The 72,089-nt window shown below is 45.3% G+C and overlaps 1 protein-coding gene across 1 annotated transcript; it reads right to left on the reverse strand.

The window, feature by feature from the left end:
- Positions 1 to 30,333: 30,333 nt before the first annotated feature.
- Positions 30,334 to 54,341, reverse strand: LOC142431578 (cytochrome P450 2B4-like). Its single transcript, XM_075536603.1, has 9 exons — positions 54,171 to 54,341; positions 47,059 to 47,221; positions 46,604 to 46,753; positions 44,039 to 44,199; positions 39,486 to 39,662; positions 38,972 to 39,113; positions 37,667 to 37,854; positions 37,358 to 37,499; positions 30,334 to 30,543 (listed from the first exon to the last, which is right to left on the reverse strand). The coding sequence occupies exons 1-9, from the start codon at positions 54,339 to 54,341 to the stop codon at positions 30,362 to 30,364; spliced, it is 1,476 nt and encodes a 491-aa protein (XP_075392718.1). The 3' UTR covers positions 30,334 to 30,361.
- Between the last annotated feature and the right edge of the window lie 17,748 nt (positions 54,342 to 72,089).

Here is a 72,089-nt window from a genome sequence, read left to right on the forward strand (position 1 = left end):
AGGTTGTCACTATAAACTAACCACCTCAAGGACTAAGGTGCTCCTGACCCAAGCCATGATTTTTACAGTCATCTCATATGCAAATGAAAGTTGGACATTGACTAAGGAAGATCGAAGAAGAATGGATGTATATGAATGATGGTGCTGGGGAAGACTATGGAAAGGACCAGGGACTGACAAAAGAACTGACATATGTATTCTAGAAGAAGTATAGACAGAACGCTCCTTAGAGCCAGGGGGAGTGAGACTTGGTCTCATGTGTTTCAGACATGCTGTCCGCAGAGACCAGTCCCTGAAGAAGGACGCCTTGTTTGGTGAAGTAGAGGGTCAGGGCAAAAGAGGAAGGTCCTCGACAAGATGGATGGCACTGAGGCTGCCACAATGAGGTCAGTCACAAGAACCCGGTGAGGATGGCACAGGACCGGGCGGTGTTTCCGTCTGTGGTACACAGCGTCGCTCTCAGTTGTAAGCAGCACCGATGGCACTGAACAACATCTAACGGCATCTTCTCTCTGTCTCTCTCCTCAGAATAGCTTTGTCTTACTTCTCTAGCTCTCTCCCTGTCTCTCGTCCCTCTCAGTCTTCTTCTTCTTCTTCAAATCTTTCTATTGGCTCATACAGCTCTTATCACAATCCATACATATATCCATTATGTCAAGCACATCTGTACAGATGTTGCCATCATCATTTTCAAAACATTTTCTTTTTGTTTGAGCTCATAGTATCTGTTCTCATTTTTTGTCCTCCCTGCCTCAGAAACCTTTGATAGTTTATAAATTATTTTTTTCATGTCTTACACCGACCGCTGTCTCCCTTCACCCACTTTTCTGTTGTCCATTCCCCTGGCAGGGCGTTATATGTCGACTATTGTGATCGGTTACCCCTTCCTCCTCTCCCCATCTACTTACCCTACACTCATTATTGGTCCTGAGGGTTTTGTCTGTCCTGGATTTCCAGCTCTTATCTGTACCAGTGTACATGCTCTGGTCTAGCCATATTTGTAAGGTAGAATTGGGATCATGATGCAGGTCTGGGGTTGGGGGGAAACATTAAAGAACTAGAGGAAAGTTGTGTGTTTCATTGGTGCTATACTGCACCCTGACTGGCTCCTCTCTTCCTTGTGACCCTTGTGTAAGGGTGTCCAATTGTCTTCAGATGGGCTTTGGGTCTCCACTCTGCACTCTCCCTCATTCACATCGATATATATTTTTTGTTTTGTTTTGGGTCTTTGATGCCTGATACCATCATCACCTCATGATCACACAGGTTGACGTGCTTCTTCCTCTCAGTCTTTATTTCTGTCTACACATCTCTGAATGAGTCTCTCTCTCCAGCTCTGTCCGTCTGTCCTTTCCCCCAGGTGTGTCCCTCCCTCTATGTGTCTCATTTCTTTGCCTCTGGCCTTCTGCCTGTTTTTGAGGTCACAGCTACTCTTTCTCTCCCTGCTGTCACCCTTCATGCCCCACCCTACATCACCCCGTGCTTATTTTAAAACTTGGAGGGGATTCCAAGAAACTCACAGGAACGTTGGACAGAAAGCACAGAGGGCTCCATGTGTCCCTCTCCTCAGTATTTCTTTTCTCCTTATTACTTTACTTATGTTTTTATTATTATCCCCTGGATTTTGCTATTGCTGTTTGTGATGATAAAGGGGCTGCCACTCAGAAGGTCTTGCCTTGCGTTTCCTCATCCCCCAGTTTTCTGTTTGTACAGGGTGGGATGGGTGGGTGTGGGGTATGTTTCTCATCACACCACTTCTCTGTTGCTCGCTTCTGTGGGAAATTTTTTTTCCTTTCCTACTCCCTGGGAGCTGACAGTGTTAGATTTCTCGGGTGGGAACTACCCCAGTTCTTGGCATCGCAGGAGAAAGAATTCACGTGGAAGCTTGGTTTTTGATCCAAATGAGTTTTTATAAAGGATGGAAGAAGTTTCTGGTTTTACAGTCAGTGAACATGGGCAACCTCATGGGACTGCACACCCAAACGTGGTGGCCTGGGGCCAGAGAGAGAGACCGGGGCAAGGAGCCGAAGGGCGAAGAAAAAAAGGGGGGGAAAGGGGGCAGCGGTGTCCAGGTCCAGGTATTTGAGCCCTCTATCTGGGAGGCATAGTAGAAGGTATTGTTTGATCCCACTGGCTGAATGAATCGCACCTGGGCCTTGTATGGGCCACCTGGCTCACACTTGAATTGGAACATCCCCAGTTAGTGTTCTTGGCTGGCTAAGGGCTCACCTGATCCCTGCAACCTCCTGTAGGTGCCCTTCAGGCATAGAGACGGACAGCCCAGTCCGTGTTTCTAGCTACTTAACCACAGGATCTGCTGACGGTTATGCTTCCTCTTTGGCAAAATTCATCCACGTTCCTCCCAGGCCTCAAGTTCTGGCTGTCCGTGAGTTAAGTCAGTCTCTCCTCTCTCATTCTCCCCTGTGTGTCTCCCTCTCCCTTTGCTTCTTTCTCGCCTTTCCTCTCTAGACTGTTTGTCTGTCTCCCCCTCCCCCACACCTCTCCCCTTGTTTCTCTCTCTGACTATCTCCCCATTCTCCTCGTCATCTCCTTCTCAAGCACCATTTCATTCCTCTTTCCTCTCTGTGTCTCCACCTCTTGTCCCTCCTATTTCCATCTTTCTTCTCTCTCTACTTAAACCTTCCCTTTCTCAACATCGTTTATCATGAATTGGAGGGTGAGGTTGACATTTCAGATCATGTTGAGTTTTGTAGTCAGCAGTTTAAACTACTTCCCAAACCCTCAATAGCTTGTCCTACCCACGTCCTTTGATTTCCCCTCTCACTTGTGGATCAGTTTTCTCCTTCAGCCAACGTCACACCTGTCCAACTTCTAGCATCATCTTCCCGCCCTTAACCTCTCCCCACCTGGCAACATCCAATGTCTGTTACTGTTTGAATAAAAGTGTTGGTTGTGGGTGGGTGTTGTTTGTTTTAGTACATTTCTTCACACATAATTCATGAACTGTACAATTCAGCAGGTTGAATACAAAGAGATGTGCAGTCACCACCACAGTCAGTTTTAGAAGGTTTTGTTCTTTATAACTGAGGTCACATGCAACATTTGCCCTTTTGTGCTTGACTAAATTCACTCAGCATAATGCTCTCCAGGTACATGCACAGCATGCGGTCCTCCATTAATTTATCTTTTCTTTTTAACTGATCTGTAGTAGTCTGTTGTGTGTGTGTGTGAGTGTGGCAGTTTCTTTATGCATTTGTCAGCTGATGGTCATTTAGGTTGCTTCCATCTACTGGCGACTGTGAACAGCGCCTTGATGAACATGGGAGAGGATGTGTCTGTTCATGCTATAAGAATTACTTCTTTAAGGCATAAACCCAGCACAGGGATTGCCATAGACTGGCATGGCAGGGCGCTGACAGCTCTCAGGGTCAGGTGGCCCACATGGGGTGAGGCAAGAAGGCAAAGGGGCAGACAGAAAGGAGGAGTGCCCAGCATCGCTCTCACATAAACATCACGCCTCCCAGGAGGCATCAGGCTGGGACGGGATTGGCAGGTTGGACTTTGCCCCTCCACAAGCGCACTTTGCCACACCATCTAACTGCCACCCCCTTCGATGTTACCCCACACGAGGCTCTCCTCCTTGGGAGTTCTCAGTTTGGGGAGCACTGGTTTCTATGACATTTCTGGCCAGCGTTACCCCTCTCGGGTCCATCTGCTGAAGGTTAGTGTGGATCGCACTTCAGAGCCGTAGCTTCCAAGGTGCCATGGTCTTCCCATGCCGCTCAGTTGTCCATCTCTTCTCCTTATTTCTGTTCTTCTCCTCCCAGCTTTTCATCACCTCCATTGGTTTTCTCCTCACTGTCTTGTCTGGTCCTTCCAAACCTGGCTGCTTTGTTTTTTGTCTTTATCCTTCAGCATTCCTTCTTGTCCCTCTGCTCCCTCCTGTCTGCATCCCGAACTTCTTTCAGTGGAGTAATGAACTGCAGGATCCCCATTTCTTTCACGGGAGAGTGTGTGCCACAGGCACGTAGTGCCTGAAGCTTCCCTTTCACTGTGAAGTTGTTGGCACAAGACGTGGCATACAGCATGAAGACACTGTCAACTTGGGATAGGGTGCTCAGGGTCTTCTTGGAGAGATTGATACCCTCCAGGAGCATCTATCTCCTTGGTGATCTGGGGATGGCCTGGCATATATAGGTCCTCTGGCCTCTCTCTACTCCCTACCTTGTGCTTGAAGCGTTTAGTCCATTTACATTTAAAGTAATTATGAATAAAAAAGGGACTTACTACTTCCAAATCACCATTTGTGTCCTGCCCTCCCTCTTTTGTCCCTCATATTCTTAAAAATACCGAGGCATGGCAACATTTTCAGTCACCTCCTATGCATGTGAAAGTTGGACATTGAGTAAGGAAGGAAGAAGACTATTGGAAGTACCATGGACTGCCAAAAGAACAAACCAATCTGTCTTGGCAAAAGTTCAACCAGAATGTCCTTAAAGGAAAGTAGGATATTATGCTTATTGAAGTAGAAGGGCAGCCAAATGAGGAAGATCCTCAACAAGATGGATTGACACAATGCCTGTCACAACGCTCTCAACACTAAGACCAATCCATAGAATAATACATAGGGATGTACATAGGGTTATCCATGGGGTTATCCATAGGGTTGTACCTAGAGTTGTCAATAGGGTCGTACAAAGGGTTGTATCTAGAGTCATATATAGGGTCACACATAGGGTTATACATGGGGGTCGTACATAGGTTTATGCATAGGGTCACTGTGTCAGAGCCAGTTTGACAGAAACTAACAGCAATACCCTGTAATACTGAATTTGTATTTGATTGATTTGTTTGTACTAAAGTATTTTGATATTTTATTCTCCTCCTTTTCTTGTCTAAGGCAGCCTGGGGGCATAGTGGCTACCCACTGGGCTGTGACTCGAAAGATCAGCAGTTTGAAGCCACCAGCAGCTCTTGGGGAAGCACATGAGGATTTCCACTCCCTTACGCAGTTCCAGTCTTGGCAACTCCCAGGGGCAGGTCGGCCCTATCTCGTAGCATCACTCGGAGTCACCATTGACTCAATGGCAGTCAGTTTGGTTTCATTTGGGAGTGCAAGAGGGGGAGGTTGTTTGCATATTTTTTAGATTTGTTGTGTGTGTGGTTACCATTGGTATTACCCTTAAAATTCTAAATTTGTAATCATCGAACTTGAACTGGTACCAACTTACTTTCAACAGTGCACTGACACTCTGTTCCTCTATGACTTCCTCCCTGCCCTTCTGTTGTTGCTCTCACAACTAACATCTTCATGTGTGGTCCATAGCACGCGTGTATCATCCTAGCATGCATTTGTGATTTCTATCACGGTGGACATGTTATCAGGAGGGACTAGTCCTTGGAGAAGCACATCATATTGGTAAAGTAGAGGATCCGGGAAAGGAGGAAATGCTTCCATGGGATGGTGTCACAGAGCGGCTCCAACAATGGGCTCAAACACGGTCACCGTTGTGAGGACCGGGAAGTGTTTGTTCCGTTGTCCATAGGGTCTCTTCCAGGGAGGAGAGGAGTTCAGCACATTGCGGTATACTCTATAAACAACAGAGAGCTTTGCTAAGGATAAAGAGTATTTTAAAATATAGTGTGATTTGTTTACATCATGCTACAAAGTGCTCTTGAATTGCAAAACTCTTTCTCTTTGCTTTTAAAGGTAAACAAACCACCCTGCGTTTAGGCAAAGTCCCTTCCACCGAGTAAAGGGCGGAATTATGAAATAACAAAATAATTTATATGTAGTCCTGTGGCCTCCAGTCGATTCTGATTTATGGCAGCCCTCGGTAGGACAGAGTAGAACTACTCCTTGGGGTTTCGGACATCGCAAGGCTTCAGAGGACCAAACATGCTCCCGCAAAGGAGAGTGTGAATCATAGACCTTGTGGTTAGCAGCCTGGTAATTAACCTGCAGTGCCAGCTGGACTCCTGAGCTCATAACTAGGGTGGTCATGCCATGATAACAGTCTCGTGGAATCCTCGGTGATGGAAATGGGAACGCACTCAACGGCCAGGTGCACAATTGCAAAGGAAAAGGAGGGAATGCCGTTGCTCAAGGCTGAAGCGCGGCAGTTTGCTGGGTGAGGTTCCCACCATATCTCAGTCACATAACATCCTGTTGTACAGAATGCATGGTGGACACGCAGGGATGCTCACCTATACTTTCCCAACTGTGGAGCGGTTTCACATGGCATAGCTCATAAATTCCAGGTCTTGCATTTTTTTTGAAAAAGCCAACTCCTTGCTGTCCAATTGATTCTGACTCATAAGAACCCTACAGCAGTGATGGGACTCAAGTCATGTAACAACCTACTAGGCTTTGTGACCCTTTTCAGTAGATTCTAAGGGATATGACAGTGGAGGGTTGCAGAAATGGGGAACTGACAGCCACGAGGATGAGGAAGAAAGCCTGTCCTGGAGTTGGCAGTTTAAGGGCTACACGACTCTGAAGAAGGTGATTGAGCTATTGAACTATATGAAATGTGAATCACATGTTGGTAAGATTGTTAAAAGATAAGTCAATTAACATTTTAAATGATTTGTAAAAAGTAAAATACCCTTAGGAGTGTTTACTTAAGACTATTGTTTTCTTGAAATCATTGTTTAGTAAAGTGATTTGCAAATGATGACATGTAGTGAACATCTTTCAGTGCTTTGCCTTTCATTGTCCGTCATACTTAACATTCTTAAAGACTTGGCAGGCTGACAAGTATTTGGGAAAGATACAGAATCTTATGTATTGTTTTTGAATCAAAAAGTGCATTGTACATGCAAACATGTGATCACAGACGCCAAATGGTTTGCTCAATGATAAACATTCCATAACCCACAAAGTGGCTTACAAACACCAAGGCATTTGGAATGTGTTTTGCAAGTGGCAACGTGTTATATGTTGAATTGCTTACTATTTTTGCACCCCACCTTTTCCTCACCTACCTGAAGTCCCAACTCCACTGCGCCAGGCACCAAGAAACCCCCTTTCTCTGTCTTCCCCACCACCTGTACCATAGAGGGGCTTGAAAAAGGAGAGGGATGCTGGTGTTCCCTTCACCCTAGCGATGACTGTGAGAGATTCCGGTGCAGACATTTGCTTCCTGTGATCAGAGTCCCTTAGAAACAGAGGTTCTTTGCTAGTCAGTCAGCCAGGTAATTCACATAGACCCCATTTCGCCTCTCTCCAGACACTGGTAGGAATTGCATATCCCACCCCCTCCCATACACACACACACACACACACACACACACACACACATTCAAGTTGGACATAACCACGGACTTGCTTTCATCAAGTCAGTATGAGTTGAGGCCATCAAAATCCTGCCTGCAGACACAACAGAGAAGAAACTGCCCTGGAAGAACAGCTCTATCATGTGCTGTTCTCACCTGAATGGTACCTGTTAACTTGCCGAATAGGCTCCTTGATCGTGAGTCTTGTCTGTGAGGCCGTGGCAATGAACGATGAAACCCAGGCACTGGCAGTTAGTTGGTGAGGACGGTTGGTGCCAGGGTTGGGTAAAAAGGATGGAGTGTGAGGCAAGTCTGAATCTGACCTCTGCGGTGGCAATCTGTCTTGGGAGCCAGAGGAGCTCAGACGTGGCCTTCATGCCATTTTCCTCGCCGTGTCTCACCTGAGCACGAATAGGTTGTCTTAGACTGGGTTTCCCAGAAGTATGCCCCGACATGAGGATTTGAGGACAAGTGGTGTAATGAGAAGTTTACTATTATTATTGTTATTGTTATTTTGGAAATAGGAATAGGAGTGTGGAGCAGTGACGCTGTCAAGGGGATTGAGACAATGAACGCGTTCAAGAACTGTGAACATTCAGAGGGATTACATGGTTTACAGAGTCACACAGCTAATAAACTGCACAGCCAGGATGCAGGCGCAGGGTGTTTGGTTCTGATTCCACACAACAGTGCCTACTAGTGCCCTGATTGCCCGCTCAAATGGGAAGGGGACGGCAGAGAACTAACAAGCAGAAATCCATGTCCTCTTGAGATAGCTTTCCACTGTATCCCTGCGCTTAAGCCCCACTGTACACTGCTGCAAGGATCAAATGCCACACTTGAGAAGGAGCCCACTGTCCCTCCCCACCCACTCTGGCCTGCCCTCAACCCACAACCAGGAAGACTGTCAGGAAGCCCCCCTCAGTTTTCTTGTTCCATGAACTCCCAGGAAGGCCAGAAGTCAGGCACTCTGAGAACCAAATGGCAATATGAAGGCACCTAGAAAGAGACATCGCTACAGAGACTAGATGAGAGGTGTTTGAGGGTCTCCTTCCAGGCATGTGATAGACTGGCATGTTCAGAACCTCTCTGAAGTTAGGCCTGTTCATGGAATATACTTTGTCCAATGAAACCTGAGTGGAGGAGCCATGGGCACACATCGCAAGGACCAGTTCTTGATGTGACACATTGTTTTTCCCATGGCCTTGGTATCATGAAGGTCGCCTGCAGCTGGAAACCAACCAGCTCGACACCCCATGACAGCAACAACAGATAAAGGGGAGAATGCGTGGCAGCACAGAGAGCCATCTGACCCAGAAATAGCAAAAAGTTATTTGTAGCTTAGTGGTTTTGGAAGGAAAAAGAGCTACAAGCAATACTGGAGACATTCATCAGGTGAGTGAGTCAAAGAGTCGAACTAACCTTTTCAACGAGAGGAAGAAGGAAGAAGAGGGATGGGGTTGAGGGGAAGGAAAACCCTTCTCTGGGAAACAGAGCCCCGGGTTCTGTGGCTGCCTTCATGTGTGACCCTTGACCTACACTTTCTCTGCTTGAGCCTCAGTTCCACTAACTGCATATTGATGCTGTAGGATAAACACTGGGTGGCTAATCGAAGAGTCCGAGGCGGAAGGAGAAAGATGAGGCAATCTATTTCTGTCACCATTGAACCTTGTTCCCTCCTAACACTCACTCACTGCCCTAGAGTTGATTCTGACTCCTAGTGAGTCTGTAGAACAGAGGAGAACTGCCCCAGTGGGTCTCCGACACTGCCAATCTTCACAACAGTAGAAAGTCTTCTCTTTCTCCTGCAGAGTAGTTGGTGGTTTCGAACTGCTGACTCTGCACTAGTAACCACTGTGCCACCAGGGCTCCCATTTGGAACTCCCAGGAAACATCACAAAAGGTGGAATAGGCTCAGTGGCAATGGGTTTTGAGTTTCCTTGTTTTCTTTTCTGACTGCCTAACTTCTAGGAGTCATTACAAGACTAAGGCATTTAAATACTTCTTGACCCTGAACTCCTGAAATTGTATCCATGGTCAACCTGGAAGACCATCTAGGAAAGAATGAAGACTGCAGTAGACCAGATGGCGAAGAGACGACAGAAAGGACTTGCCTCAGGGGCGAGTGTGCTTGGCGGGGGAGCTCAGGAGGCCTCTGATTTATTCCATGCAGAGTTGGGGGTCAGATGGAAGGACTTTGAGCCTGTCTGTGTCTTCTTTCCTCTTTCACAGTGGGCCAAGAAACAGAACTGGTCCACTGGGCACGTATCCCCGCCCATTCTCCCAGGCTCCGATGCTACATCTTCTGGGCCCTGGGGGAGCGGGAGAATTTCTGCAGCATCGTGGTCAAGATGAGAACGAGCTCAGAGCCGACCCACAACGCTCTCTCAGGAGTTGTCCTGCAGGTCTCGAGCACAGGTTCCCAAACTCACTTGGGTTTCTTCCCCCTTTTCAGAAAAAAAAAAAAGGACTGAGCGTCCCCTGGCCATTAAAAACATTAGTACTCTTGTCCATCATCTGGATAAAGTGTGGGTATCTGCTTCTGCAGCCCCCCTGGATCCTTCTAATGCCCCCCTCCACCGGAGTTTGAATCACCCACTTTGAGCAACATTGATCTAGAGGCCTGTATCTCATTATGGGTGAGTTTTGGGGAGCACCGGTTTCCTCACCCCCATCCCTCCAGGGTATTTCAGTGCTATTTACATGGATTTACTTGTGACCTGCTTCAAAGATGCCTCAGAATGAAGTCCTGGGGATCTGTATGGATTATGTATGTAAGTACATATGTATGAATATGTGGGCTTCCAACAACCAGGTCAACAGTTCAAACCACCACTCACTCCAAGGCAGAAAGATGAGGCCACCCACTTCACAAAGAGTTAAAACCTTGGAAACCCAATATAGACTCAATGGTGGTGAGTTGTATGTATGCATATTTGCATGTGGAGAGAGAGAAAGATGATAAACAAAGTTTTTGTAGTTGTTGTTTAAAGATAGAAAAAGGAAAAGCCCAAGGAGCTGCCTCTTGCATGGTGGCAGGCACATCACTCAGTGGGTTAAACAGCTTAGCCACGTTGAACTTGAATGGGACTTGATTTGACCAATGTGGGTGGGGGGGACACATGCACAATAGAGAAAAGGATCAAACTAGTTCCCATCCAGTACAGTCCCACTCATGGCCACCCTCTGTGGGTCAGAGGTGAGCTGTGCCCCATGAGGTTTTCAATGGTTGACCTTCTAGAAGGAGATTGCCAGCCCTTTCTTCCAAGGCACCTCTAGGTGGCCTCCAATCATTGGGTCACCAGTCAAAACAGGCACCATTTGCACCCCAGGGACTCACAGGAAGTGAGGGTTTCATCAATGTGTGTTTTGTCTGAGTAGAAAGTGTAACAGGTAGTGTGTTCATCTAGGGAGACTAGAGAAACAAATTCATGGAGACTTACATGTGAATAAGAAAGAGGTTTATATAAAAGAGTAATTGAGTATTGAGAAAACATACCAGCCCAGTCCAGATCAAGTCCATGTATCCTATATTAGTCCATATGTCTGATATCAATCTATAAAGTCCTCTTCAGACTCATGAAGCACATGCAATGATGCTGAAAGCAGGAGGATCACAGGCCACTGGGTGGGAAGTCCCGTGGATCCAATGGTGTTATAAGCATCTCAGCGCTGGCTGGGGTCTCTATGTGGGTTTTCCAGTTTCAGAAGTGTGGTTGCATCAGGGTAGGTCCATGTGGCTATTCCAGCTCCTGGGCCCTACCTAGTACCATGTGTCTTGTTAGTAGAGCATCTCTCAGGGAGTGAGCGTTGTCAGTAGTAGTGAATCTCCAAGGGAGTGAGCCAAGAGAGTGAGAATCTGTCTCCCGCCTTCATGGAGGAAGTCCAGGAATTTCCAGAATTCTCAGGAGAAGGCCATACCCACACCAAGGCCTCATTGGCTATGATCTGATTGACAGGCTAGACTCGACCCCTTCACCCTTAATACTCTCATTTCCCAAATTGACACCCAATTATGTAACTACCACACCTAGGGAGAGGTTGGCTGTGCTGTTCTCCCTATTTCTGCCAGGGTCAGGAGAGTGTCCCATCAGGTTAGGTGTCTAGACACTGGAGAATATCAGAACCCTAGTGGTGTAATGGTTACAAGTTGGGCTGCGATCTTGAAGGTCTGCAGTTCAAAACCATTAGTCACTCTGGCAGAAAGACAGGGTTTTTCACTCCTGTAAAGAATTAGTTTGGAAACTGACAGGAGCAGTTCTACTCTGTCTCATAGGGCCTCAATGAATCTATATCACCTTGATGGCAGAGAGATTGGCTTTTGTGGTGGAGAATGTCATACTCCTGCTGCATGAATGGATGTGTTACACGTGCATGAAATAAATAATCCTGTTAGCTTTAAACTTCTGACACATTCAGGTGGTTGATTCTTTCAACCCAGCCTGCCCTAATGAACACAGGCCGCAGCTCCCTCCTGGGCCTCAGGCAGGTCCCCTGTCTCTGTGGCCCTCTTATGCAATCTCTAAAGAGGAGTGTGTGATTCAACACTAAGTGGTGTTTTTTAAACAGGTTCAAGAGAAAAATAGTTTGGTTATTTTGACAGGAGCTGAAAAGTTACCTGAGAAAACTCATCACCCACACTTGCAGATTATTAAAAGTATGGGGGGAGGGGGAGAAGGAAGCAAAGTAGGGGGAAAGGAGTGGAAGAACTTGCCAACAAAGAGGAAAATATGTTTCTTCAATTTGAATTGAAACTGAGAAAGATCTATCTAAGGACATAGTAGAGCATATTAGGAGGCAAAGTTATAAACACTTCTTAGCCACAGCAAAATACGTGAGGAAATGAGTCACTGGCCTTGGGGACCTTCATCTCAGGGGACATCTAGGTCAACTGTCATAACATAGTCCACAAAGACAGTGTTTTACATGCTACTATAAATAGTGTTTGAGGTCTTAAAACCTTGAGACTAGCCAGCCACCTAGCGTACTCCTGTCTCTCCCCATCCAGAGCAAAGGAGAGTGAAGATAATCAAGGAGACCTATTAGTCCAAAGAACTAATGGATTGAGTGGCGCCCCAGACTCCATGACCTTGAGACATAAAGAGCTAGATGGTAGCCCAGCTACCACTGCAGACCACTCTGATCCAAATCACAATTCTACTGGGTTCTGAACATGTACCTCCAAAACAAACTCACTGCCACCGAGTCAAAGCCAACTCATAGCAACCCTATAGGCCAGGGTAGAACAGCTGCGTGAGTTTCTGAAACTGTCACTCTCTATGGGAGTAGTAAGCCCCATCTTGCTCAGAGTGGCTAGTAGTTTTCACTGTACCCAAGGGCTTCTGAGTCCTAATTATGCGGTTGGGAACGTGTGTGTGTGTGTGTGTGTGTGTGTGTGTTTAATGGAGTACAAATTCAAAATTATAAAGAAGGCCAAATTGACTGGTCTGATAGAGATTAGTTTAGAACCCAGATGATTGTGGTCCTTTGACAGCCCTCGAGCCTGGGAACTCAGGGTGACCCCACCCCTAGTTATCCATTCTCCACCCAACAATAGCCAGATCTATACAGTGAATAATAACACCCAGGAATAAGTACACCCAGTATACTTCACACCCTCAACCAAGCGAGGCCCAAAGGGTCAAAACAAAACCCAGAAGGCAGGAAGAGGCACGGAAGAATGGAAACAGGAAGACCAGAAGTAAGTGATACAAATGCTGTTCTCTTGAGAGGACACAACTAATGTCATGAAACAAAAGGCGTATGAATTGTTGAAGGAAAACGGATTTCCTCTGACAACATTCGCCCTGTGAATGACAATCAGAAGTCACAATAACAAAGATGTGGCAGATCATTCAAAAGATAAAACTTAACCCTGGGAAGCATCGTTCCACTCGGACACACATGAGGGAGCAGGAGTCAGAATGGACTTGGTGATGATTGGGTTAACTGGTGGCCTTTACAAGTCATACAGCCTCTTGGCTTTGTTTCCAGTAGGCTGGATTACAGGATCTCTGCAGTCTTAATTGGCTCTAAGACTCTGCTTCTGTGAGAGCTATTCTTTGCTGCATATCTCTGTTCTTTGTTCTTGGTGGGGTTTAGCTCTACAATAGGCCTCCAGACAGGCTTCACCAGAGACACATAAAGACACTTTGTGGTGGCTTCACTTGCAAGACCGGATTCAGCTCCAAATCATTTCAGCAACTCTGGGGCCCATATGGGCCCTTTATAGACGCCCTGTGGCATTTGTCTACATGACCAGGTCTGACCTCTGAGAAATGATGCCAAATCCCATGAAGGCTTGTACCTGGGAAACCTTGTAGGGACGGAGCGGGGAGGCACTTGATAATCCACTTGGGAAGTTTCAAAAAGATTCAGCAGCACAGAGGCTGTGCATGCTGCACAGAGATACAGATCACAGCAGGCTTCTGGCTCACCACAGGGAAGAACTCGAGAGATAGCCTTAAGTCATTAATAAGGCTAGAAATTAAAACTGGAATGAAAGTAATAAGTAAAACTGGAATTAAGAGCAATAAGTATAATAAGGGAAAACTAAATCTTCTTAAAATGAGGACTATGGGGCCCTGGTGGTGTACTGGTTATAAATAGGACTGCAATCCACATGATCAGCAGTCAAAAAGCTCCTCATGAGAAAGACTGGCCTTCTACTCCCACAGACAGTTGCCGTCTGGGAAACCCACAGGGGCGCGCTGTGAGTCCCCTTCCACTCAATGGCTGTGAGTAAAAGCTAGGAACAAGATGAGAGTTCACTCTTACTTGCTATTATTCTGGAAGCGCTCATCAGGACATTAGAGGAAACTTACAGAAGAACTTAATGAAAAAAGACCATCCAGAATCTGTCCAGGAACAACAGAAATACACGGACGTGCAGCCACCTGAGATACGATGATTGGTCTCCTGGTGTGGAGCAAAGGAAGTGGAGGGACTCAAAAACTGAAAGAAGTCTCTTTCAACAAACACTCAATATTTGCACAAGAGCGGAGCTGAGAAGGCAAGGAGGCTCAGAGGAACCTGAAGGCTGGAAAGGAGACCGTTGGGGTGGGAGTCTGAGAATGCTCACCCATGCGGGGATTGGAACCAATGGGCTGGCACTATTTCTGTATGAATTGCTGAAAGGGAATCACTTTGTGGTGCAATCAATCCACCAGACTAATGACCCATGAGAACCATTGCCTCACACCTGAGACCAGAAGAACTAGATGTGCCCTGGCTTCCACACTTGCCCAGGCTGACCAGGGACACAATGGAAGGTCTGGTTAGAATAGGATAAAAAGTGTAAGTCAACATTCAAACCATACATGAAATTAGAAGAATCTAGACACGCCTATGATATCCTTTTAACTTGGAACTGAAACCAGTCCCAGGAGTCACCTTTCCACTTAATTGGCCCATAAAATAAATAGTAACACCATGGAGAATGTGCTTCTTTAAGCAGCCAACGTTTGCACAAAAACAGAGAGGAGATGAAAGGAGGGTCAAGAAAATTGGATTGCTGGACTTGAGCCAGGTGGGGTGAAAAGTTTCAGAGTGCCTATGCAGGGCTTATGACCAAGGGCACGCAGCCTTTGGATGTGTATCGCTGAATGGGAACCAACTTCCTGTGTAAACAAGTTACTTAAAGCACAATAAAATATTCAAAATTAAATATGAAAATGTCAGTGGTTTTCTGATATTCTCACTGAACAAAAAAATTAAGTTAATGTTTAAATAAAATTCAGTTAATGCTTCTCTGTGTGTAAAGACCAGAGTGGGTGACCTTACAGAGACAGTATCTGGATCAGCAGTTCCCTGGGAGTATGGCAGGGAAGGTTGGGGGGTGGAGGGAACAGGGAGCTAATAATGATGAGTCCAAAAATGAATAAAATACTCTAAAACTGATTGTAGCGATGATTGTACAACACTTCTTGATGTGATCGAACTATTGAATTAGGTGATGTGCGAATTACATAGCCAAAAAATGCTGGGGGGAAAAACAAAGACACATGTAGGAATTGGAAAATATATGTATACTCACACACACATATACATATACACGTATACATACATATATATAACAGGCATCTCAAGCTTAGTAAATAAATACAGTGTTAGAAGGAGTCCTGTAAACAATAGCAACAACTTCCCATGTGTCTTCAAATGACTCTAAGAAGAAATGTGTGAATCCCTTGACAAAATGAATGGACACAGCGTTAGTAATGAGGGGCTCAAACATGAAAACAATTAGACAGTGGCTCAGGACTGGACTATGTTTCATTCTGTTGCATGTAGGGTCAATATGAGTTGGAACAACAGTAGTTGGAAATATGAGGAGTCCTAGCTGTACAGGGGTTACATTGCTAGCCAGCCACCTAGTTTCTTTGGTGGGTCCCAAGTGCCTGATGTTTGCCTAGTCTTTCCAGTCACGAATTAAGCCCTGGGGCATCATTCCTTGGCCTGCTAACCATAAGGCCAGCAGTTCAAACCCAGTAATCCACTGCATGGGCGAGAGAGAAGCCTTTCCACTCCCATACAGATTTACTGTCTCAGAAATCCACAAGGGGTCTACTCTGTCCTCATAGGGTTGCTAGGAGTTGAAAATGACTCTGTCAAGTCAGGAAAAGCTGGAAATGTGAACTTGAATATGTCCTTCAGTGACAAGAGTTGACTTAATGGAAAAACAATGAGTAATATGAATTGACTCCATGGGGAAACACATTATCTATCTGTCTGGGACACCTCAAATGTATAAAGTTGTCAAGGCTGTCCAAATAAATCGACAAATTTTCATAAATCCTAAGAAAATCCCAGTGGGATTATGAAGAACTTGAAAAAATGATTCTAAAGTACAATTGGAGCCCCTTCTAAACTTCTAAAACTTGTATTAGAAGAGGCAACGATGTCAAAGCCATCCACAATTGTATGCACATATTACTATATCTGTAGGTCCACCTCGATAAGATAGACTGGACGAACAATGTGAGAAGAAAACAATGGGACCAACGGTCCTGGAGGGACATGAGAGTGTGGGAGGTAGGGGAATGGAGGAAGTGTTGGCCAACCCAGGGAAAAGGGAACAACGAGTCATTCAAAACCAGTGGAGGAAGGGGATAGGAGGACTGGTAGGGAGTGATCAAGGGCAAGGCAACCGAGAGGAATTACTGAGACCAGAATGAAGGCTGAACATGGTAGTGGGACAGGAAGAAAGCATAAGGAAATACAGTAAAGGAGCAGGAGGCAAAGGGCATACATAGAAGCCTAAATACAGACATGTACACATGTAAATATATTTATGATTATGGGGGAAATAGATCTATGTGCATATATTTATAGGTTTAGTAGTTAGGGTAGCAGGTGGACATTGGGCCTCCTCGTGCTCATTCCCTCAATACTAGAGCACCTTGCTCAGCTCGACGGTCATTTCATGATAACCGCCTTCCCGACATGATTGCTGAAGACAGGCGTGTGTATAAGCAAACGTGGTGAAGAAAGCTGATGTTGCCCGGCTATCAAAAGATATAGCATCTGGGGTCTTAAAGGCTTGAAGGCAAAGAAATGACCATCTACTTCGGAAGCAACAAAGCGCAGAGAAGAAGCTCACAGCCTATGTGAACACAAGGTGTTGAAGGGTTGCAGACACCAAAGAACAAAAACCATCGTGCGATAATGTTCCCCACATAAACGCTGAAGATGAATGTGTGCATAAGTAAGTGTGGTGAAGAAAGCTGAGGGTGCCTGGCTATCGAGAGATATAGCACTGGGTACTTAAAGACTTGAAAGTAAACAAGAGGCCATCTAGCCCAGAAGCAACAAAACCCACATGGTAGCAGTACATCAACATTAGTGATCATGAAGGGCTGAGGCGACCTGGTTTCAAGCACCAAAGGGGGTGGGGAATGATATCATGAATGAGGGGAGTGCATGATGGGGACCCAATGCCCATCTGTAGACATCTGGACATTCCTTGAAGAGGGGTAGTGTGGACGAGATGAGTCACTTAGGGTTCAGTATAGCAATAATGAAACGCAGAACTTTCCTCTAGTTCTTGAACACTTCCTCTCCCCCAACTATTATATTCCCAATTCTACAACCTGTTTAGACCAGAGGATGCAGAGCAGTACAGATGAAACACAGGGAATCTAGGACAGATGAAGTCCTCAGGACCAATGGTGAGAGTGGCTAAACCGGGAGGGAAATGGTAGAAAGGGGGAACCGATCATGGGGATCTATATATAGCCTCCTCTCTGGGAGATGGGCAACAGAAAAGTGGGGAAAAGGAGACGCTGGTCAGTGTAAGATAAGATAAAATAATTATAAATTATTAAGCGTTCATGAGGGAGGGGTGAGTGGAGAGGGATGGGAAGGGATAAAAGGAAAATGAGCTGATACCAGGAACCCAAGCAGAAGACGAATTTTGAGAATGATGAGGAAAACGAATGTATAAGTGCTTTACACAATTGATGTATGTATGGATTGTGATAAGAGTTGTAAAGTTGTATGAGCCCCAATAAAATGATTGTTTTAAAAAAAGAAGAGGCATCGAGCTACCTGATACAGGAGAATAATCGAGGGTGTGTTTTTCCAGGTAGAATAGGGAAATGAAACTCAGACACTCATGTGTGTATGATAAAAAGTTTTACATAAAAGAGCAATTGTATATTAAGAGAGCATCCCAACCCGCTCCAAATCAAGTCCATAAGTCCTATATTAGCCCATATGTCTGATACCAATCTATAAATTCCTCTTCAGACTCATACCACACATGCAATGGCACTGAAAGCAGGAAGATCACAGGCCAGTGGGTGGGAAGTCTTGTGAATCCAGTGGCGATGGAAGCATCTTAGCGCTGTGAGGAGCCTCCACATGACTCCTTCAGCTTCAGGGCTCTAGCGTAGCTCCATGTGCCTTCTCAACAGGACCGTCTCTCAGGGAGTAAGTATGCATCCCACCTCCAGCAAAATATTGACCTTAGCACCTCCAAATGCGGTCACCAAGGTTCGACCTGATTGACAGGCTAAACCCCACCCCTTCACTCTTGGTAGTCTCAAGTTGACACCAGCTTATGTAACTATCACAAAGGGAGACTCAAACAAACAAAAAACAACTCACTGCCAGCTGAGTATATTCCCACCTGTCATGACCCTATTTCAGAGAGGAGAACTGCCCCTTTGGGTTTCTGAGAGGATAAATCTTGATGGAAGCAGGCAGCCTCATCTTTCACCTGAGGAGTAGCTGATGGATTTAAACAGCTGACCTTGTGGTGAACAGCCCAATGTGGTAACCCACGGCTGCACTAGGACTCCAGAGGGAGAATTAAAATAAGAAGAGAAACACACACACACACACACTCACACAGACATTAAACTCGCTGATAGGGATTCAAACAAATAGACCCTACAGGACAGTGTAGAACTGCCCATATGAGTTTCAGAGACTGTCAGTCTATGGGAATAGAAAGTTTTCTCTAACTCTCAGAGAGCAGCAGGTGCTTCAAACTGCTGACCTTGCAGTTAGAGGCCCAATGCATAAACACGATGACCCAGGGCCCCTACAGAGAGAAACTAGGACCCGTAAAATAGGAAATCATGATATACAGGTGGAGTCATGGTATAACGTTATAATAGAGCCAGAAAAGATGCACAGATCCAGAGCTCCATAGAGATGAATGAGAAATAATCCCCAGGTGAAGAAAGCTGATGGTGCCCGGCTATCAAAAGAGATAGTGTCTGGGGTCTTAAAGGCTTGAAGGTGAACAAGCGGCCATCAAGCTCAGAAGTAAAAAAGCCCCCATGGAAGAAGCACACCGGCCAGTGCGATCACGAGGTGCCAAGGGACCAGGTATAAGGCATCATGCAAAAAAAAAAACAACGATATAAGTGTGTGTATGTATGTGTATATGTATATGTATATATATATACCATATTAAATGAAGGGGGAAGTGCAGAGTGGAGACCCAAGGCCCAAGTGTCGGCCAATGGAGATCCCCTCATAGAGGCGTTTAGGACAGGAGATGGGTTAATTTGGGTGCGAGGTAGTACCGATGAAGAACACAGCTTTCCCCCAGATCCTGGATGCTTCCTCCCCCCAACTACCATGATCCGAATTCTACCTTGCAGGCCTGGATAGGACAGAGGCTGTACACTGGTACATATGAGGGCTGGAGGTACAGGGAATCCAGGGTGGATGATACCTTCAGGACCAAGGGTGTGAGGGACGATGCTGGGAGAGTGGAGGGTGAGTTGGTTGGAAAGGGGGAACTGATTACAAGGATCTACATGTGACCTCTTCCCTGGGAGAGGGACAGCAGAGAAGGGGGGAAGGGAGACTCCGGATAGGGCAAGATATGACAAAATAACGAGGTATAAATTACCAAGGGCACATGAGGGAGGGGGGAAAGGGGAGGGAGGGGAACAAAAAAAGAGGACCTGATGCAAGGGGCTTAAGTGGAGAGCAAATGCCTTGAGAATGATTGGGGCAGGGAATGTATGGATGTGCTTTATACAATTGATGTACGTATATGTATGGATTGTGATAAGAGTTGTATGAGTCCCTAATAAAATGTAAAAAAAGAAAAGAGGAGAAAAAATGATTAGGGCAAAGACTGTACAGATGTGCTTTATACAATTGATGTATGTATATGTATGAACTGTGATAAGAATTGTATGAGCCCCTAATAAATTGTTAAAATTTAAAAAAAAGAAAGAAAGAATCCCCAGGAAATTGAAGAATTTAGCACATGACAAATCTCACACCTGGGGATACAGGTGAAATGGCTTAAGGAATTTGTACATGGCTCCTTCACAACTTTGAGAGAGAGAGAGAGAGTCTGTGTGTGTGTAACTGCTTCACCTCACCCATGCCCTCCGCCTTTGATTGAAACCACTGGCTAACAGATAAAAGAAGCCAGTTAATTTTCCTTCAGTTCCTTTTCTTTTCTCATTCCAACTTTTCTTCCATCTAGTTTCCTATCTTCCTACCATCCATTTAATGATGATCTGCCTGTGTGTGGGTGTGTGCATGATTCATAGAAAGTCATGTGGAAGGACATTCTTTTTTAAAATTATTTATAAACATTTTTATTGAGGCTGATACTACTCTTATCACAATCCCTATATACATCAATTGAGCAAAACACCCTTATACATTCGTTGCACTCGTCATTCTCAAAATTCACCTTCCACTTGGGTTCCTGGAATCAGCTGTTTCCCTTTTTTCTCCTCCCACTCCCTACCCGCTCTCCCCTTCCCCCTGGTCCCTTAATAGTTTATAAATAATTATTTTATCTTATCTTACACTGCCCGGCGTCTCCCCTCACCCATCTTCCCATTGCCCATCTCCCAGAGAGGAGGTAACACATAGATCTCCAAGATAGGTTCTCCCTTTCTACAACCCCTTCCCTCCTGGTATCGCCACTCCTACTGTGGGTGTTGAGGGGTTCGTCCGTCCTAGATTCCCTGTGTTTCCAGATCCCTACTGCACCGCTGTACATCCTCTGGTATAACCAGGTCTGCAAGGTAGAATTGGGTTCATGATAATTGGGAGCGGAGGAAGCGTTCAGGAACTAGAGGAAGGTTTTGAGATTCATTGTTGCTACACTGAACCCTGAGTGACTCATTTGCTCCCCATTACCCCTCTGGGAGGGATGTCCAGCTGTCTACAGATGGGCATTGGGTCCCCATCATGCACTCCCCCTCATTCACCGTGATGTGATTCCCACTACCACCCCGCCTTTGTTGTTTAAGACCTGGTCTCCTCTGCCCTTCACGATCACGCATGTTGGTGTGCTGCTTCCATGTGGGCTTTGTTGCTTCTGGGTTAGATGGCCGCTTGTTTGCTTTCAAGCCTTTAAGTCCCCAGACGATATATCTCTCAGTAACCGGGCACTATCAGCCTTCTTCACCACACTTGCTTATGCACACCTTCGTCTTCAGCGATTATGTGAGGAAGGTGATCACACAATGATTGTTTTTGTTCCTTGGTGTCTGCTACATGGTCCATTCAACACCTTGTATTCGCTTGGGCTGTGTGCTTCTTCTCTGTGGGCTTTGTTGCTTCTGAGCTAGATGACCGCTTGTTTGCCTTCAAGCCTTTAAGACCACAGACTCTATATCTTTTTGATAGCTGGGCACCATCAGCTTTCTTCACCACGTTTGCTTACACACACGTCTGTCTTCAGTGATCATGTCGGGAAGGTGGGTATCATGCAATGACCGTTTAGCAGGGCGAGGTGCTATTGTATTGGGGGAGTATGCATGAGGAGGTCCAATGTCCATCTGCTACCCTACTACTGAACCTATAAATATATGCACATAGGTCTATTTCCCCCATAATCATAAATATATTTACATATGTACATGTCTGTATTTAGGCTTCTCTGTATGCACTTTGCCTCCTACTCCATTCCTCTATTTCCTTTTGCTTTCCTCCTGTTCCACTACCATGTTCAGCCTTCATTCTGGTTTCAGTAATTCCTCTAAGTTACCTTGCCCTTGTCACTCCCTACCAGTTCTCCCCTCCCCTCCCTCCTCTGGTTTTGAACCACTCGCAGTTCCCTTGTCCCTGTGTTGGGCGACACCTCCTCCCTTCCCCTACCTCCCACACACTCATGTCCCTCCAGGACCGTTAGTCCCACTATTTTCTTCTCTCATTATTTTTCTAGCCTATCTTGTCTAGTTGGACCTGCTGATATAGTAATATGTGCATACAAATGCAGATGACTTTGACAGTGCCTAAGTGGCACATATGAACGTGGCTTTGACAGCAGCAACACCGACACGGTGATAATCAGAAAAGCCACTAACATACAAAATTTACAAGGTTAAAGACAAAAAAGAAAGACAAAACAAAAAGACAGCAAAAATTAAAAGAAAAATTGCTAGTAGTTCAAGGTCAGTTAGTTGGCCTTTAGGAGTGTTTTCCAGATGAAACTTGTGTGGTGCCACGTCCTGGCCCCAAAGTCCATCCTTTATACTCTCTGGGAATCTCTTTGCTCTCCTTCCCCGCTGCTCGATTGCACGCCCCCAGTATTTGCCTCAGTGTGGTGGGGTCAACTCAGTCGCACATCCCCCACTGTGTCTCAGGTGCTGTCCCGTGTAGGGCCATGAGTTGGTGCAGGATGTCACATCTCGTAGTGTGGCCAGCTGTATGGTCCTCTCTGTACGATGGGCCCTTTGAGCTGGTCGATCGTCCTTGGGCTTGGTGGGCCCAGGTGTACTCCACTACGTCCTTTCTCCTTCCTTTGTTTCAGCTGCCGTCTGGATGTGGTGTGGTGGGTCAGTTCCTTTCCCACTCCAGACGATCTATTTTCGTTTTCTGTGGTATTCCCTTCGAATGTGGGGGCCAGCCTAATTCTGGTTTGGGCCAGCGTGTCGTCCAGCCTCTTTGTGTAGTCCTCCGTACTTTACGTTGCCCTCCTTGTTTGGTGTGTTGTGGTGGGGTCCTATGCATGTTCCAGTTCTGTGGGGACACAACCGATACTCTACCCCGGGTGGGTTAGTACCCTGTTTCCCGCCATACCATCCACTTGGATTCTCCACATCCCCGTTCTCCCTCGCCCTGCCTCACTACTTCTTCTTTGTGCTGGGCTCTCATGTACCTCCCTAAGTGTGGCCTGCCCTCCCTCCAACTATCTATGCTTCCCCCCGTTTATTGTGGGATGGATGTTTATTCTTCTATTTCTGTCATCCTGATTGTACTTACCTCAGGGGACTCATGTTGTACCTGTCCCTTTGGGTCTGGCTTACCTCGCTTAACATAATTCCTTCCAGCTCTTCCCATGAAAAACCGTGTTTCATGTGCTCCTCCATGCTTTTCAGTGCTGCATAGTACTCCATTGTGTGTATGTGCCAAAGTTTAGTAATCCACTCATCTATCGATGGAAACTTAGGCAGTTTCCAAGTCTTTGCTATTGTGAATTGTGCCGAAATAAACATTGGAGCACATATGACTGGTCGTTTTATTTTCTGCTTCCACCAGGTGTATGCCCAGTAGAGGGATGGCTGGGTCATAAGGTAGATCAATTTCCATTTTCTTAAGTATCGCCATATTGCTTTCTACAGTGGCTTTACAAATCTACATGACCACCAGCAGTGGAGGAGGGTTCCTACTTCACCACAGCCCCTCCAACACTTGTTGCTCTCTGATTTACTGATCTGGGCTAGCCTCAGGGGGGTTAGGTGGTATCTCATGGTTGTTTTGATTTGCATTTCTCTTATGGCTAGGGACTTCGAGCACTTTCTCATATGCTTATTGGCCATATGGGTCTCCTCTCTAGTGAACGGTCTTCTTAATTCTTTTGCCCACTTCCTTAGGGGGTTAACTGTTTTCCTCTTTTTGCAGGTCACGATGGTGTTGTAGATTTTAGTAATGAGCTCTTTGTCTAATGTGTCATTACTAAAAATCTTCTCCCAGTCTGTGGATTGTCTTGTTACCCTCTTGGTGAAGTCTTTCCAGGTGCACAATTGCTTTATTCCTATTAGATCCCATTTGTCAATTTCCAGTTTACCTGTGTGTGTACCCTTCCCTGTTGCAGTGAGCCTATGAGCTCCCTGGATCAGTGCTCTGAGATTAATCACGATTCCCTCCTTAATGGTCCTGATGGTTTAGGGTTTGACTTCTAGATCTGTGATCCACCTTGAGTGTATTCTTGTGCATGGGGTGAGGTAAACGTCTTGTTTCATCTTTCTACATGTGGATATCCATTGTTTCCAGCACCACTTATTAAAGAGGGCATCTGCTTCCCACTTGATGTTTTTGGGACCCTTGTCGAAGATCAGTTGTCTATATGCTGATGATTTTACTCCTGGGCTTTCTATTCTTTTCCACTGGTCTGAGTGTCTATCATTGTGCCAGTTCCACGCCGTTTTGACCACTGTAGCTGTGTAGTAGGCATTAAAATCAGGTAGGGCGAATCCTCCCATTGTGTCTTTCTTTGTGAGGAGTCCTCTGATAATTCTGGGTGTCTTCCCTCTCCATATGAAGTTGGTGGTCCGTTTTTCCAATTCTTTGAAGAAGGTTTATGGTAATTGGATTGGTATAGCTTTGAGCTAACTTGTAGAGTTCTTTAGGAAGAACTGTCATCTTTACGATGTTCAGCCTACCTAACCATGAGCAGGGGAGGTTCATCCATTTGTGGAGGTCACTTTTGGTTTCCTGTAATAGGGTTTTATAATTATGCTTATATAGGTCTTTAGTATTTTTTGTTAAATGTATTCCTAGGTATTTCAGTTTGTTCTTGGCTACTGTGAAGGGTACTTCCCTCTTAATCGCCTCTTCCATGGCCCTGTCCAATGTGTATAGAAAACCTACCGACTTCTGTTTATCTATCTTGTATCCTGTTACTCTTCCGTATTCCTCTATTGCTGTAAGTACTCCAACTGTGGAGTTTTGGGGGTCTTCAATGTATAGGATCATGTCATTTGCAAATAACGATAGTTTCACCTCCTCCTCTCCCAACTGGATCCCTTTGATGTCCTTCTCCTGTCTTATGCTGTTAGCCAGAACCTCCAAAACGATATTGAATAGAAGTGGGGACAGGGGGCATCCTTGTCTTGTACCTTTTTTCAGTGGGATTGTTTTTGTCTTTTCTCCATTGTCTGTGATGTTGGATGTTGGTCTTTCATAGATAGCTTGTATGAACTTGAGGAACTTCTAACCCTATCTTCATGAGTGTCTTGATTAGGAATGGTTGCTGGATGTTGTCAAATGCTTTTTTTTTTGTGCGACTATGGATATTATTATATGGTTTTTCTCCATGTTCTTCTTGATGTGGTGTACGATATTGATGGATTTTCGGATGTTAAACCCTCCCTGCATCCCTGGGATGAATCCTACCTGGTCGTGGTGGATGACATGTTTTATATACCTTTGTATTCTATTGGCCAATATTTTGTTAAGGATTTTTTGCATCTATGTTCATTAGAGATTTTGGTCTATAATTCTCTACACCTGTGGGGTCTTTTCCCTGTTTGGGTATCAAAGTAATGCTGGCTTCGTAAAATGAGTTTGGGAGCTTCCCGTTCTTTTCTATGTTATGGAATACTTTGTGGAGGATCGGTGTCAGCCCTTCCCTGAACGGTTAGTAAAATTCTGCTGTGTAGCCATCTGTCCCTGGGGCCTTTTTCCTTGGTAGGTTTTTGATGACACTCTCTATTTCTTTCTTCGCTATGGGTTTGTTGAGGTTTTTGATCTCTGTCTCAGATAATCTTGGGAGAGATTGTTTTTCTAAATATTTATCCATATCTTCCAGGTTTCTGAATTCATTAGAATACAAACCTTCATAGTACTTTGTGATTATCCTTTTTATCTCATTGGGGTCTGTTTTTATTGCCCCCGATTCATCCCTCATCATTGCTATTGATGTTTGCTCCTTTCTGTCCTTGTAAGCTCTGCCAGAGGACTGTCAATTTTATTGATTCGTTCATAAAATCCGCTTCTAGTTGCGTTAATCCTTTGCATTGTTCTTTTGTCTTCCCACTGGTTTAACTCCGCCCTGATTTTTATTATTTCCTTTCTCTTGCTATTGGCGGGGTTCTTCTGTTGACTCTGTTCTAGTTATTGAAGGTTTTCTGTTAACGTTTCTGTCAATACGCCTTTCTTCTTTTTTCATATATGCATTCAATGATATCAAGCTACCTCTGATAACTGCCTTTGCAGTGTCCCATACATATTGATATGTTGTATGCTCCTTCTCGTTAGTTTCTAGGAACTTCCTAGTATCCTCTCTGATCTGAGCCTGAACCCATTCATGTCGCAGGAGATCGTTGTTTATTCTCCAATTGGTTGCCCTTGCTTTTCTGGATGCCCCCTTATTAATCTCCAGCTTTATGGCATGGTGGTCAGAGAAAGACGTCTAGATAATATCTATGTGTTTGAATTTACTCAGGCTGGCCTTGTGTCCCAGCATGTGGTCTATTCTGGAAAAAGATCCATGTGGATTGGAGAAGAATGTGAAATCCTTTGCTTTTGGATGAAAGGCTCTATAGATGTCTATCAGGCCCCGTTGCCTAATTACATTGTTTAGCTCTCTGGCCTCTTTGCTGAGCTTCTTCCCTGTGACCTGTCTTTCTCTGATAGTGGAGTGTTAAAGTCCCCCCTATTATTGTTGATTCTGTGGTTTTTCCTGTCATTTTTTAGTAGTTTGTTTGACAAAATTCGCCGCACCATTATTAGGTTAATAAATATTCAATATGCTAAGTGCTTCCTGGTTTACTAAACCTTTGAGCATTATGTAATGTCCCTCTTTGTCTCTTTTATGTTTTGGATCTTGAGGTCCATTTTGTTGGAGATTAAGATAGCCACTCCTGCCTTCTTGGAGTTACCATTTGCTTGGTAAACTTTCTGCCAGCCCTTTATTCTTAGCATATGCTTGTCTGAGTGCTTAAGATGTGTCTCTTGCAGGCAGAAGATTGATGGATTATGTTTTCTAAGCCAGTCCTCCAGCCTCTTTCTTTTAATGTATGAATTGAGCCCATAGGTATTCAGAGTAATTATTACTATCTCTGGCTTCATAGTTGCCATATCCTGTTTTGTGTTTGGGGTCTTTACCTATCTCCCTTCATATCAGTGTGCTGCGTTTGAGTGGAGGGTTTCTATCATGTCCTCTTTTCCATCTGAGACCCTGTTGTCCTGGTACTTGTTGCTGGCATGTTGGCTTCTAGATGGAGATGGGCTATATGGTGGTCTCCTGATGTTTCTAGTTGGAGCTTGATCCTCTGGCCATAGTGAGTCAGCCAGCATGTTCCGCATGGTTCGGTGTCTTGCAGCATATTCTTTGAGTTCTTCCTTGTCCTGGAAGAGCCTTATTTTGCCCTCTAACTTAATGGATAACTTGACAGGGTATAGGATTCTGGGGGAGGCATTTTTATCTTTCAGTTTTTGGAAGATGTTCCTCCATTCTCTCCTCCTCTTCGTGTTTTCTGCTGATAAGTCTGAGCATATTCTTACCTGCGCTCCTTTGTATGTGACTGTCTTCCTTTCTCTTGCTGCTTGTAAAATTTTCTCTTTTTCCTCTAAGTTGGATATTTTTACTTTTATATGTCTTGGCGTGTTCTTCTTGGGATTTAGCTCAGCCAGCATCCTTTCTGCTTCCTGTATGAGTGTCTGATTCTCCCTTGTTAGGTTGGGAAAATTTTCTTCCAGAAATTCCTTTGCTATCTTGGCTGTCGATTTGTGTGTTGTGTTCCAGTAGACCGATTATTCGAATATTATTCCTCTTCATAGCATCTGTCATTGATCTCAGGCTGTCTTCTGTTTCTTTAATTTTCCTAGCTAATTGTTTTTCTCGCTTGCTTTATTCGGTTTGAGTGTCCTCGAGTTCACTGATATGGTTCTCAGCCTCCTCAAGCCTAGATGTAGCTTTGGTGACCTTTTGTGTGGCCTCTGCTACCTCCTCTGTTAGTTTCTGCAGTTCCCTTTGGTGGGTAGAATTCATCCCCTCTATTGTGGACTTCATCCCCTCTATTGTGCATTTCATCCTCTCTATCATTGCATCCTTATTCTGGGTTGCTTCTCTTAGCTCCTGTATTACTGCAAGCAGAGTTGTGAAGATTTCCTTTTGTGGCTGATCTATATCTGGTTCTTCTATGAGCGACACTATGTTTGTTAAATGCCTCGTTTCTCTGTTTGTTTCTTTTTTTTGTTGGGAGTGATGTGATCTGTGGATTTTTCCTTGATCCTTTCATAGGCCCCATGCTTCTGGGAGACCGGGTTAACCTCATCTATGTTATTGTTAAGGATTCTTTCAGGAGATTGCCTATGACCTACTCTAAGGTGGGTCAGACTGCTGTGTAGACCGAGTTACCCGTCGGGTTGGTGACCCGCAGTGGTAAGATGTTACAGCAGCTGGAGTTGGGGCTGGAGCCTCAGTGAGTGCCCTCAAGCTGATTTGACCAGGTTTGACAGGGTACCCTTAGCAGCCCCCCTTTTTTTGAGGGGGGGTTAGTAATAAAAAGGATTAAAAGGTTAACAATTTAAAAATCGTTTTTACCAAAATATTGGGCAGAGGAAGAAAAAATTGGAGAGAGATGAAGGAGAATCTATAAAAGAGGAGGGACAAGCTGTGATAATAGTAGAGGTGGAAGGAGAAGAAAAAAGAGAGAGAAGGAGAATCTATAGAAAAGGGGCAGAAGAGAAGTACTAGCATTAATGAAAAAGTAGAAAGGAAGGAGAGAGAGAATACAGCACAGAAAGTAAAAGGAAGGTAAAAAAAACTATGCTAGATAGAGAATGTGTAGATGTGTTTATCTAAAAATTTCCCCCTTTCCATCTAAGCGCTGGTGATGCCTAATAGAGTGCGGAGGTGGGTCAGTTTGCGTTGTCCCAAGGCGTCGTTTTGATCTGGGCTCCAGAGCGTGGCTATGTGGTTGTGGTGTTGGTGGTGGTGGTGGTGGTAATGCTCTTCAGCTCCCAAGTCTTCCCAGGTCCCTGCAGGCCTATAGATTTGAGCCTGTGGTTGGGGCTACACAGGTGTGATCCGCTCCCCACTGGCGGTCTTCCTGTTCTAACTGGGAAGTGCTAGGGCAGCTAAGGGTACTGTGAGGAGGCACAGGTCACCTTGCCGTCTCCATTGGTAGCTGGGGAGGGCTGTGGCAGGCTTAGGAGCTGGCACTGGGGACCCCACGGTGCCCCTAGGTGGTCAGAGCCGGCTGGAGCACACAGACAGCTAAGCAGAGACTGCAAAGCCGAGTCCCAGGTTCCACCACAGGCAGAATGTTTAATCTGCCTGGGCTGTGAGCGAGCGCGGGCAGGCTCCTCCGCTGAGCCTCAGGGACAGTGGCACGAAACTGCAGGGGGCAATGGCGCCCGTCCTCCACCCAGACTCAGAGCTCAGAGCCGTGGCTTCTGGGATACCCGCAGCACACAGGGGAGGGGTGCAATGGCAGCCCGCAGGAGTGCAGAGCTCTGTCACTCGTGCTCCCTTTTGGCAGGGGCACCTACTCTTGCTCCTGGTGCTGGGAGGGGCCCTCTGCGGGCAGACTCAGCGGCGCTCTGCAGAAACGCAGGGTTGGGGGTAGGCGCAGGCTGGGCTATGGCGGGCAGGAAATGCTCCGCGTATGGTCCTGGCTGGGAGTGGAGAGGGTGCTAGGCTCCTGGGTGAGCGGCCGGGCACAAGGAGAGCCAGTGGAGAGGTTCGTGGCAGCAGTGTGGGTGGATGGTCCCCCGTGGGGTTCGCCAGACAACCTGCAGGTCTGTTACCTGGAGCTTGGATTGATGGAGGGAGGGATGCGGACCCAAGGGCAGATCGTTGCCTTGAGGGGAGAGGAAAGCTTCTCTCCTAGTGGGGTATTGCGAATGGGCCGCTGGTGTAGGGTAGTGTGCGACCTGCTGCACAGGTTTAGGCAGGGCAGGCAAGCGACTCTGGGCTGGGGTCTGGTCTGGGGATGGAGCTTAGGCTAGTCGCCAGTGAAATGGTGGCAGCTTAGTGACCAGAGGTGTTCCACGAGTCCGGTCCTGTTTCACCTAGACCCCTGCTCAGGACAAATGCGTGGGGTGGACCTGGGGTGCTGTCCCAGGGGGATATTTCACTCACCAGACTCCTACTGCTCAGCTACCTGGACACCAAACCCGCTTTGTTCGGAGGAGCTCTCAGAATATGCGGGTGCCCCGGTCAGCCATCTTCCTCCATCCCGGAAGGATATTCTTTAATCCAATGGATCTCAACCTTCCTAATGCCTTGACCCTTTCATACAGTTCCTGGTGTGGTGCCCACCCATCGCGACCATAAAATTATTTTCGTTGCGACTTCATAACTGTCATTTTGCTACTGTGAGAACCTGTGTAAATATCTGATTGGCAGGGTGTATTTTCATTGTTACAAATTGAACATCATGAAAGCATCGTGATGAATCACAAAACCATATATCATTATATGTTGTGAAATATGTATTTCTAATGAGAAATCAATAGAATTTTGTCTTGAAGCATGGTGTAGCATGGGTAACAGTCTTCAGTCCGGATACTCATAGGTGGGCATATCTAACGTGGGCAGATCCACCTGGAGACAGATAAAGGAGCGATGTCTCAGTTCCTAAGACTATTGGAAATATGTGTTTTCTGATGGTCTTTCGCGACCCCTGTGAAAGGGTTGTTGGACCCCCGGGATCTTTTGGCCCCTAACCCTGCTCCCTCATTGGGGCAGGAAGCGGATCTGGTACAGGGGCGGTACTTTGCCCATACCAGACTCCCGGGGCGTGAGGTTGATCTCTTCAGGGACCACCGATCCAGCCACAGAGAAGTTCTGGAGGATGGTGGTGAAGAAGATGAACAATTCGATCCGGGCAGTTTTTTCGCCAAGGCAAATTCTCTTCCCTGTGGACAAAGAGAGAGGTTACCCTCATGGGCCTGGAACAGGGACAGCGCCTATGGGGGTCGTTCATGGCCAAGGGCTTTGCATGGAGGTGACCTTTCACCCTTAGCTCAAGGTATGTTTTGGAAAAGCTCGTGGCATCTGTCGTGGTGACACGTTACGCTGCTAAGTCTAAACCACCAGCAACTCCGAGGCAGAAAAGAACGAGGCTCTCAATGCCTGTTCAAAAGTTACAGTCTCTGATGGCAACGCATGTACAAGTTTGCTTGATACAATTGATTCAAGATTGTTCGGATATCTATATCAAGTGATTTAACTTAAAAATATTTTTAAAGTTATAGTCTCATTCCATCTCTATTTACAGAGTATCTACAAACACACCAAACTCACAGCCATCAAGTGGATGCTGATTCATAGCAACCCAATGGGGCTGCCCTGTGAGCCTAGAACTCTTTCTTGCTGTTAAATGTATTCTTCATTGGGAGTTAACACATGGATCATACCATTCCATAGCTCAGTCATGTCAAGGAGATTGTACAATTGCTACCAAACAATCTTTTTCATCTGGGATTCCTTGACATCATCTCTCGTTTAAACCTTTCCCCACCCCACAACACTGTACTCCCCCTTGCAAAACAACCCTTATTCTTCTTGCTTACCATATAAGTTTATCAATCCTGGGGTTGATATTTGGAGCAACGATCTGAATGGCTGTACATAAACTAATGGGGAGTTAACCTTTGGGTAGTGTAAGGCTGGAGGTTCCTCAGCAGTACCTTGCCAGAAAGGCCTGGATCTACTTCTAACAAGTTGGCCTTTGAAAACTATATGGATACAGATCTACTCTGACAAAAGGAAGAAGCACACCAGCCTTTCCCTACTTGATCGCTGAAGACAAAGCGGTGCATAAGCAATGTAGTGAAGAAAGCTGATGGTAAATGGTTATGAAAGATGTAGAGTCTGGGGTCCAATAGGCTGGAAGATAAACAAGGGGCCATCTAACTGAGATGCAACAAAGGCCACATGAAAGCAGCACACCAGCCTGTGAGATCACAAGGCATCAAAGACAAAAATAACCATAGCACTTTGAATGAGGGGGAGTGCAGAGTGGGGACCCAGGGCCCATCTGTGGGAAATTGGACATCCCCTTGCAGAAGGGTCGCTGGGAGCAGACGAGCCAGTTAGGGTGCAGTGTAGCAATGATAAAAAATAAAAATTTCCTCTAGTTCTTCAATGCTTCCTCCCCCCATTATCATGATGCCAATTCTACCTTACAAATCTGGCTGGACCAGAGGATGTACACTGGTACAGATAGGAACTGGAAACACAGGGAATCCAGGACAGATGATTTAATACCTTCAGGACTAGTGGTGACAGTGGCGACACCAGGAGTTTGGATGGGAAGGTGGGGGACAAAGGGGAATCGATTCCAAGAATCTACATATAACCTCCCTGGGGGAGGGAGAATGGAGAAGTGGGTGAAGGGTGATGTCAGATGGTGTAAGATATGACAAAATAATAATAATTTATAAATTATCAAGGATTCCCAAGGGCGTGTGGGAGAGGGAGGGGGAAAATGAGGATACCAAGGGCTCAAGTACAAAGCAAATGTTTTGAGAATGATGAGGGAATCAAATGTACAGGTGTGCTTGACAGAATGGATTGAGATAAGAGTTGTATGAGACCCCAATAAAATGATGTTAAAAAAAAGTGGTGTCACTAAATGTCTCCTAGAGGCATTTGTTTGTTGGGTTTTGAGTCAATAAGAAATGTCCTCTTGTTTTTTAAAGAATTCAAGTGCTGGCATCGTCCAGACAATCCTCACAGGTTTGTGGATAAGTGTGATGAAGTTGAACTGCTGGAACATTTGGGCGTGCATCACTGCAAGAGCCCCCACACCTGTATTAAAAATTCACACCCAACTGGGAAAACAAAGGTGACCTTCTGAGAAAGCCCTGGGGCAGTTCTCCCTGCCTTGAACTGTTGCCCTGAGTCGCATGGAAAACACGAGAGGGAGCGTGAGCCCTTTGAAACAGGAATCGAATCTTCATGTGAATCTGCTGTGAACATCGTTCCAAGAGAGAGTCTGTAACCTTTATAAGCTCCCCAAAGAAGTCAGGCACCACAGAGAGGGTAAGGACCCAGTTCTCTCTCTCTCTTTCTCTCTCTCTCTCTCTCTCTCTCTCTCTCTCTCTCTCTCTCTCTCTCTCTCTCTCTCTCCCTCTCTCTGTGAGTGTGTGTGTGTGTGTGTGTGTGTGTGTAGCCTCCACCAGTGTAAACGTCTGCATCCTTCTGACTTCACAATTTGAACGTTCATCACACAAAAGCAACCCACTCACCACCATCGAGTCACTCCGGGCTCAGCGTGACCCTGGAGGACAGGGTGGGACTGGCCCTGTGGGTTTCCCTTGTAGATTCCCAAGATGAATCAATATATTCTGCTGTGTGTTTCCAAATCCTTCAGCTACACTGTGATTTTCCTGGTGTGAGATTGTGTGTCTCCGTGTGACTGACTCATGCCTTACATGCAGTCCCTAATAGAGCATTGTGTTAAAAATAGTACTCAATCTTTTTTTTAGGTAAATTAATATAGGGGTCTTTCAGAAAACAATTTCAATCAAGTTGGTTCCAAATTATGTTTATCACAGTAAAACTGTGCCTGGTAGGGTTTTCAGTGGAGGCTTTTTTTGAGAATTAGATATCCAGGTCTTTTATCTGCCTGTTGGTGGACTTAAACTTCCAGCTATTTCGTTAGCAGTCAAATCACCATGACGGGCTGGAAAGCCTCGTGCTCCTCCCACAGAGCTGCTGGCGGTTCAGAACTGCTGACCTTCACATAAGCAGCTCGGCTGATAACCCCCCACGTCACCAGTACCGGTAAAGAAATCATGTTGTCTACTTCACAGGCTTGTTGTGGGAATGAAGATGTGAATATTGTTAAAGTACCCGAGAATCACACTTGAACCATAGTAAAATCTACTATACCTTTGTGGGTGCTTCAGGGGGTGCGTGGGGTGGGGCGGGGAGGGGGTGTCTCTGGCATTATGTATGTACCTGTCTCTGATTTCGTGCCTCAGCCTCAGACCCATGAACTTCACGGCTTCTGTGGGAGAAACACCCCGAATAGTATACAAACTGTGGGGTATATGGGGAGTGATGGACACGAGGAAGGGGTGCATGGCTGCCCCCCCACAAAGAACAAACCCACTGCCATCAAGTCAATGCTGACTCAGAGCGACCCGCTGTGGACTTCCCAGACTTTAAGGGTTTCAAAAATAGAACGCCCCGTCCCTCCGGCAAAGCTGCTGGTGAGCTTGCAGAGACATGAGAACACACGGAGCCAGAAAAGGAAGGCAGGGACATAGGGCCTCTCTCTCTTTTACATCAGGGATGGTTCATTGGTCATAATTCGCAAAGCAGTCACATTCCCAGCCTGGCACCTAAGGGAACTTGCAGATCCTTTTGGCAGATCCTTAGAGAAGATAGGGACCTCCATGTGCTCAGGGGAATGCCTGGACTGGTTCTTCTCCTATAACTGGTTCTGTGGCCCAGGTCTTCCTTGGATAACCCAATAGATGAATGCCTGCTGCCTCCCTCCCAAGGCACCCTTCCCTTTCACACACGTAGGGCTGTCAGCTTGGCATCATCTGAACACCCACTGTGCCCAGGGGTTTTCTTTCTGCCCGCACACATCTGACAGCCTTTTTCTTGCCCATACTTGTGCTTGTCTCTGTTTCTCTTCTCTATGTCTGCTTTCTTCTTGCATCTTCTTGCGCTCTCTGTTTCTGTCTGATGCTTTTTCTCTCTCCCTCTCTAAAGGTCTCCTGTCTCTTATGCCCTCTCTGTTTCTCTCTCCACTAGATCATTCTCTTGTATCTTTCTGGCTTTCATTCTGTTTCTCTTTCTATTCTCCCACTTGTACCCTCCCCATGTGCTCTCTCTCTCTCTCTCTCTCTCTCTCTCTCTCTCTTTCATTCTTCATCTCTAAGTCTATTGTCTCTTGTTCATTCTTCCCATTTCCCCCCCTCTGTTTCTCATTTTCCTGATAACGTCATTTATACATTCTGCTGCTAATCTCAAGGCCAGCAGTGTGAGCCCAACAACTACTCAGAGAGAGAGATGAGGCTATCTCTTCCCATGAAGATTTACAGCCCCATCAACCTTAGCACCCAGTTTCTCCTCTATCCTATAGAGTTGTTATGAGTCAGAATTGACATAATGGCAGTCGGTTTAACCTATCTTGATCTTGATCTCTATACATCTCTACCTCAATCCAAAGTTCGGGGAGAGCTTTCAGATAGAGAGTTTAATGTCATCCTGATACCCCTGGGTGTTTCCCAACTCTCATTTAAGATGACATGAGAGATGAGATCATTGCCAATTAGCAGAAATGAAAGGTCGGGGATCTCTCTCTCTGAGATCTTCCTTTCTCCCAAAGGATGACAGAATTAAGGGAATTGAGTGTTTCTCTGCATGGGGCCAATGGGAGAACCCTAACTTCTACTTCCTCCTTGGGCTTTCAAGGGCCTGCCCAGCTGAGCTTTGTACCCGTATCCCCTTCTTCAATCTGTACCCCAAATCAAAAGAATCCTTTGTAGTTTCTAGAACACACGATGCCATAATGACCTCTCTATCTTCAGGCCCTTCCAGCTCTCTCTACTTGGAACATTCTTTTTTGACAAACATTCACCATGTGGTCTCGGTTTAGAAACCTATCTCTCCCCTCACCCCAACACACCCTGAGTAACATGACCAACAGAAACTATGGGGGAAAGGAAACAGCAGTTGGTGAGATATAAAAATAATAATTATAATTTATCAAGGGGGCATTAGGGTGGGAGCATGAGAGGAAGGGCAAAAAAAGGAGCTGATGCCAAAGGTTGAAATAGAAAGAAAAATGTGTAGAAAAGAATGATGGCAACATATGTACAAATTTGCTGATACAATCGATGTGTGGATTGTTATAAGAGTTGTAAGACCCCCAATAATATGATCATTTTCAAAAAGAAAGAAAGAGGCAGACACTTATTCCTTAGGGAAGTTTTTCTTATTAAAAACTCGCTGCAGTGACATATCATGGCTACAAGGACAGGGTGCAACTGGTACCCTGGGTTTCTGAGACTTTAATTCTCTACAGGAGGAGGATGCCTCATCTTTCTACAGAGCAGCTTGTGGTTTCAAACTGCTGACCTTGTGGTTAGTTGCCCAATGTGTAACCCACTTTGCCATCAGGGATCCTGATTTCCCTTGTAGGTTCCCAAGATGAGTCAATATATTCTGGTGTGTGTTTCCAAATCCTTCAGCTACACTGTGATTTTCCTGGTGTGAGACTGTGTCTCTGCGTGACTGACTCATGCCTTACATGCAGTCCCTAATAGAGCATTGTGTTAAAAATAGTACTCAATCATTTTTTAGGTAATTAATATAGGGGTCTTTCAGAAAACAATTTCAATCAAGTTGGTTCCAAATTATTCTTATCACAGCAAAACTGTGCCTGGTAGGGTTTTCAGTGGAGGCTTTTTTTGAGAATAAGATCTCCAGGTCTTTTATCTGCCTGTTGGTGGACTTGAACTTCCAGCTATTTGGTTAGCAGTCAAATCACCATGATCATTGCCCCAAAAGAGATGAAAATATTTGCCAAACGTTCTGCTTACCAAGATGTGTTTTGGCGCAAAGCGAGGACATAAGAAAATGTGGTGAAGGAAGCTTGTGGTGCCCGGCTATCAAAAGATATAGCATCTGGGGTCTTAAAAGGCTTGAAGATAAACAAGTGGCTGTCTAGTTGAAAAGCAGCAAAGCCCACATGAAAGAAGCACACCAGCCTGTGTGATCACAAGGTGTCCATGTTATCAGGTATCAGACATCAAAGAACAAAAAATCATATCACTGTAGATGATGGGGAGTGTAGCGTGGGGACCGAAAACCTATCTGTAGGCAACTGGACATGCCCTTACAGAAGGGTCACATAAAAGAGATGAGCAAGTCAGGGTTCAGTATAGCATTGATAAAACATACAAGTTTCCTCTCGTTCTTTAATGTTTCCTCCACCAGCCAACCACCACCACTATCATGATCCCAATTATACTTAACAAATCTGCCTAGATCAGAGGATGTACACTAGTACAGATTGGAACTGGAAACACAGGGAATCCAGGACAAATTATCCTTCAGGACCAGTGGTGAGAGTGGCAATACAAGGAGGGTGGAGAGAATGTGGGGAAGAAAGGGGGAACAGATCACAAGGATCCACATATAACCCCCTCCCTGGGGGCAGACAACAGAAACTGGGTGAAGGGAGACGTCAGCAGTATAAGATATGTCAAAAAATAATAATTTATGAAGGGTTTGTGAGGGAGGGGTATGTGAGGACAGAGGGAAAAAATGAGGAGCTGGTACCAAGGGCCCAAGTAGAAATAAAATATTTTGAGACTAATGATGACATTAAATGTACAAATGTGCTTGAAACAATGGATGGATGGGGGAACTGTGATAAGGGTTTTACGAGTCCCCAACAAAAGTATTTTAAAACGTTAAATGACCTTTTTAAAAAAGAATTGTACAAATAAATAAATAAAAATTTTAAAAGAGTTGTACGAGCCCATAAAAATGATTTTTAAAAAGTTTGCTTTAGAGATACATCTCATGTCTCAAGACTCCTCTCAGGTGGCAAAGGGGAGTAAATGGAATGAGGTCATGCAGGGAAAAGTGAAGGGCATCTAATAATTGCTCAATAAACGGGGCCTCTCCCCATTTGCCTAGAGGAGAGACTGAAACCTCGCTCTGGCTTCTGCAAAAAGGAGTATAGCTCCAACTCACCTATGGAGAAAGGCATAAAAGCGTCAATCTTCTTCAGTGCCCCTTTGGCATCCAGAAAGTGGTCTGGGTTGAAGTCATCTGGGTTTTCAAAATAACGTGGGTCATGGAGCACAGAGCTCAGGATGGGGAACACCTCAGTGTCCTGGGGGAGGGGTACACGAAACAGATTGACCTAGTGCACCATCTCCCCGCCTCTACCCAAGAAAAACAACACCAAAAGAACCCGTATTAGCAAAGAGGTCAAATTTGCTGTTGAAGGAAACGCAGGATTCCCATACGGAATAGATGCAGGAGCCCATCGGGCCTTACCTTGGGGATGCTGTACCCTCGGAAGTTCGTGTCTTTGGTGACCACATGGGGCATACCCATGGGCACGAGGTCCCCGAATCGCTGGATCTCATGAATGACCGCATCGGTGTATGGCATTTTGACTCGGTCATCGAGAGCTGGAGCTCGATGGGAACCAATCACCTGGTCAATCTCCTTGTGGACTTTCTCTGCACACGAGAAGGGGGCCCGTGCACCTCTGATTCACTTCATTGAAGCAAACAGTGCCAACAGACCTTTCAGTGGGGGGATACACTTTCTAGGAGTCAACAAGTCAGGAAACATCTACAGTGAAGGTTAGACCATAAACACCGCTCAGAGGAACTAATTGGGGAGGGTAGATGAAGAAGGAAGCGACAAGGATTCTTCCCCTCTGAAATACTGTCATTTCTCTCCCCACATGGACAAGCAGACTCATACAAATGCACACACACACAACTTCTCCAACCTTAAAGGAAACTATATTGGACGTTCCCTTATGGGTTGATATTCTTAAAATAATCCGTTGGAAAGCTTTTTCTTTTTCAGAATTTGCCCTCCATTATTAGTAATCTTTGTGTGTGTGTTATATGCGATGCTGCACATCCTCATGTATAACGAAGTCCTCAGGAATATGACAGTGAAATCGAGCAATAGATTATTTCATGACCAGCTAAATGAATAAGTGAATCAATGCAATCATCAAACAATTGATGAATGAATCCAGGACTAGAAAGGTTAATGAATGAACACATGGATGAATTAATTCTATATTCAGGTACCTCTCAATAAGGAGATCAATTGGTAAATCATTGATCAATAAATGTCCATGGATAAATAAATCAATGAATGAATAGAGCAGATGAGTGAATGAATAGATGAAAGAATAGCTCTGTGGAAGGTGGAATAAATGGATTGGTGAAAGAATGAGTATGTAGAAAAGTCAATGGATGGTTACATTGAATACAGACTCATGAAGTAGACAATACTTGAGCAAATAAATAACTTATTCCATAGGCAAATGAAATCATTAATGAAAGGATGAATCAAAAGAAGTCTTCAGGGATGGAAAGATGACAGATAAATCAATCTGTGAGTAGTTAAATTTGAAACTTTGAGAAAAGAGCTCTTCGAATGACCCAGCCATCAAAAGGACTGGGTTAGTTGGGAATTACCCCAGGACTTGTAGAGCCACTAAGGCCAAAAGCAAGAGCCGCCTCTCTGCCACACAGGACCCATAATTCCACTTCTGCAAGTCAAAGCGGGGTCAGGAGATCACTCCTGGGGGTCTGTCCCTGCCCCACCCACCTGTGATGTGGGGGTATTTGAGCATGAGCAGGAACCCATAGCGGAGACTGGTGCTGGCGGTCTCTGTGCCAGCGAAGAAGAGAGTTAACACAGTGAGGATGAGGTTCCGTTGGTGGAACTCAGTGTCCTTGTTGGACTTCTCCTGGGTGGGGAGGAGAAGGTTGGGGTGAGAAAGGCTGGGGTCTGGCACACATATGCGTCCCTTTGGGTATCAGACACCAGTTCCCCAGCCTCAGTCATGCCTGTCTTTCCTGCTTTGTCTTCCATTGCCCACCCTCTTCACCCCTTTCACTCCCCAAGCTGATCTCTCTCCGTCTTGCTCTGCTTCCATCTTCCCATCTTTCTGGTCCATTGGTCTTTGTCTCCTAGCTTCCCTCTTCCGGTTCGATCTCAGTTTCTCCTCCATCAACATCTTCTGATCACCTCTTTCTGCTTTCTCTTGCCCCCCTCCCCTCCATGGCCTCTGTTCCAGTCTCCCCCTCCCTTCTTCCCCCTCCACCCCTCCTCTACCCACTTTGTCCATGCGGAGCAGGAAGGTATCAATGAAGTCCCGGGGTGTGTTGGGGTCCAGGGTTGCTCGGTGCTGCTCCACGCTGCGGGCAATGAAGGTGTTGACTTCTAAAATGTTTTTGTAGATTTGTTGGTGTGTGCCGGGAAAGTGCTTCAGGACATTCGAGAAGAGCTCAAACACCTGAAAGGCAGAAGAGGCCAGGAGATGAGGCCTGCCTGGGTTTAGTGGGGAGGGGAGGGTGAAAGAGGTCCACCCTGCTATGTACTAGACCCTCCTCCTGGAACCCATCACTGCAGAGAGATGGAGAGCCGCCTCCCTCTCCAGGCTCCAGGTTTTGACGTGGACTCGTACTAGTTGACATCTTTCTCTCTCTGCCCTGCTGAATCTGTTGGTTTGTGTGGGGTTTTTTTCAGTCTGCCATCTCTAATTCTCTGTGTCTTCACCGCTTACACCGACTCTCACGCTATCTCTGTCGCTATGTATTTCCATCTGTGTGTCTTTCTCTCTTTGATTTTCTCTCTCCCTGACAACGTGTTTCTTTATCCCCCTTTCTACTGATTGATCACTCCATTGATCCAACCCCTCACTCTGACGATGTGATTCCACTGATCTGTTAGTCTCCTGCCTCTCCCCCTGTGTCTTCCTACTTCATCCACGTGTCCTTCTGTCTGCCTACACCTCCTTGTAGTACTGCTCCTTTACCACCTCTTTCTATGTGTCTGTCTTGGTTACAACTGCGTGTGTGTGTGTGTGTGTGTGTGTATGATTACCACCTCAGCCTGTTCTCATTCTTCTCCTTGCCTCTCTCGGTCTCTCTGCATCTCCCTTGATGTACCGGTGCACAAAATGAGGCTGCTCTTGTCCACTTTGGTCTGTTTAATTATTTTGTAGCATACTCATTTTTCTACTGCTTTATCTGGGAATAAAAGTAATTGTAGTAATTCCCCCCAAATGTAAAAATGTGTACAGTAAGCTGTGAAAGTCATCTTTAATATCTCCATTTAGAGATCATCAATGTTAACTATTTGGTAGGTCTCCTTCCAGAAGTGTGTGTGTGTGAGTGTGTGTGTGTGTGTGTGTGTGTGTGTGAGTGTGTGTGTGTGTGCGTGCGCGCGTGTATGTGAGTGTGTGTGTTCTCAGTACCAGGAGCACATTGGAATCATGTGTTGGACTTGCCTTAGATACTCCCCAGACCTCATCCTATATCAGAACCCTCAATAAGAGGTCCTGGGCACCTGTATTTGTGGCAACCCCATATGTGAATCTAATATCTGTACCTATGACAGAGAGAGTACAATATCTGCCTATCCAACATTTGTCATTCAGACATTTCCATAAAGACTATTTCATCAATCCGGTCATACAACCATCACCAATATCAATTGCCATATTTCACACCCCATAAAGGCTGTCTAAATGGTTTCACTCAAGAAATACAATGGATGTATAGGTGGGTTAGGCAATGAAGAGAAATGTTCCCTGTGTTTTTGTTTTATTTCAGTGGAACCTTTTTGTTATCATCTGAGGGTGGCTGCTTTAAAAAAGCAACAAGAGAGAGAGAAGAATGTGGGGAAGCAAATGGAGAAATGGGGTTTCTTATTTTCACATGTCCATGTCTTCAGATGGGGGAGAGACTTTGCAGAAGACAAAGATGCAAAGGCAGATGGGGTTAGAAGAGTAGAGACTGAGAGTCTGATTCGTTCTATTATCTCCTCAACTTTGTCTTTCAAGAGCCCTTTCTCTTCGCTTCTTTGTCTTCTTTAGCTTGTTTTCTCTCTAGCTCCTCTCATTTCTCCTTCTCTTCTCTCTTCCAATCCCTCTGATTTTTTGTTTGTTTTTTAGGGCTCTCTCCCCCCCTACCTCTTGTGGCCCCTGATCAGTGGGAACAGTGTTTGTGTTTGGCTACTAACCAAAAAGTGAGTGCTCAAGTGCCCCCTGAGGTGTCTCAGAAGAAAGGCGTGATATGTTCGTTACTTCTGAAACATCAACCACTGGAAACTCCGTACAACACAGTCAGTCTGGGGAGACTGGGGAGTCCCTAGGTGATGGAAATGCTTTAGAAGTTTGGCTGCTGATAAAAAAGATGGAAGTTCAAATCCACTCAAAGATGCCTCCCAGAAAGGCCTAGTGATCCACTTCTAAAGAGTTCAAAGAATAAAAACCCTATGGAGCTCATCTTGAGAGATGCCGACATCTACTGGCACAACACAGTTCACAAAGACAACGGTCTACATTCGACTTGGATGAGTAGCGACTGGCATGTTAAAATGTGGTGAGCAGCTCTCTCAGGTGTCACCGTTGGTCTTTCCCCAGCCAGAAGGAAGAAGAGTGACGAGAAAAGAATCACACATGAAAACACACAGTGTCTTTATTTATAGGTTAAGTATTAAGGTGGCGGAAGGACCTTGGGCCTCTACTCAAACACTCCCTTAATGCATGAATACTTTCTTTTATTAAATTGGAACTCTATGATGCTCACTCTCCCGACACAACGGCTGGAGCCAAAGTGGGTGAACAAGTAAATGTGGTGAAGAAAGCTGATGGTGCCCGGCTATCAAAAGAGATAGTGACTGGGGTCTTAAAGGCTTGAAGATAAACAAGCGGCCATCTAGCTCAGAAGCAACAAAGTCCACATGGAAGAACACACCAGCCTGTGTGATCGAGGGGTCCCAAAGGGATCAGTTATCAGGCATCAAAGAACAAAAAAACCATATCATTGACTGCCCACCTCCACGATAGAATCGCTGAAGACAAATGGGTGCATAAGCAAATGGGGTGAAGAAAGCTGATGGTGCCCGGCTATCAAAAGAGATAGTGACTGGGGTCTTAAAGGCTTGAAGGTGAACAAGCGGCCATCTAGCTCAGAAGCAAAAAAGCCCACATGGAAGAAGCACACCGGCCAGTGCGATCACGAGGTGCCAAACGGACCAGCTATAAAGGCATCATGCAAAAAAAAAAAGATATATGTGTGTATATGTATATATGTGTGTGTGTGTGTCTATATATGTATATGTTTATGTATATATATGTGTGTGTGTGTGTGTGTATACCATATTGAATGAAGGGTGAAGTGCAGAGTGGAGACCCAAGGCCCAAGTGTTGGCCAATGGAGATCCCCTCACAGAGGGGTTCAAGAGAGGAGAAGGGTCAATGAGGGTGCGAGGTAGTACCGATGAAGAACACAGCTTTCCCCCGGGTCCTGGATGCTTCCTCCCCCGCTCTACCATGATCCGAATTCTACCTTGCAGGGCTGGATAGGGCAGAGTTTGTACACTCGTGCATATGGGGGCTGGAGGCACAGGTAATCCAGGGTGGATGATACCTTCAGGACCAGGGGTGAGAGGGGCAATGCTGGGAGAGTGGAGGATGAGTGGGTTGGAAAGGGGGAACTGATTACAGGGGTCCATGTGTGACCTCCTCACTGGGAGAGGGACGGCAGAGAAAGGGGGGGAGGGAGGGAGACGCCGGATAGGGCAAGATATGACAAAATAACGATGTATAAATGACCAAGGGCACATTGGGAAGGGGGAGCGGGGAGGGAGGGGAAAAAAAAGAGGACCTGATGCAAAGGGCTTAAGTGGAGAGTGAATGCTTTGAGGATGATTGGGGCGGGGAATGTATGGATGTGCTTTATACAATTGATGTATGTATATGTATGGATTGTGATAAGAATTGTATGAGCCCCTAATAAAATGTAAAAAAAAGCTGTAAGAGCCCCCCAATAAAAATGATTAAAATAGATTTAATAAATTGTTAAAAAGAAAACACAGTCCACAACCCTGGAACCCATAGTAGATGGTGCCCCACTATCACTGCAATCAGCTCCCAAAGGATCATGTTAAGCAATCCTAGGTAGAGTAGGTGAAAACCATGGGGGGGCAGGTGGCTAAAAAACAAAAGAGGCCATGATGACTGCTTGTATGTGAAATATGAGACCTCTAATATTATAGCCCTTCGTCAACCTTAAGATCTGGAACTGAATGCACTGTCATGTTAGAAAAAAACCCACTCTATATGATTCAAAGGGATGTTGACCCAATGACAGAGCTCAGTGGGTTAGGAAGGCGAGAGGAGCGGAAGGGGGAATTGGGAGCTGGTACTTTCAGTGGATGCCTTGGAACAAACTGTGTGAATTGTTGAACGTAAGACGGATGAGCTGCTCTGTAAACCTTCACTTCATTCACAGTCAAACAAAATGCTTTCAAAAGCTAATTGCCATCTAATTCCAACTAAATAATAATCAAACTCAAACCCTATGCAGCACAGTTCTACCCTGACATGCATGAGTAGCAGTTGATTGACTCCATAACACGTTTTGTTTTGTTTCTTCCTGACTCTCCCTCTGTCTCTTGCGACCTCACCACCACATCCTTTTCGTTCTTATAGTCTCTCACTCCCCGCCTCTGGGACCCTGTGTCTCCCATCTCTGTGTGGTGTCAGCTCTTATCCACAACCCTACGCTACATGGCTGCACCCTAAAGATAGACCATGCCTCTCCCTTCCTTCAATGCTTGCCCCCCATCCACGCCCTCCCGTCCCCTCCCTCCCTCGCTGACCTGGCTGGAGAAAGAGCTGATTAATTCAAAGGACTGGTAGAAATTATCCAGCAGTCTCATGAATTCTGGGTCTTTGTAAGCGAAGCGTTCTCCAAAGACAATGGAGCAGATGATGTTGGCAGTGATGGCGTGGAATAAGAAGGTGGGGTCCAGTAGGGCTCCTAGAAGGAGAAGTGGGCAGGTCAGGGGACAGGAAGTCAAGAGGAGATGGATTTGCCTGCTGCCTCATCTTGGTCTAACTATCCTCCACTGCTCGGGAGTCATCGCAGGAACAGTAGCATCTAACTGGCTGTCTCTTACAATAGATACTCGAGGTCCATTCTAAGTATGTCACCTATGGTGCCATTTGCTTCTCACCACAGCTCTGTGACGAATCAATCGCTCAATTTTGTAAACAGGCAAGCAGAAAGATGAAATCATTTGGACAATCTCATCACAGCTACGAATTGCTTAGAGAGCCAGCATTCAGACCTAGACAACCTGGTGACAGAATCATGGCTGTTGATCCTTATGCTACATCTTCTGGGGGACCTCAGCTCTGTGAGCCTCTGCTCAACTCTGTGAACCAGTCCCAGGGCAGTTAGTGACACAGAGCAGGTGATCAGTTTATGCACACTGAAAAGGCTTGATCCTGCCAATCCCTGTCACTCTCCCTTCATCAGCTCTCTTCCCTCTAATTCTCTGACCTTCACTTGTCTATCAATGCCTATATGAATATGATCCAGGTTTTCCCCAGTTCCTGATTGAAGGAGGTATTTGTGGGCTGGGAGCTCAAGGATATCCAATTGGTGCTGCTTCTCTCTCTCTTTGAGTAATACTTTGTGTGTCTTCCCTTGTTTCTATTGGGAACTCTGTCTTCTGTCTGTCTGTCTGTCTAATTTGTGTGTGTGTCAACAAATGATTTGCCATTTAGATATTTTTCATAAATACAGTTCAGTGGCTCACTGAGCTATTCGGCAATCTTCCAAAACTCTTCCCCAATTTTCCCATCACCCTCCAACAGATGCTCAGTGTCCCCTAAGCCTTAAGATCTCCTTTCCCCCTCCCTCTGCCCGCTGACGACTAATCAATGGGAGTCTCCACAGCAGTGGTTTTCAACCTGTGGGTCTCGACACTTTTGGGTGTCAAATGACCCTTTCACAACGGTCGCCCTATTCATAACAGTAGCAAATGACAGTGATGAAGTATCGACAAAAATAATTTTATGGTTGAGGGGGTCACCACACATGAGGAACTGTAGGTTGAGAACCACTGCTCTACACACTTGTAGACTCTAGGTATTTCATATAAGAGGTATCATTCAATTGTGGTCCCATCACCTCATACTAGGATGGCCGGGGTTGTTTTGTTTCCTTTCTTAACAACAATAAGCAAAAAGAATAGACAAGAACATTTGTTGGTGAGGCTCTGGAGACGGGAGTCCTCACCTGTGGCTGGGGGGACTGTAATGTCGGTAAAAATAGTTTGACAGGCTTGAAACCACTCATTTCATTATGTGGCTTGAAATTTTAAGTGCATTCCTCTCTAATTTCCTGTCTCCTCATAGCCCCACCTTTCTTGCCTTCTGCCTCTTAAGTCTCTTCCACCATCAGTTTTGGTCTCTATTTGTCTCTATCCTTTCTTTCTTTCTTTTTTTTTTTTTGCTCTTCCATCTCTATCTTTGTCTCCTTCCCTGCCTCTTTGTCCATTGTCTCCTTCTGTCTTTCGATCCCAGCTCGCTCTGCCTCTATGTCTCATTGGCTCCCTTTGTCTCCTCCTCCCTTGTCCGGTCTCTACAGATATGGTCCAGGGTATTTTCTGAGAGAGTTTAATAACGAAAGTGGTAAAGATTGAAAATAAAGGAGATGGAGATGATCACAGAGTTGTAGTCCCCTTGCTGTCCCCGCTGAATCTGTGAGCTCTTCTGGAGAATCCAGAAACAGCCAAAAGCAATTCCTTGAGGGCCCTTCCACTGCCCAACTGGCTCTGCTCCCAGCCAGCTCATCAGCCGCTCAGTCAAGGAAAGAAAGTTCATTTGACTCTGCCCAACACGTCTGTCCATTTTTTCTTTCCTCCTTGCTTTCCTGATATACATACCATAATATTCTATACCATGTGATATCATAGCGAGCCCTGGGAGTGCCAATGGTGCAGCGGTCAGCGGCTAATGTAAAGGCTGGCCACTGAACCAACCGAGCAACCCGATGAGACAAGCACCTGGCAACCCATTTCCAGACAGCTTGGCCCATGGGGAAGTCCTTCTCTGCTACATGCAGTTGCTATGGGTTGGAATCTACTGGATGGCACTTCCTAGCAGTTATTGTATTGCCGTGCATCCTGTTCCTCCATGCACTGCTTCCCTGGAATACAAGCTAAGCACATACATCTTCCAGTTATTCCCTGGCATCCTGTAGACTTCCTACCTTTTGCCAGCTCTATGCTTTCCTCCTACCCATCTCTGTGGATCTCTAGTTCACTATTTCTCCCGCTAAGCCCTTGAGAGTCTCTCAGTCTCCATCTTTTCCTCTTTCTTCTCCCCCCCCTCTCTCTCCCACCCCCCTCTCCTTCCCTCTCTCCAAAGCTCACCCTGGGATTTCCGAAGCTCTTCCACCAGACACTGAGCCTCCTCTTGGATGAGCTCCTCCACGCTCCGCTTGCCCATCCCGAAGTCCTTCATGGTGGACAGAGAAAATCTCCGGAGGGTTTTCCAGCGCTCTCCATTGGCAAAAGCGATGCCTGGGGGGGGGGGGGTTGTGTGAGGAGGATGGGGGAGAAGTATGGCTTGCAGAGGGTGTTGGAAGGAGACACCAAGTCCCTCTCTACGCCCCTCTCTTCTTTGACCTCCTTTATCCTCTGAAGCCCATCCTCCCTCATGACCCAAGAGGAGTCTGCAGTTCTGCCTCTGCCAAGCAGTCCACCCTCGGAAACCCACAAGGGCAGTTCATAGCATGGCTGCTCTGTCCTGCAGCCATGCTATGAGTCACAATCGACTCCATGGCAGTGAGTGTGCATCTGAGATCCTGCCGCTTTCAGGCTCTTACCATATCCTTGGAAAGCTTTGTCAACGGCAGCAATTTTCCCCCGGCCCGAGAAGGCGTCAGCTTGGTCCACCAGGGCTTCCCGTATGGCCTCCGTCCCACACAGCATGACCACCAGCCTGGGCCCCAGGTACACGGTGAACACATCCCCGTATTTCTCTCGGAGCTGCCAAGCATAGCCCCACCCAAGACAGCGAATGAGTCAGTGTGTCCCTCTGTAGCCATTTAAAAAAAACAACAGTTTCAAGATCATACCTTTATTACATAGAAAAATATTTACTATCACCATTGCTGTAAGGGAAAGCAAAGGTTTATACACCAATAGGCAAGATTTTGAGGAGGCCAGGGGGAAGGTGAGAACAGGAAGATGAGAGGGAATTGGGGGGGGGCACAATGACGAAGGGCTTAACAGAATAGTGTCATTGATTTCATTATATAAAAATATATAATGTTAATATTTGGATTTGGAGTCTAAATTGGCAGAGTAATTTCAACAATAAATAATAGTTGATTCTGACGCTGTAACATGGCCCCGGGGACTCAAATCCCCAACCTTCCAGTTAGCAGCCAAGACTGTTTACATAACCCCTGGTACTCCTAACCCAGCAAACACGTGTATATAGATTGGTAATTAGTCACTACCCATGATACTCCACCCTGGGCTGCTGCTCCCATAGCTCAGGACCCAGCAACTAAAGGGTTAGCCCTGGATGCAGACAAGGTCACCTGTGGTTGCTTGATGCCTGGAGAAATAGGGATGGTGAACTATTTTGAAATACTTCTGATATCACCCTCCCATACCCTTGAGCCTCACCGTATCTTCCTGGCATCACCAAATCTTGATTTCTATCTTTCCTGAGACTCACCCTGCTGCTGACAATTCCCAAGGAGACAACCCTGAAGCACCCACCTTGAAGACGATCTGAGAAAGTAACAGTCCTCTGCTCACGATCGTGAAATATATAAAATACCGGCAGGGCCAATTGGGAAACTGCTTGAACAGTTCTACTGAAGCCAAGCAGTTTGGAGAATACTCAGCAATCCCCCGTTTCCTGCCTAGATGCATCCCCACTGGAAATGTGTACATGCGCTCACCCCAAAAATATCCAGGACAGGTGAATCTTCAGAGACAGTAACTGGATAGGGACATGGCAGGAGAGGGTGGGGGCGGGGTAGAGGAGTATGAGGAGTTAACAGCAATGAACACGAGAAGAAAATGTTCAGAAGTAGATTGTGATGAGGATTGCACAAATGGTTTTAATATGATTAATTAAATTGTATGATATGCGAGGGAAAAAACTGTGATGGGCTAGCTGTTCATCACTACTAAGAAAGAAGTCAGGCAAGAACAAGTGTTGGCAAAAATGTGGAGAAATTGGAACCCTTTTCCACTGGTAAGTTAGTGTAAAACTAGTTCTTGGAAATAGTTGGCAACTCCTCATAATGTTTAGATGTATACTCTTGAACTGAAGTTTATGTTGTATTTTCTTATTGTTAATGAGTTTGGAGTTTTGGTCATTTGTTTGCTTGGTAATTTTTTTCTCTTTTCCTGGGTATTATGCTGTATACAAAATCCAGGATAGGTAAATCTATAGAGACAGTAACTGGATTACTAGTTTCTTGGACTTGGGGGGAAATGGGGAGTGAATAACCAATACAAATAAGAGGAAACTGTTCTAAAATTTATTACAGTGATGATTGGATAACCCTTTTCAATATGCTTAAACTATTGTATGGTACGTGAATTATATGCCACTATGTCAATAGAAGTGTTATTTTTTAATGAACAAGGACAGTCGTGGGAGTCTTATTATTAAAATTCTCATCAACATAGGTAATGAATCCATGCATCATAAAATACTCATGGAAGGAAATACTCTACAGCAAAGAAACATAACAAATTGTCGTTGTACACAAAAACAAAGACAATTCACCGGCATACTGCTGAGTGGAAACAATTAAGGCGCAACTCCATCTATTTATACCAATTTAAGAAAGAGGCAAAACTAACCTTAGTTCAGGATCGTGTAGAGAGCAGTGATGGGAAGGAGTGAGCGGGCTTTCTCTACATGCCAATGTCATGGGTGTGAATATCTGTTGAGCTGGGCACATGAGAGTTGTGCCACGTTTGAGATGATGTCACACCCCAATGGAAATGCACTTAAAATCAGAAATAGGGTTCCATCAACTTCAAAATCTCACCTGGGTCTCTGCTGACCCTCCTCCTTGGGCTCCTACAATCATCTCACTCTCTGAGGCCAGAGTGATCTTATTGAAATATCAATTTTTTCCTGTCCCTAGTGTACCGTATTCCTTCCAATGCTTCTCTGTCCTAATACAAGCTCTGAGGTCTTTGTCGTGGTGCACACAACCCCACGTGGCCTGGCCCCATAATCCCACAGACTTTTCCTCCTCCGCCCCGCTCTCGGACTTGAAAACCAGCCTCTTTTGTTTCTCCTGACATGAAGGGCTGGTTCCCGATTCACGGTTCCTGCAATGACCCTGGCCTTGCCCTGGTGTCCAGGACAAGGTCTCAGGAACACAGCAAAGTTGAGTCTGTCTTTCCCTGATGACTCGAGTTTATCACTTCTTTCTAGAAGATCACCCCATTTTATGTTTGTTTGTTTTTTATTCTTTTTAAAATCATTTTATTGGGGGCTCGTATAATTCTTATCACAATCTATACATACATTCATTGTGTCAAGAACATATGTACATTTGTTGCCATCATCATTCTCAAAACATTTGCCTTCTACTTGAGCCCTTAATATCTGCTGCTCATTTCCCCTTCCCTCCCCACTCCCTCCACCCTCTGGACCCTTCATTATTCATATATTATTATTATTGTGTCATATATTACACTGTCTGACGTTCCCCTGCCCTCACCCCATTTTATGTTCTTCACAGTTCTTATTGGATATTTCCTGACTTGCTTATTTCTTTTTATTTCTTTCCAATATGCTCATGAGCCCAACAAAAGCATATGCCTTATCCCAAGCTGTGAAATCTATGCCAAAAATATTTCCTGGTACACAGATGGTGTGCATAAAAGTAGTATCGAGTAAATACCGAGGCAGATCAAAAGAACGTTCATCTAAAAAGCTCCAAGGAGCCCTGGTGGTGTTCTGGGATAAGCTTTGGCCTGCTAACTGCAAGGTTGATAGCTCAAATCCTCCAGCTGCTCTGAGGAAGAGAGTGAGGCTGGCTGCTGTCTTAAAGAGTTACAGTCCTGGGAGCCCTGTGTAGGGTCACGAAGAATCAGACTCACCTCGATGCCTGTGGGACATTTGGGGGTACTGTACACCAGACTCTACACACTCCCCAGTTTAACTTCACAGTAACTTTGTGAGGTACTCATGCTTCGTGTCATCAACCCAAAATCAAAAGGGGGAAACTCAGACTCCGTAGTTGAATATGAAAGTGGAGTCTATGGTGCCCAGTCTAAAAGGGTTCAGGAACTGGGAATCAGTTAGGAATCAGGGAGTGGAGGGAGGGTAGTTCTGCCATCCTCGCTTCATTTTATGCTCTCCCTCTTTCTCCTCCTCCCTCCCTCACTTGCTGTCTTTCTCCTGCAACATACTGATAATGAAGGCCTGTGGGGATTTAGAGGGCCCTTGGAAGATCCTCAGTGCAGTCTGTGACCCCTCTAACTTATATGCACAAATGTGTGCACCTATTTGAGGAGGATGCCCAGCTTTAATAAAATGCTTGAAGGATTTATTTATGCCAAAATGTTTAAACATCTCTAATCACTGGAGATAAGATAAGGACATGGGAAAAACAGATCTCCCTAATGGGTCCTAGGAGCCACCAAATGTGGAAACAGCTGTGCGCCCTTACCTCTCACCTGCGGATCATTCCTCACCTACCCCCTAGGGTCATTGTCAATTATGCCTTGTGAACTCCTGAAAGATGCAAATCAGTCCTAGCCACATAACTCTGAGTGAAAGACTAAACGCAAGAGGTCATAGGGCAACAGAACACTTTTGATACATCTAAAGTAAGGTGACTAGATGTCCCGCTTTTGGCGGGACAGTCCCGATTTTTAACAATTTGTCCTGTGTCCTGCAGCATTTTTTAAAAGTCCCGATTTTTGCAAAGAATGCACGACAAGCTAGGGAACAGCGGGAGAACGGGAAGGGAATATACATAATACATAATGCCATTCAAACAGCTGCTAATTTGTTGCCCGTAGATGTGGAAAATATTATTAAAATATATTCTTATTTCTATATATACACTATGCACGTTGAAATGCTTAAAGAATTTTGTGAAACTGCACAAGTCGAATATCAGAAAATATCTGGATACAGTAAAACACGCTGGTTAGCTCTTTTACCAGCTGTCGAAAGAATTTTTCAAATATACGATCCTTAGAAATCCTACTGTCTATCACAGGATAAATGTCCTAGCAGTTTAGAAGAGTTTTTTGAAAAGGAATCTTCAAAAATTTGGCTAGAGTTTGTACACAATCAGGCAGCTCTTTGTCAAAATGCTATAAAATTAATTGAACGTGACAAAATTTCAGTAATCAAAGTAGAAAAAGAAGTTAATAATTTAAAATTTCAGTGTCAAGAGTTGTTAGAAAATAATTTTCTTCTGTTAACTATCTGTAATAGTATAAGCCAGGTGCAATAAATCGTGCAGATATCATGAATCACGTTAAAAAGTTCTATAGTGACTGCATTGATTATTTAGAAGAGTAGACCATATATTACAATGATATTGAACATTTTCATTGGGGTACATTAAAACAAGAACTTAATTGGAATGATGTGCAAAAATCACTCGATTCTATTACTCAAAATTTCCCATACAGTAATATTTTGGAAAATGATCTTTTTAATGAGGTATCATTATTAAAAATATATATGGATAAGGAAAAGGTTAAATCTTGGGCATCAGCAAAAGTCACAATAGAGAACAAATGGTTGGAAGTGTTTCATCATTTTGAAACAAACAATGTTCCGTACAATAATGCACTAAAAATTGTGGGAAACACGCTGTCCTTACCAGGAACTAATGCTGCGACTGAATGTGTTTTCTTCTACCGTAAATAAAGTGTGGACATCAGGAAAATCACAATTAAGTGTTGAGACATTGAAAGCCATTTTATGTGTGAAATATAATTTAACAAATTATTGTGAAAAATTTCATGACCTTTTAAACGACAGAAATCCACTAAAACAGTGAAATGAGAAATGTGCCAAAGAATAAAATAATAGTATATATAATTTTAATGTGTTATATTTGTAAATTGTACTTGTTAAAAGTTTGAAAAATTACAATGCTATTTTTGCGTTCTGGAAAATTTTTGTTGCTCAATATAGACCAATTTTTAATTAAGAACTCCACCCCTCTCGGTCAATGGTGTCCCGCTTTACTAATGTTAAAATATGGTCACCTTAATCTAAAGGGACTAACTCTAAATAACAGACCCTTGAAATACTCACCTCTCTGGTAAGATATTTTCTCCAAAAAGAAAGAAAGGAAGAAAACAATGAAGATTAGACTAGAGATGGAGAAAATAGAGAGAGGAAAGAGGGAAAAAAAAGAAACCATAGAGAAAAACAGCAAAGTCAAAAGTGTGTTCTCTGAAAACATCGATAGTATGGACAAACATTTAGCTAGACGGGCAAGTTCAAAGGAGGAAGAGAGAAGATGCAAATAACCTACAATCAGAAACGAATGAGGGGACATTACTACAGGTCCTACAGAAATAGAAGGGTTTATGATACAATACTGCGAAAACTCTCAACCAACAAAGTATGTCATCTGGATGAAATGGACCAACACCTAGAAGCACACAAGTTACCTAAATTGATTCCAGAAGAGTCAGAAACTCTCACTAGACCTGTAACAAGTGAAGAGATCAAACCAGGAACCCAAATTCTCCCAACGAAGAAGAGTTCAGGGTCAAATGACTTCAGTGGGTAATTGTACCAAACAATAAAAGAGTTAAAAAAAATTTTAAATACAGGGCTGATGGGTCCAAAATTCAGGAAAGTGGAAGTGGTCAGAGGGACACAGAGCACCTCAAGTTGTTCTCAAGTCATGGAAGGATGGGTCTTACGTGAGTCAATTGCATTGTTAATCAATAGATGCATACTTGAAATGCAATCATGCCTAAAAAGCTGTGATTGTGAGCTGACTAAATGACCCACACATGGCAGCCACACTTCTAGCGCATTAAGTTCCTTACTGGAGCCCTGCTATTGCACTGGTTATGCACTGGGCTCAGATCCACAGGGTCCAGAGATCAAAACCACTAGGGCACACAGCTGTTTCCACACCTGGTGGATCCTAGGACTCATTAGGGAGATCTGTTTTTCCCATGTTCTTAACTTCATCTCCAGTGATTAGAGATGTTTAAACATTTTGGCATAAATAAATCCTTCGAGCGTTTTATTAAAGCTGGGCATCCTCCTCAAATAGGTGCACACATTTGTGCTTATAAGTTAGAGGGGTCACAGACTGCACTGTAGGTCTTCCAAAGACCCTCTAGATCCCCACAGGCCTTCCTCCACAGGAGGAAGATGAGGTTTTCTACTCGGTCAATGATTACCGTCTCAGAAGCTCACAGCGGGCAGTTCCATCCTGTTCCATGGGGTCATGATGAGTCAGGCATCGACTCGATGGCAGTGAGTTTGGAGAAGGAGCGCATTGATGAGGAGTCCATTCCAAGTCTCCCAGAATCCTTCCCTTCCCTTGCTGCTCTCCCTCCCTCTCTGCCACTGCCCTGGCTTGGACGCCAGCCAGTGTGTAGTGGCTCCGCCTCTTTTTCTCTCTGCTAGTGGCAGATGGCATCCAGGGACTCTTTCAAGGGAAGCTGGGAAGAGTAAAATTCTACACCTGTGCCCCATATGCAGACACCTCTTCATAGCCATCTGCCCCCTGCTAGGACAATGCCTGTGTCCTTTCAATTGAGCAGGAAGGATTGGGACAACCTGACCACAATCCACCAGACTTCAGCTCAATGCACTTTACCTACCGAACCAAGGATGCACTCCATCCCTGAGCCGGGATACCCAACTCTTTCTTAGGGATCTTTGAGTGATCCCCAAGTACTGAGGTAGGGACCAGCCACCCTCTGACCCTTCCCTTCATGCTCTCACCTTCAGGATGGATTTGAGTAGACCTCTTCTGTCCATCTGCAGAAGGTTCCCCAAAAAAGGCAGAGGACGGGGACCTGGAGGGAGGTGGCTGTGGGTCTTTGGGTGGCCCCTGATCAGGAGAAGTAAGAATCCTGTGAAGACAGCAAGGAGGAGGAGGACGCTGAGCTCCATGGCGGTAGGCTGCATGTCTTCCACCCCAGTGCAGCCCTGCAGGCTGGAGCTGGGTCTTTTATCTGAACCTGCCTCTTCGCTTGCTTATGTCACCCCATCAGTCCCACCTCCCCTTGCATCACTGTCCATGAGTGTGACCTTAGAAGAGGTGCCAAGGGATTCACACTTCCTCCTCTGGAGGACCAGCAACTGCTCTTTCCCTCCTCTTTCACCACCTCCCTAGTGCTGGCAGGGCCCCTGAGGCAGACACCGACGTTCATGTAGAAGTGTGCGTGTGTGGTCATTGGGTTTCCTGGTGCTTCTTTTTGTTTTGTTTTTAGGATACAGATGAGCATACACCTGCCCCTGTGTCTGATATACATGCACTGTTCCATGTTCATTTGCCTCTCTGTGATCATAGGATTTTTGTATGTGAAAGGCTCTCAGTGAGTGGGGGAGACCAAAACAAATGGAGGACTTCACAGGATATTATTGTTTATTTCATTTCTTCACATGGGCTATGTAATCTCTCTATATAGTGTATTTCTTTTTTTTTTAATCCCTTCAGAGTCCTGATCCCTCAGACCTAAAGAGTGGTTTGAATGGCTGGTTGCTTGCTTGCTTGCTTGCTTGGTTTAAGGAAGAGAGAAAGCAACCTTGAAATGGACTTGGAGTCGTTAGCAACAAACAAGTTCATCCCAAACAAACAACCCAAAAAACAGGGGCATGGAGAGGATGTTGGCATTTATTGCAAACATGAAGATGTGTGTCACTGTGTGGAGTCTGGGCACGCTCACACGTGTGCTCTTGTATGACCTGTGGACTCACGTATATTTCATAGTTGTAGATGGAAAGGTGTGCCTGCAATTGGAGGGCTGTGTGATTTTCAGAGGGCAAACTTAGAGGTGCGTGTGTGTGCCTGTGTGTGTGTGAGTTTGTTGTGTGTGTGCCTACTTGTGTCTGTGTGCCTGCTTATATATGCTTGCTGAGTTTTATATGGGCAGGTGTGTTTGTATGTGCATAATGGGAATGGTGTACATCTGTATATGTGAGCCTGTATGTGTGTGTATGTGCACTTGTGCTGCATGTGTGTGTGTGTGCATCTCCGGGTCCTTGTGTTTGAACAGTCTGTAGTCGCTCAGAGATGATCTCTCTCATCTCCCCCGAGAAAGCCACAGCCAGAAAGATGGGAGAACCCAAGGGAGGGCCAGGAGACACAGGACTGGGAAGACAAAGACGGAGGAGTCCTGTGGAGAGAGATAGAGACCTGGCAGGTCGTCATCGAGCGTCTCTTGATATCTTTGATAGTTTGGGCCAGCTTTGGACAGTCCCTCCCTGCCACTGGTTCTGTTATTCACATTACAAGACAGCTTCTCAGACCCTCCCTCCGTGTGTGTGTGTGTGTGTGTGTGTGTGTGTGTGTGTCTGACATGCTACCAGTTGCCCAATCACCATCTCAGTGTCTGTGCTCCGGGGGTGCAAGGATTGAGTCCTGTTCACTTGATTGTCCACTGGGCTTGGCCCTGTGCCCATCATCACTGATCACTCACCTGACCAGTTCCTGGCAGGGTTCAGTCCAAGCCCATACCTGTTGACTTGTGAATGAGTGTGTCCGTGTTGCCCTGTCTTAGCCTCCAATTGTCCCTCATCTAGACAGCAGGGAGGAGGTGGGCATGCTTTTTCTTACAATACTTGTTGGACCCAGAACCCTGAACCTGGCAGCTGACTCACCCCCACATTGAACTACTTTGACACGAGGAGGATGGTACCTGTGATTTCAGTCCCTTGAGAGGGAGCAGTTTGTCCTTTGCTCACCTTGGTGAGGTGCCACCGTGGACTTTTCTGACCCCGGGACCTGGTTCTCTGTGCCTGTGATGGGGGCCGAGTTCAGGACCTCTCTCCAGCCTGCGACTCACTGAGGGGAAGCATGAGGTGCTTTACATAGAGCATCCCACTTTACCTGAAAGAGAAAGGAATGGGAGTAGTTCCCTGGAGGGGGGCAGTAGTTCCGTGAAGGAGGTACAATCTGGGGTTCAGGGACAGAGCCAGTCCCTGGTGACCTCACAGAAAGGAATTTTTTTTTAATGTGTTGATTCTATCTCATGGCAACTGCACATGTGTCAGAACAGACCTGAGCTTCCTAGGGTTGACACTCCTGTGGTTAATCGGGTGATCTTTCAGAAGCAGAGCATCAGGCCAAGGGAGCTCCGTGTGGTGTCGAACCTGCAACCTTTTGTTTATTGGTCCAGTGTGCTAACCATATGTAGATTACTGCCAAGAAAATCCTAGGGAGCAATTCTACTCTGTACCACAATGGGTTGCTATGAATTGGGCCGAGCTTGACCGCAGTCAAGCAACAACCCTCATGGTTTGACAGGGTGGTTACGTGTTGGGTGGATAACCACAAGGTTAGCAGTTGAAAGCCACCCGCTGCTCTGCAGGGAAAAGACGAGGCTTTCTACTCCCGTCAACAGTTACAGCGCTGGGAACCCCTGGGGCAGTTCTACCCTGTCCTATAGGATCACTAGGCACTGGCATGGGCTCGGTGGCAGTGAGTGACTTTTAAGTGTAAAATGAAGTCTCTGGAGGCACCTCAGAGGAAAGACTTGGTCATTAGTTCCGGGAAAATGATGACGCACGGCTCTGCACACGGAGCATCACCATCCATTGGGATCAACTCAAGGGCGACTCATTTCCCGTTGGCAGAAGAGGAAAAGAGCAGCTGGTAAAGACTTCTTGCTGTGTAGGTGCTGCTGCGTCGGTTCCAACTCATAGCACCCCCTATGGGCAACGGAATGAAACAGTGCCTTGTCCTGTGCCAGCCTCACAATTGCTCTTATGTCTGAACGCCTCAAGGTAGCCACAGTGTCAGTCCATCTCTTGGAGGGCCTTCCCCTTCTTGACCGCCCTCCACTTCACCAAGCATGAAGTCCTTCAGCAGGGACTGGTTTCTCTTGACAACATGTCGCAAGGATGTAAAATGGAGTCTCACCTCCTTGCCCTCAGGGGCATCCCAGGTGTACTTCTCCCAAGACAGATGTGTTTGTCTTTTTTAAAGACTTGGTATTTGTGAGGGAAAAACATGATTCGAGCTAGAGGAGAAATGTGAAGGAAGCCAGAGATTGGGGTCAAGCCAAGAGACAGATAAGGGTCTAGAGTATAGAGAGGGAAGTCAAGAAAGGGAAGGGTCAAGAGCGAACAGGAGATTGAGAGGGTGAAGCAGAGACCCAAAGAGACAGGAGAGAGGAGTGTGTGGAGGCTCAAGCTGCCACCTTGTCCCCACAGCTGAGCGACCAGTCCTGTCCTGTTGCTAAAAGGAAGTGCAGAGAGCACACCCTGTGCTGGCGGATTAAAGCTAATGGGTTTGTTTGTTTGTCTGTTTCTTTGTTTATGTGAAAGTTTCCACTAGAGAAGGAAGCGGTTGCCTCCTCTCATCAAGAATCATAGTCTCAGAAACCCCCAGGAGTTTCTACTCTGTCCTAGAGAGTCTCTAAGAGTCAGGATTGACCAGATAGCACTGGATTTGGTTTTGTTTTGTTTTTGGTAAATAGAAACTCAGTACCTCTTAAGTAATGCCTCCCACACAGGAAACTCTTTTGAATGTGGGTTGTGTGTTGAGCAACTGAGAACAAGGTCAGCAGTTCTAAACCTGGGAGAAAGAGAGCTATTTCTATTACCATAAGATGTGCAGTCCCAGAAACCCATAGGAGCAGTTCCTCTCTGTCTTGTAGGGTCGATGAGCTCACTGACAGTGAGCCTCCATTAGCAGGATGATTTACTATTCAGATCCTTAAAATAGAGGAAAGCAAACTTAGTAAAAAGAAACAAACAGTGAGAGAGAAAGAAAGAAAGAAATCTGGGCAAATAACATCTGATTTAAAAATATGTATTTGATTGCATTTTCCATGAACATTTACACAGCCAATTAGATTCCCATTTAACAGTTACTACACGAATTGACTAGTGACTTGATTATGTGTGTCATAATGTGTCCACAGTCTCATTCATTCTGCTCTGGTTTATTTCATTCCCAGTCATCTCATTTATCTTGCTTTCTTCCTTTACCTTTCTATCTTGGTGCAGAGCAATGGTTGTCCATCTGGTCTCATGTAGATGATTTTTTTAAGATGTGCAATCCTCATGAATTGTATCCTTTATTTAATGAGCCAACCTGTTATCCTAGCTAAAAAGTAGCCTCCAGAGTATTTTCATTTTAAGGCTTCTAACATCTGGCTTTCACTGAATAGAAAAGACCAGAAGCCTTGTAAAACACCTTTATTCGTATGTATGCTTCAGTGTAGTGAATTCGTTAATGTAGCTCTTCTACACCCAGTCTCTCAGAGTCCATCCTCAGCTTGGAAACTTGAATCAGATTAATGACAGCATGGGAAGAGACAATGGAAACACTCAAATTCAGCAGCCAAAACAAAGCAAGAGGCTGACTGTGGAGCATGCCAACAATTGCTCATATGTAAATTCAGGTTGAAGTTGAAGAAAATTAAATTCACGGTGTCAAAATACAACCTTGAGTATATGAGAGGGTACCAAAGAAACTGGCTGATGGGGGTGGGGAAGCTCTGCTGGGAGGAACTTTCTTAGTCTGCATTTCTCTCTTTAGGTGAGCATCCAGCAACTCACCCTTAGTTAGGGCACCCAGTAGCATTGTCTGGGAAGGTTCTCTAGGGTCACAGGCAATTTTTTTGTAACAGCAGTTCCACACCAACCTTGTTTTTTGTGATGGCCAATTTAAGAGAACAGCATGCAGCTATCAAATTTTGCTTCCTGTTTAGAAAAAATGCTGCAGAAAATATTACAAAGACAGCAGGATGGGAAAAATTCTACTGTATGAGTGGTTTTCTCTTTTCAAAAAAGGTGAGATGTCGATTGATGGCAAACTGCATTTTAGATATCCATCAGCCTCCCAAACGGACCGAAATTTGAATCATGGTGCTTATGGAATTAGTTCCACCAGGTGAGACTGATAATCAAGCTTTCTATTTAGACGTTCTAAAGAGATTGTGTAATAGTGTGCAACACTAAAGGACCGATTTGTGGCAGACAGGTGACTGGTTTTGCCACCAAGACAATGCACCTGCTCACACAGCCACCTCTGTGCCAGTTTTTGGAAAAAAACAAACAGCTGGCCTCTCTTGCCCCACGCACCCAATTCACATGGATCTCCCTCTGTGCAGCTTCTTTTTGTTTCCAAGAATGAAGAGGTACATGAAAGGGCAGCAATTTGATGATGGAGAAAAGATGAAGAACAAAAGGAAGGAGGTGCAGTCAGCCATCCGAACAGATGAGTTTGAAAAATGTTTCCAAGAATGGAATCACAGATTTGATCAATGCATTAAGTGCAATGGAGAGCACTGTGAAGATAATAAGGTTGGTTTAAAAAAATTTTTAATACATAGCTTTGAATTTTTTACCAGTGTTTTGCAGGTACCCCCTCATATATCACTTGAATTTCAAGAACTTCTCAAAGATAGATTTTACTCATTGAACACTAATGACAGAAGACAAGTGCAAGCTGAAAGACACTGGTGAAGATTATAGCCCAGGATCACAAGTCTAATACAGCACTAAGGATTATCAGAGCCTTACCCTCCGCGCACCATACCACCACATTAGCAAGGTCCCTGCACAGATAGTTCAAAGAGAATAGAGTAGGAAGTACTGCCAGGCTAAAACTCTATTTATGAACGTGTTCTCTAGAAAACCCAAAGACAAAGGGAAAGAAACAGGAGTATTAAAGGAAATTTTAACCTCTGTATAATACCACAGCTAGAACAATCAATAAACACTGACTAACTCCTGGGCAGGTAAACATAAAAACTTGCCTGAAAGGACTATTACATCACTTCCTCCCACAATGAAAGAACACTATGTCCTAACAAGCTGGCATTCTGTAATGCTCACCCTCCCAACACGATTGCTGAAGACAAAATGAGTACAAAAGCAAATGTGGTGAAGAAAGCTGATGATACCCGGCTATCAGAAGCTATATCATCTGGGGCCTTAAAGGCTTGAAGGTACACAAATGGCCATCTAGCAGAGAAGCAACAAGCTCACGTGGAAGAAGCAAACCAGCCTGTGCAATCATGAGGTGTCGACAGGATCAGGTAACAGGCATCAGAAGACCCAACACAAACAAACAAACAAAAACATATTGTTAAGAACGAGGGAGGTTGGAGCAGAAGACCCCAAACCCATCTGTAGACAGTGGGACATCCTCTAATAGAAGGGTCTCAAGGAAGGGATGAATCAACCAAGGGGGAGTAGAGCAACGATGTAACACAAAATATTCCTCTGGTTGCTTGAGGCTTCCACGCACCCCACTATCATAACCCTAATCCTGCCTTTCACTGCAGGCTAGCCCAGAGTATATACACAGGTACAGAGAAAAGCTCAAACACATAGAATCCAGGTAAGGCAAACCCCTCAGGAACAGAAATGGGAGTAGAGGTGCCAGGAGGGTAGGGGGAAGGTGGGGAGAAGAGGGGAAAGAAACCATGGGGGAAGGGGACAGCAGTCAGTGTATGATATGAAAATAATAATAATTTATAATTCATCAAGGGGTCACGAGGCAGGAGGGGGTAGGGGGCGTAAAAAGAGGAGGTGATACCAAAGGCTGATACCAAGAAAGAAAATGTTTAGAAAATAATGATGGCAACATATGTACAAATATGCTTGATACAATTGACATTTGGATTGTTATAAGAGTTGTAAGAGCACCCAATAAATTTATCTTTAAAAAGATAATAATAAAATAATTATAGCAGTCTAATGAAAAAATAGATGACATGAAAGAATAAGATGAGTCATGTAAACAGATTGATGGAAATTGTAAGGGATCAAGAGCTGTTGTTAGAAATCAAAAGCATGGAAAGAGAAATGAAGAATCCCTCCATGGAGTTACATAATCTTGTGTCACCTTGAGGATAGTAAGAGTAAAGGGAAAAAAAAATAATTAAAAAAAAGAGTAAAGGGGTGGAGTCTCACCTTTCAATCAGCTCACAGCCAAATGCTACCTTCTTCATGGCATGGCCTTCTCATGAGGATTCTGGGAACTTCCTCTTTCTCCGTTGGGGTGGGACACACACTCGCTCTCTACTTCACCTTCGTGTTGAGGAGCCACACTTGGAGAACTAGAGGAGTCAGGTGGAGGCTAACACCAGCACTGAGATACTTCCACCACCACAGGATCCACAAGACATCTCACCCATCTGCCTGTAATCTTCCTGCATTCGGCATCCTGACATGTGCTGCATGAGTCTGAAGAGAAATTTTTAGACTAGTATCAGATACATGGACTAATATAGAGTTTATGGACTTGATCTGGACTGGGCTGGGAAGTTTGTACAGTATACAACTGTGCTTTGATATAAAGCTCTTCATCATATATATATATATATATATATATATATATATATATATATATATATATATATATATATATATATGACTGTTTCTGGATTTGTTTCTCTAGTCAACCCAGCCTAAGACAGCCTCTAATGGACTTATCAATTGACTAAAAACAGCTAAAGAAAGAATCTGTGAGCTTAAGGGCATATCAATGAAAACCACCCAAAAGTGAATCTAAGAGAAAAAGAATGGAAGGAGGAGAGAATTAAGTATCAAAGAACAATGGGACAATTACAAAAGCTGTAATATGTACATTACTCAAATATCAAAAGGAGAAGGGGGAAAAGAGGGGGAAACAGGAAAAGAAGAAGCCTTTAGCAAGATATGACAAAATAATAATTTATAAATTATCAAGGGCCCATGATGGAGGGGATCACGGGGAGGGAGGTGAAAAATGAGTACCTGATGCCAGGGGCATAAGTGGAGTGCAAATGTGGAACAAAATTCAAACACATAACCAATCGCAGGGCTTTTGGTGAGATAGAAACTGGTGAGACCCCCCACCCCCTTGACTGGGGACCTTGTTCTGGGACTGCACTCACCCCTGCGGTAGGATAATGTACAACTTAAGATGAAAGGGGCAACAGTTACTGAAGGGCAAAGTTCAGAGGGCTAGGAAAGAAGGGGGAAGAGAAGCAGAAAAGAGAGAGAAAGCAGAGTGGGTGATGGTACTTTGAGAGGATTGCAGTGGATGAGTTAAAATAGAACATGTGTGAAGTGTTAAGTGTGAGACTAATGATCTGCTCGGTAAACCTTCATCGAATCACAAGAAAACATTTAGGTTAAAAATGGCCACTTCAACATTTTTAAATGTACGATTTAGGGGCATTAATTAACATTCATTACACTGTGCAATCATCACCTCTATCCGTTTTGGGATGTTTCCACCATCCTCAACAGGGACTCAGTGGCCAAGAGCAATTAGTCCACGTTCCCCCCTACCTGCCACCCCTGCATTCCACGTTGACCTCTAGACATTTCCCAACTCGATCTCTTTCATAGGTGAGATCATATCATGCTTGTCCTCTTATTTGACGCACCATAATGGTTCCAAGGTGCATTCCTATTTAGCATGCATTGGGATTTTATTTCTCTTTTTGCCCAACTGTGTTACTTTGGGATGACTAGAGAAACAAATCTAGAGACACTCATGTGTGTTTAAGAAAGAGCTTTAAATACAAGAGCAATTGACCATTGAGAAAACATCCCAGCTGAGTCCAGATCAAGTTCATAAGTCCGATATTAGCCCATATGTCACATACCAGTCTATAAGTCCCTCTTCAGACTCAGGCAACATATGCAATGATGCTGAGTGCAGGAAGATCACAGGCCAGTGGGTGGAAAATCTTGTAGATCTAGTGGCGGTGGAAGCATCTTAACGCTGGCGTAGGTCTCCACGTGGCTCTTCCAGCTCCAAGGCTCTGTCTCCATCAGTGTGTCTTCATGTGGCTTGTGGTCAGTAATGTCTCGCAGGGAATGAGTGTGTGTCCCGTCTCCAATGAACTGTTGACATCCTTAGTCCCTCCAAATGAGATCATCAAGCTGCCAACTGATTGACAGGCTAAACTGCACCCCTTCACTCTTAAGTCTTCAATTGACAACAGATTATGTAACTACAACATCAAGTGGTATTCCGTTGTCTGTATATAACACGTTTGGTTTCCTCATACACCTGTTGATGCACACTTGAATCGTTTCTATCTTTTGGCTTTTGTAAATAATGCTGCAGTGGGCACTGTACACAATGGTGTGACTGCTTCTGTTTGAGTCCTTGTGTTTGATTCTTTTTGGTATCTGCCTCAAAGTGAGATTGCTGAGTCAGATAGATGAGCCCCTCAGGACCAGTGGTGAGAGTGGTGATAGGGGGAGGGTGGAAGGAAGGTGAGGTAGAAAGGGAGAGCCGATCACAAGGATCTACATATAACCCCCTCCCTGAGGGACGGACAACTGAAAAGTGAGTGAAGGGAGATGTCAGACATTGTAAGACATGACAAAATAATAGTTTATAAATTATCAAGGGTTCATGAGGGAGGGGCAGTAGGGAGGAAAAGGGGGGGGGATGAGGAGCTGATACCAATGGCTCAAGTAGAAAGCAAATGTTTTGAGAATGATGATGGCAACAAATGTACAAATGTGCTTGACACAATGGATGGATGGATGGATCAATTGTGATAAGACTTGTACGTGTCCCCAATAAAATGATTTTTTTTAAAGAAATTGCTGGGTCAGATGACAACTCTTGTTTAACTCTTGGAGGACTCACCAAACCCTTCCACGGCTGGATTTACTTTTAACTGCCTGACTGAGGTATAACTAGCGTACAATACCGGCACATATTTAACGTGTACAGTTTGATACATTTGACAGTTTACACACCTGTGAGACATCAGCACTATTGGGATTGTGCACATGTGCATCTCACTCAAATGTCCCCTCATGCCCTTTAGTAATTCCTATTCCCACCCCACTCTCCACCCCACCCTGCCACCAATCTAACTGCCACCCTGGGCAACCACAATCAGCTCTGTGTATCTAGAGATTAGGCTGCATTTTCTTGAATTTCAATTAAATGGAATCATAAAGCATGTACTCTCTTTTGTCTGTCTTTTTTCACTCAGCATAATGATGTTGATGCTTGTTGTAAGAAGATGTCCAAGTTCTAATCCCTAGAGCCTTGACTTGGTTACCTTGCATAGCAAAAGGGACTTTGCAGATGAGAGTAAGTTATTAGGATCTGCAGATGAGAAAGCCACCCTGTATCCAGGGCTACCCAAGGATGTAACCACAAGGATCTTCATCATGGGGGTGCAGGAGCGACAAGGCGAGCAAGAGGTTGACTGGAGCAGAGAATGGGACAGGAGCTCCTCACCCCCTGACACCCCCAAAACCTTCAGAAGAAATGCATCCCTCACAAATAATTTGACAGTAGCCTGGCGAGGCTACATTTGGATCTTTTCATCTCCAGAAGTCATGGTACTTTAAGCTTGTAGTGATTGAATACACCAACAATGACAAGTCAAAGCTAGGTGAAGCCATGTTGTGGGGGGTGTGTCAATAATTTGGTGTTTTTCTTTGCTGAGAAGAGTCCATTGTATGGCTACTCCATGGTTTGTGGCCCAGCCATCGCATGGAGGGAAATTTGGGTTGTTTCCAACTTGAGGCCATTGTAATTAAAGGTGTTCTGAGCATTTGTGTGCATGTCACCTGCTTTCATTGCACTGGAAGAAATATGGAAGAGTGGAATGGTTGAGTCACATAGTAATTATGTGTCTGTATTGGACAGGTTTCTCTAGAGACAAACCAGATTGCTAGTATTTATATATAAATATATTTATAAAGATAGATATATAATTCAAGAAATAAACTGTAAATAATATACAGATAGATAATACAAGAAATTAACAGTTAAATTATAAAGCAGTGGGACACTAGCAGTCCTTCAAGTTTTGAGAGCTGCCAATTGCCAGTCCCCTTCTGTTGAGAGAGCTGGGCTATATATACCCAGGCAGCAAACAGCAAGGCAGGTCCCTAACTGTCATTATCTTTTAGTCCCCAGCTCCAGAGATGAACATTCCAATCGTGTGGGCTTAAAGGGACCTCAACTTACAGCGACACAGTCTACAGGCTAGGCATCCCACAGGTAGTGTACCCCTTTAAACTGAGGCACAGAACAGCCAAGGTGAGGCTCACCAGCCATTTATCCCTCTGCCCTTCAGTTAATCCTACTTGTGTTTATCAGCCAGGCTGGCACAATAAACTATAGCAGTGTCTAACTTTTTTATAATACTCTCAAAATTTCCAAACTGTCTTTATAGTGACTATAAAGTGATTGTACAAGTTCACTCCCCCCCACCCCCTATGGTCTTTGAGAGCATCAGTGGCTTTATCTCCTTCCCAACATGCAGGTGAATGGTAGCCATGATGACAGATGTGCTTGTGGCATTAATTTGCATCTCCGTGGTAGCTGATGTGGCTGTGAGCCCTACCCCAAGGTGTTGGCTTCACTGGCACCCATGAAAACTCCATTTTGGAGAAAACTGCAATTTGGCCTGTAGTCTTTTTCCTGCCCTTTGCCAGAAAATTGAGCCTCTTGCAAAAGTCTAACTGTTATAACTCAAGAGGAAGCCAGGGTCAGAGTGTAGCCTGTACTGTGATGGTTTGTGGGGTTTTATTGGGGGTTGGTTGATTGTTGGTTTGTGTGTGTGTGTGGGGGTGTTTGCCTTCCCTCAATGAACATGTGTCTATCCTCTAGTTAGAGATGTCTCCTCCTGTCCCGACCACCCCAGGGAGGCATCAAAGGTTATTGGTGTTCATATGGAAACCTTTTCTAGACTTTCGACTTCAGTGGCCTCCTACAATGATTTGTCTTTGGGTGATGGACGTAGTTCACTGGGCATAATGTCCCCTAGGTTCAGTTGCATTATGTGGTGTCCCACAGACCCATGGCTATTCTTGAACAGTGCATCCCATTCTCCCATGTGCATGTCCTGCAGTTTGTTTATACGATTTCATGGATGGACATTTGGGTCTCTTCCATCGTTTTTCTAGTGTGAATAGTGCAGTGATGAACATAGGCTTACACATGTCTATTTGCTAAGTTCCTGGATTGGGGTACCTCCATACTTGCTTGGCGGCGTGGGAAGAATTCCCATGGAAGAAGCACGTCTGTAATCCAAGCGACTTTTTGAGGGAAAAAGAAGTATCAGGTTTTACAGTCTCAAAAGCACACACTGTTTGGGGAAAACATACAAAACTCTGTAGAAAGCACTGTGCAGGGCTTCACCACTGGAAAACCGTGTGGAAAGTACAGAGGAATTGGAGCCTGAAACCACACTTGCAGTCCTAGGAAATCCCAGGGCCAACGAGGGAGAGAGAGTGCCAGGCTTCTCCACCTGCTCTTTTTCCCTCCTGCCCCACTGGCTAGAGGAGGCATGGTTCAGGGCATGGGCCAATCCTACTGGCTGTGTTTAGGCCCACCTGTGTGATGTCATGGGACTGGGTCTAGTCTGCACCCACGTGGACTTCCCACATGAGCCTAGGGGGCTTGTGTCTGAGCATGCTCATTTTGGGTCTTCTCCTAGGTGTCTAATGGGTGCCTAATTTCTTTCCAACCCCTCTGTCATGGCCCTATACAGACATTGAGGAGACAACCCCCCTTTTTAGACCCTGTTCTCGCTACCTAACACATTCATGTCATGACTCTTATTTTTCTAGGACTGATAACAAATAGACAGACTGCTGGATCTTACCCTACCGACTTGTTAAGGAAGGGTCAGAGTGTGTGGAACATCCTAACGGAATTTTAACCGTTGGAAAAGAAACCCAACGCCCAGCCTCACCCATGGACTTCCTCATTCCAAGATGGCACCCATCCTCTAACACCTCTTCCTCCTTTATATCTGCAGGAGAAATTCCCGCCTTTTCCACTTCTGCAATCCTGCTCCCAGACAAAGCACAAAAGCCATGCTCACCCTCCACTTGGGGCCCAGGGCTTCTGCAATGCTAGTTCCTCTGGGCGACTGGCTAATCCATTCTACCATCATCAGTGTAAGAACCTGCTAATAATCCCACCATTATTGTAAGAACCTGCTAATAATCCCATCATTATTGTAAGAACCTGCTAATAATCCATTATCATTATAAAACCCTGCTAATAATCCCATCATCATTGTGAGAACCTGCTAATAATCCCATCATCATGGTAAGAACCTGCTAATAATCCCATCATCATGGAAAGAACCTGCTAATAATCCCATCATCATTGTAAGAACCTGCTAATAATCCCATCATCATTGTAAGAACCTGCTAATAATCCTATCATGAGTATAAGAACCTGGCTTTTATGCATTAACCTGTGGGGTTAGGACGGAACTCTGAAAGCGCTCAGAGGAGAAACGTGGCTAGTTCCCTTGGCCAGTGCTTGCAGGAGCAAACTTTGAATGTCTCCAGCCAACCCTCTCTCTGCCTTCACCTACAGTGACAGGCTCTCCAGGACCCCCTCGAAGTCCAACAACAAGAACAACAGAACAAGACGCTGCCCGCTCCTGACCCATCCTCACAATCGTGCCTGTGCCTCAGCCCACCAACGTCGCCACGATGTCCATCCATTCTGTCGAGGGGCTTCCCCTTTGTGCTGAGATCCTGCAGTGCCCGACGATGCCCTTCCCCAGGGACAAGTCTCTCCTGATAACACGCCCAGAGTATGAGACAAAGTCTCTCCATGCTTTCTTCTAAGGAGCCTTCTGACGGTACTCTCTCCAAGACAGGAGTGGTTTGCTCTTCTGGCAGACCACGGTACTGTCAATGTCTCCACCAGCACCTGAATTCAAACACATCCGTTCTTCTCAGGTGTGTCTTATTGATGGTCCTGCCTGAACAGGCATTTGAGGCCATTGAAAAACAGCAAGGATAGTCAGGCTCACCTTCGTCATAAAAGTGACACTTGCTCTTTAGCACTTTAAGGAGGCGGGCTTTGGGGCAAGGTGTCGTGTGCTGTCCTATGGTCCTCTGGGTGACTCCCCATCTTGTCACTCATGGTCTGTATAATTTTAGGCTTTACATTTAGGCTTTTGATCTATCTTGCATTTGGTGGGGGAGGCAGAGTTGTGTTAGTTTTTGCTTGGGGCAGATGATGGGTGGAACTATCAGCCTTGTTTCAATCATCTGCAAATGGATATCCAGATTTTCACTGCACTAGTTGCTAAAGAGACAGTGTCCTCCCCCATCTAATGCACTTAGGCCCTTTGTCAATGACCCACTGTCCGTAGGTGGATACATTGACTTCTTGGCTTCTGGGTTTTTGACTTTTTGGTTCTCGATTGCTGGTTGCTATCAGGAATGGGTGTTGGATTTTTGCCAAATGCCCCTTTCTGCATCCATCAACACAATTGCGCGGTTTTTTGGCCCTTGTGTTTTCTTATGTTGTTGTGAGGTTGATTGGCTACCATTGCGCCATCTTGCACACCTGGAACATTTGCAATACAGCTGTAACTGTTGTGATAACCTTATCTGTAAATTCTAGCACCTGGTTCAGCTGGGGGTTGATTTAGATTGATCCCCACCCCCGTACATTAGGGGGCTTATTTTCCTTTCTTTTCTTTTCTTTTTTGGAAGTGGCACCCGTATTTGAACCAGGGACCTCTTGATGGGGGCTTATTTTCTTTACATTTTCAGACATTGTCATTTTTACCTTGTGAGTATTGGATACGTGTGTTCCTGTGAAGATTCCTGAGTTATGTTGTGGGACATCTGTTCCTTTGTGGTTGTTCTAGGCTGAAGTTGTTTTATCTTTTAGGTCTTGGGTTGAAGGTTTGCTCAGTGGGTCAAGAGCAGTGATGAGTCGAGAGCTCAATTTCCTAGCTTCTGAAGCAAGACTTTCCTGAGTCTCAATGGCCAGGGGATTAGGACTTTTGTTTTCCATCTGATTGTTGAAAGTGGGCACTTTTCTGAGCCCTGCATATGTAACTACATTATTTCTTCTAATCCTCTTCTTAGGGAGCTGAAGACAGGAAAAGAGGGAAGTCGGTGGCCAGACGTCCCGCTTTTGAGGGACAGTCCCGACTTTTAACAATTTGTCCTATGTCCTGCTGCATTTGTAAAAAGTCCCAATTTTTTTTTAAAGAATGCACGATAAGCTAGGGTATATGGTTTTCAGATGCCATGTGGCTACTTCGTCAGGTTATGAGTTTTATCGACGCTGTCCCACTTTACCAATATTAAAATCTGGTCACCTTTATCCTAGATGGAGATTTAGAAGGAATCAGGCGAGCATTGAAGACCTTCGGACGGGGCATGCGCCAATTCAGGTCCCCGGAGCCAGGTGGGCAGGGCGGTATACCTGGGTGTACCAAACAAGGCCCAAGTGGGATTGATTCAGCCAATGGGGTCTGTGGGGGCAGCCAGCCCCCACCGACAACTAATCTCGTATTCAGTAGGTGCAAATGTACAGTTAAGACATACAAAGATCATAGTAAAGTCCTAGAGTAATGGGAGAGAGAGGAGAGATGGGAGAGAGATCTTAAAATGAAGGAGTCAGACACATTTCATGGTAGCATGCTCCCCTCAGCTCCTCTTGATGGTCCCTGTGGAGGTGGGGGACGAGTGGGTAAGACAGAGCTTGCGTGAGGTTTTATTTCTAACCAAAGCTTATATATCTTTGGGGGCATGCAAGCCCTCTGTCTACAGATAACAATCTATGTCATAGGAAAGGGTTGTGACATAGGCAATATAAGCAATAAGCGGGGCTGACTTAGGGTGTACATGCAATAGTCAAGGATGGGAATAGGGGTACATATATGGCGAGATAGGTGGACCCTAGACTCAACAAAGTAGCCTAATCTTAGCCATCCTTGAGTGGTACATGGCTTGCCTTTGGACGCTCCTTTAAGGGAACAATATCAGAAGGGATTGGGTCCTACATAGGGTGGGTCAGACTATACAGTCTGGTTGCTCTAGATGGCTGAAACACTTAAAGAGAATTACCTCTGACCAACTTTCATTGACCTCCGAGTGTACATTTGTAGTGAGCAGCATCTTGGCTTTGGCATATATTTGGGGAGACAACTTGAGAGAAATCGTTCTGTTTCCCACAGGGGTCGATGAATACCTTCAATCAAGCCTTCCCAGCTAGAGGTTTCAAATACACTGGCGGCAGAAAGGCCGCCCTCTTTTTATTCTGCTCCTGGTGGGAGGCAGGAAGCACACGTGCACCTGCTCCAGGCCTATTCAGGAGCCCCCAGCCTCTCTTTCCACTTCCTCTCTTTTTACCCTGCTCCCAGCCAGTGGCAGGGCGGAGGGGACTCTCTCTCCTCTCTTTGACTGGCCTCAGTTCGGCACGTGTGCGTGCCCTGTTCCGCATGGCGGCTCGTGTCCAGTTGTGAACTGCCACGGAGTTCGGCACACTTCCCTGAAAAAGCGGGTACTGTATGGAGACCATGAACCTGAAACTTCTGCCATCCTTCATAAAACACCACCTGGTGACAGAACAGACTTTGATGTGAATTCTTTTTCCTGCGAGGCCAAGAGTCTGGGTATTCCCCACTCGAGGAACCTCACTCTTAGCTGGTCCCTTCCCCATCCATGGATGCTTTTCTTCCCACACGTACTAATCAGGACTCGGAATACTCAAGGGGGAATCTGCATATCTCCACTATTCCCTGTCCAGGTAGCTCCCTCCGAACCTGCCCTTCATCCTGTAAATTCAGTCTCCTTAGACTCTCAACTCCGTCTCCACAACTCCAGATGCCCAGACACCCCGTGGGTGTCCCCATCCCTGCCATGCAGCATGGAAGCTCTTATAAAATGGGGACAGTGACAGAGCGCCCCCTCCTCCCTTCAGCTCTCACCTCAGGTACCACTGTCCATCATTGCCTTCTGCCCTGTGTCTCCAAAACTGGGCCTTCACATACATTCTCAATTACCCGGGATGAGGCTCTGCATCTGAAGCCTCTGCGCATTTCAGTTCTTATCCCACTCCCAAGAAAGAGATCAGGCGAGGGACAAACGTCATACCAGAGTCAGAGAAAGTTTGAACCAGAGTGAGTTTATTGAAGAGGATACTTTGGAAAAGAGGTCCACAAGACCTTTAGCTGGTCTAAGAGATGGAGCACATTGTAGAGCCAAACCTCACATTGTGCTAATGGACGACCCCCATAAGCTGGCTTCCTAGTGGGTCTTCTGCTATTGGCTGGTCCTCTGTAGTGTCCCTCCTCTTTCCAGGTAGGTGCATCCCGGCGCTCCAGCCTTTATGCCACACCCTTTCTGAGACCCCAAACCCAAGGGTCATCTTTTTCAGTCACTACTTGAGGGGTGGGGGAGGGAGAGATTGTGAATATCTTGTCTCTCTCCACCCAACCTGCACTGTCGCTGGTCGCCTCCGTTCATAGGACACGTGTCTTACCTGCCCTTCGCCTTCCTTTATGCTTCAGAGGTAAGCTGGGAAAACTGTCACCACCTCTCCTTTGGGTTGGAAAGTTACGTAGAGGGAAGCGGGACACCAGCTTCCTTGCTTACAATTTGTTCCAGATCCGTGCCATCACCACCTCTTCTACATTAGCCAGTCTCTTTCTACTAAAGCTTCTAAGGGGAGGGTTGATCTGATCCCTGTTACTTCACCTTGGCCATTATGAAAGTTGTGTATTTGTATTTGTTAGTGTTGGTGGACATCCCTATGGATGTGTGTGTGTGTGTGTGTGTGTGTTGGTGCATATCTTGATCCTTGTCTTTGTATGGTACTCAATGTCTGTCTTTTTTTTTTAAAAAAATCATCTTATTGGGGCACTTACAGCTCTTATCACAATCCACACATCCATCCATTGTGTCAAGTACATTGGTACCTATGTTGCC

The sequence above is a fragment of the Tenrec ecaudatus genome, chromosome 18 (genome assembly GCF_050624435.1).
Source record: "Tenrec ecaudatus isolate mTenEca1 chromosome 18, mTenEca1.hap1, whole genome shotgun sequence".
NCBI classification, from domain to species: Eukaryota; Metazoa; Chordata; class Mammalia; order Afrosoricida; family Tenrecidae; genus Tenrec; species Tenrec ecaudatus.

Excerpts from the sequence above, each read along its gene's own strand:
- LOC142431578 (XM_075536603.1), bottom strand. The coding sequence starts at position 54,341 with ATGGAGCTCAGCGTCCTCCTCCTCCTTGCTGTCTTCACAGGATTCTTA. Across the intron at positions 39,114-39,485 it reads TCCTGCTCCGCATGGACAAA|GAGAAGTCCAACAAGGACAC; the intron begins GTGGGTAGAGGA and ends CTCCCCACCCAG. Across the intron at positions 37,855-38,971 it reads CAAATACCCCCACATCACAG|AGAAAGTCCACAAGGAGATT; the intron begins GTGGGTGGGGCA and ends TCTCGTGTGCAG.